The following is a 72,089-nucleotide window of genomic DNA, read 5'->3' on the forward strand; positions in this document are numbered from 1 at the left end:
TGGGGAACAAAAGGGGAAGGAGAATCTGCTTTAGTCAGAAGAGGCCATGGTAGAAACAAGTGCTGGGGTTGGGGGCACTGATGTATTAATAAAAGAAACAGCCCAGCAAAGCATTTCAATCCAGATAACATGCACGCCGATATAAATAGCTTTCAAGATAAACTGGATTCAAGGAGAGAATTATTGTTGTTGGGGTTTGATAGTATTGCTGCCACACCGGAACCCCCCAGAGAAATAAAAATAAAGGGGAGATCCCTTATACACCAGCACCCCATGAGCTTGCAAACAGGAGGAAGGAGAATTATGAATGGTAGGTACCTCTAGTGCCAGGCCTGATTTGGAATTAAGGCAATCTATGAACTAGCTGGACTGTAGAGGTTATTGATCAGTTTCACTCCATAGCTACTGAAACAGTGTCATCTTCTGGGCTGCACTTTGTCCTAGCATCCTTTAAAAAAAAAAAAAATGGATCCCAATCTCTCTTTCTCCATTTCTCTTTACCTCGATCCTACAGAATTTACTTGTAATGCCACTCTCTTGAAGCACAATGGATGTGAAATGGTGCCGAAGCATTCCACAAAGGGAAAGAAAACGGACCTGTCTTTAACCAAGGACACTATTTAGTACGTGTGTTACTGGTGTTCTTCAGTTTACACACATCCCATTCCGCATTCGCTAGGATGTTTATTTGACCTGTATTCTTGTCAGCAAATGCATGTGCACGAAGATATCTCCTGTGAAGTGCAAATTGTCATAGATCCAAAATGTAGATACAATGACGAGGATCCAAAAACCTTGTGTGTACATCTGCATCCTCAATTTATAGAGGCACATGAGTGCAACAAATACTGCGTGAGTACTACATATCGCACCTATATGCTGAAAACTTCTGATTCACTCTAGTGTGTGCGTGTGTATTTGCACAGCCACACACACGGATTTGTATTGACTCCGGTATTTATGTGCACAGACAGATTCACATATTGCACATAAATACCGGAGTCAACACAAATCTGTGTGTGCAGATGTGCAAATACACACACTGGAGTGAATCAGAAGTTTTCAGTCCCTAGTTTGCCCTGCACACACTTAAACACACACACGGGGGGGGGGGGGGGGCGTCTCACATATACTGAATTGATCACACCGCTTTCCGTACACATATTTGCCTTACACGTACATACAGTCCAGATCCCACTGATCCCATTTTAATGCCTACGCAGGTAGGTGTCTGTCTATCTAGAGGGGTGTGTCTAGCTCTCTACAAAGCAAGGAGTTACCTATAGAACATCTAAATGACCGGGGTGCCATCAGCCTACCTATGTGTGTCATATAGGGCAGGATATCGGGGGCTGATGGCACACCTGTATATGTACCCTATAATCTAGGGGATCTCATCCCAAAGAGACCCCGTCCGAGGGGGCTGTACCCAGGGGTTTGCCTGGACCAGCAGGCCCGGCTCCCACTCGCCTCTGAAGGGTTAAAGTCAGTTGACTTGGCCTTTTATCTGCTGTCTCCCCGGAACAGCCCTTCTTGTCTATTGATCAGCGATTGATCGCTGCAGACAAAGGGCTCTTCTCTCCCGGCGTGTGAGCCCCGGCGGCCCGCCTCGCTAATTGGGAGAGCGCCGGGGCTGGGACAATGGCCGGGCGGCTCAAGGAGGCTGGTGCGAGGAGGGCCCGGGAGAGAGGCTTCCTAATTGGGGGCTGCCGCTGGAGCGATCGCCCCGCGCTGCCTTTGTCCCCGGCCCGGGGAGGCGGTGTGCCCGGCAGGCAGGCGTCAGGCGCCAGCCCCAGGACAAAGAGCTGTCTGCTGCCAGCTCCCACCCTGCCGGCTTCCCAGCCAGCCTTAACCCCTTCGCCCGCGGCGGCGAACAGTAATGAGACTCAGTCCGCTGGGACCCGCTGCAGGGGGGCAGGCAGCCCCCTGCACTCGCCTCGTGCTCCGCCCAGAGCCAGCGGTGAGGGGCTTGGTCCCCTCAGAGCGGGATGAGGGTGTGGGAAGCAATTGGCCCCTCAACGGGTTTGTGATCAGCGCTTCCTGGCAGCCAAACCCCCTTTCCTATCCCGCCCCCGCTTCCCATAGGCTTTACACGGAAGTTTATTCTCCAGGGCTAAAAATACAGCCGAGCCCAGGGTGGCCACGGAATCGCCGCGATGCTAACAGTATGCCGGTGAATTTGCCCAGATAACGAGCCCGGCTCACGCATTCAGAGCAGAGAGCGCTGCAGGACGCTGCTTAGTTAACCCACCCAGCACCCCTGGGAGGCAGGCGGGTGAGTATCAGCATCAGGCTTGCCAGAAAACCTCCCACAAATCATGGCCACAACGGCAAAGTAACTTGGCCAAGGCCATGCCGTGAGTCAGTGACAGAAGTAGAATTAGAACTCAGTACCACCTGACTCCCACGCCTTCTTCCAGCCCCCCGCTGCCTTCTGCATAATTTTCTAGTGGGTAGTTGTACCAGAGGAGTTATTTCATTGACTCCATGGCTTACTGTTCAAAATTTGAGCGTTTTGCTTTGTTGCCATGGGCTATATACAAGTCATGTTCTAGTTACTATTGGGGTGAGTGTGTCAATTTGATTTCTGGGATGATACTCACGGTGAAAAGCCTTTAAAATCCACTTTCCATAAGCATTTGCAGTAATAAAACTTGATTACATAAGTGTTGGTGGAAAGGGAAGAGAGAAAGGAGTGTAAACCAAGTGCCTCAAATTTGTTCTAACATTTGAATAAACATTCACAAAAAGGTATTTTTGCAGCTTTTACCCTGTTGTGAATAAAAACTAAACAGCTTAAAAAAATGAAATTGGGTGTTCAAACAGGTATGGACAGATCTGTGCCATCTTTCAAATCGAAGCAGGATTGCTAATTTTCTGTTAGAATAGACCCTGAGCAGCAAAGTCTGGCTCACTCTCTCTCCTCTCCCCTCCCACAATAATATATTCAGTTGCAACAAAGCCACACTTTTGATTCTATTATTTTATTAAGAGGACCTCTGGCAACACTACATATTATGGCCCATCTAAAACCAGTTTACAGTCTCTGTTATGTATGCCTGCCCCCTTTATTCTAATATCACATATAAATGCCGTCTTATATTATGTCACTAAAGTTATAATGCTTGTCGACTCCATTTACTAACCACCCCAATCACATAACATTGTCCTCTCCCCACACGGCCCCTCCCTGTGTTGGCATCTCCTCCTCCAGGTTTTTGCCAGAATATAGTCCCTGAGTCTACCAACCCGCATGTGTAACTTTACTCACATGATGAATAGCTCTATTGAGTTCAATAGGCCAGGAACAGAGTTGCATATGCCTCTGCATAAGCATTTGCAATGTCAAACTGCTCTGATGATGGGGCTCTACATGGATGCAGGAGGATGCCCACGAGGATTAGACTGCAAGGCCTTCAGGGCAGAATTCTATTTACATCTCTCTAGTAGAGCACTGGGCACATCTTGTCCACCACTTTCAAGAGGAATCAGTAATTTTAGGTGCCTCACTTGAGACACATTAAATGAGCTTGATTTTCAGCAAATACTAACCAGTCGTCCTCTAGGGTGGGGTGGGGGGAGAAAAATCGGCCCTTTAAAAATGTTCAGGTTGAACACCCAACAAAATTGATGCAGCATCCAAAGTAACTTTGGATATTTTCAGCCATAGAGTGTGATGTATAGTAAGCATCAGACAATATTATTAACTACCAATATGTCTTACAAATACCTGAGCCAGAGAGGATGAGCAGTGCACCATACAACACTCCATTTCCAGGAGCAATGGGACAGCAGAATTAAGGCAAGCAGAGTTTTGCCATGGGCATTGTGATGTGCAGAATTACATGCATCTCCAATGTCACTTCATACCAAGATTATACCACAGGGTGTGTCAGACCAGAGTAATTTAATGTATCCATTTATAACAAAAAAGGCAGCGTGTGCCCAACGGTTACTTATGTTGTTAGTTAAGTCACTTAAATATAGGATTTATCGATGGCTTCAATTTCTGTCTGGCTGCGAGGGAGGCAGATCTGTTCTTGCTGGAATGCTTTGCACTGCCACAAATGAAAAATCCACACGCCCCTTTGGTAAGCAGGGAGAGTCAGGCTGCTCTGGGAGGTCACGCTTTCCATCCCTGTATGCTTGACTTCTGTGGGAGTTTTGGCTAAGTACTGGACTACTGCGCCCTTAGATACCTGGGGCCAGGGTCTGTCTTCAGCTCCACCAGTGTGAAAGGACAGATCCTCCTTTCATTGTGGTCAGTGGGAGCCCGGTCACTGATTTCAGCATGAGGAAGATGCTGGGCTTTTGGATGCGGACATGACCAGACCCTACATCAGCATAGATCTGGCCCCCATTCTGCAATGACATGGGCCTATACAGAGCCCATTGATTTCAGTGGGGCTTTGCCGGCACTGCTTTTCTTGAGGCCTTTCACAGTCATGTCTGTCAGGCAGTGAAGGAGCAGAGTTCCCTTTAGCTTGGCTCCAGTGGAATGGTTTCTTACAAGGAAAGTGTAAAAGGACACTCTAGTCCTTTCCTAGCTGAAGGATATAGAGGAACTTCCTGATATACACAGCCAGTCTAGAAATAGTCTTTGCCTAGCCCCGGAGCTTTATACCCCAACATCTCAACAACAACTCACTGCAAGAAGGAAGCAAACATTTAAACATTTACCAGCCATAGCCTCAGAATAGGTCGGATGGCTCTATTCTTGAATCCAGGGATGTGAATAGGAGAGATTTCCCTATAGATATTTATTTTAAACCTAACTTCCTTGTCTCTCCCTCAAGCCAGCCCTTCTCTAATTAAACATAAATGTAAACATTGCTTTCTTGCTAGGTATTTGTGAAGTGTTTTTCTTTATAGTATATTCCTTATACTTCCTAAACAAAACAGACTCAAGATATTACCCATCCTGAAATATATTTATTCAGAAATGATTCTGAGAGCCTGTTTCAGTAATTTTATTCCCTCCCCACATGAAAGTAGTTTCCAAACTGGGGGATCCATTACTCAGTTTTCGATATTATCCCCATTAGATTTATCTTAACACCATTGCACCAGTAACGTCACCATTCTATTATCTTACACCCCAAATAGTCACACACATCCAGCTTCACTGATTTAAATATTTTATCAGTTAAGCAATTTATATTTGTTTTAAATGAGAATTTTGGATTATCCCAAATTTAAACAGTTAACAAATAGGACAATACGCCAGTGTTGGCGAGCAGGTTATGTTGACAGTTAATTTGATTATACTATTTTAAGAAAGATGGGAGAATATTTTAACTAGTTAAATTGAAATAAATGGGGGAAAACTACTTTTAAGGAAAAAGCACCAACTATATAAATGAAACAAATTTAACTAACAATTACTTAGAAACTCGTCCAGTTTCCAAGCAGAAAGTTCACCCTTGTGAAAGACTGACCTCAGGCGTGTTTGTTAACTCATTTCGCCAGCAGAGGGCCCCCTACACACAACACCGCTCTGCGAGTGACCCAGTAAACTTCGAAGTTTTTCCTAACACAAACAATTTGGCTAATAAATCTTCCAAAGAATGAGAAAAGGGTAATTGGTGAAGAAAAGGGTTATTTATGTCATCCTTTATTGCTTTACCATAAAGCCGGGAAGTTCTCCTCAAACCAGAGAGAAATTAGGGCCTCCCGACCTCTTTGGAAATATAAGGACTTGGGTCAGTTTAAACAGATTTCATAGGGGGAACCATGCTTCTGGGGGATGAAACGGGGGCGGGGCGCCTAATACCTGAGGGAGACTAGATCCTTGACCGAAAGAGAGGGGGAAATTATTTGAAAGCCAATCGTGAACTCTCCAACGATCCCCTATAAAACTTCAGCAATTAACAGAAAGGAGAAAACGACTGGGCTTGTGGGCCCCGTTACCTGGGAAGCAGTTGGAAAGCCAGTTGGAAACTTCTCCCTGGTTTTTTCAGTGTCTTGCCAAACAAGGAGACCTCCAGACAGCACTAGCTGTTTTCAAGCTGCAACCATGACTAACCAACGGCCTCTCTCTAGTCCCTTTGTCCTTCACACCTGTTAGCAAACTAGCTAAAATTAGCCTGTTAAAACAAGACAAAGTGTAAGAGTGAGTATTATTTACGGGGGGGGGGCTACCTCTCTCTCTTTCTGCCGAAAACAGTCATCGCAACCCACGTTAAAACAATTGTAACGAGGTATCTTTTGACCTAGAAATGCTAATTGGATAGATGATTAATAGAACGCAGCTTGTCAGCAGCTGTTGGAAGGGTTCTGTAACAGAACGCGCTGGGTTTGCTGCGTGGGTGAGAATTCATGTTCTGAACGTTTTAGGGGCCCAACTCTGCAAACGTTCACTTGATTCACCTGAGGAGGTTCTTTGGCGTTCCTTGCTCAGGTGAACAGACATTCGCTACTCATGTGATTAAATACCAGCAGAGCCTGCTGCTTTACGGGGGCCCCGATTGCAAGAATAGCAGAGATGTCTTTGATTATGCGAGGTGTACGACTTTTCCCTAGGAGCCTTGGTTTAATGCAGACTCTCACAAAATATCCCCATTTTTACGTTGTTCTCAACACATGATAGCCACAGATTTCGCAACAGGAACATTTAGATAATAAAAGCTGGCCCTAGGAACTTATTTTGGGGGTGGCAGGGGAATTCCAACAAACCACTGACAGATAAGACACAAAAATCCAATGTCATCAAGCCAAATTAAAATAAAAGGCTTCCTTTCCGCCGAGATGGGAAACATATTTGCAAATAAACAAGGCAGCTTAGCCAAAATGGTTTTCAAAGAGCAACAGTTTACATTGGCAATAAAAGGGGGGGGGGGGTCTGATTTTATGTTATGTGTGTGCTTTAAGCTAAAAAAAAAAGTGCAGCAAAATGTTGCAACACTGTCGCTGGAAACTCTATCTGCTGCTGTCGCTTTAAATCAAACTGTTTCTTTTCGTTTATATCTCAATAATACAAAACGGATGTTTATATGCATTGAAGCATTTTAATCTTTCCTGATCAAAATTAAATGCAGGCTCGCAGGATTTAGAACAGACTTTCTACACATCCTCTAATTGAAAATAATAACGAACATATATAAAAAAAATAGGCCTAACCTAATAAAGTCTCCACGTTTCTGATTCAAAGTCTTCAGATGGTAATTGAACTCACTCAAGTCTTCTCCGGGAGCTGTTGGATCCACGAATCTGGGGCGAGTACAGTATGTTAATATGCACGCCAGGGTTTTCAGATGTTAGGACTTAAATGCAATGGGTCCTTCAGCACAGACCTGCAGAGAATCGAGGGCTACACAAAATCCACACTTTTACCCAGCTAGTTCGGTTCCTCCTCCTGGGTTAATCATTTACTCTTTAAAACAAAATCTAAAGCCAAAGGTGCAGGGAATGAGGGTGATATAGAATCAAACCCCCCCCCCCGCAATCCTTTGTGTTAATTAAAGCAAAATAAAGCCGCAACCAGTTATGCAGGTGCTTAAGTGTTTAGCACGTGACTTGTCAGTACTGTTCACGTGCTAAAGTTAAGCACGTGGCTAACTGCAAGCTCACTGCATGAACCTGCATTACTGTAGTTAACTGAAGGCTCTCAGACTTACTCTTGGTAAGAATGATGTCATCCCAGTCGTAGTTAGCCCTGACATAAAAAAAATTGTTAGTGGTTTTAATTTCTTAGGGTGATCAAAATCTCCACTCAGAACTCGACGTGCATGCTGGGCTATTCAAATTTCGAGGGGGGGGGTTCGGAATTCCCTACTCCCAAACGTTAGACTAAAGTAAATAACCCACATAGAATCCTTCTGAAATGCTAGGAGAGATGAAAAACACCAAACTTGCGAAGCTTCTTAGAATATTTTTTATTGAAAGATGTGAGAGAATTCATCAAAAAATGAACAGATAGATACCCGAATAACCAGCACATTTCAAATCCTGTATATTTTTAATTTTAAAACAAATATAGCGCACAGTCCATGTGATATTTAAATTTATTATATTTCTTTTTTTGTTCTGGAGTGAAAAATAAAAACCTGAGGTTTATTCCTGCATTTCCTGTACCCCGCACTGTAAAGATTTTTTCATTGTAAGAGTTCCTTAAAGAATTGAACTCTGATTTTAATGACTGAAAAGTGTATACTGATGGCACATGATTGTCCTAGAGAACAGGCGGGATAAACAACATTTTAAAACACAGTTAAAGAAACCAAGTTCTCCTTCAATCACAAAGAGCTAAATATTTTTTTCATTTACAATATATATGTTCATGTAAAATGAAAAAAAATTAAATGCGATGAGTTAAACTCTAAATATTATGTACACAACAATGTACAACTGAATAAATTAATACCAATTTGCATATTCTGGGATCCTTATAGCTTATTTACACAAATTTTCATTTATTTCATAAATATTTTTTTCTGGTACACAGGTAGATTCCAAAACCGCCATGTCACACTGCCTGTACCAGTTCTGCGTGTTGGTGGCCTTTGAAATCAGTGGTGGATGCAATAGAGCTGACGACAGTTTATTTCCATTTTCCCCCTGACAAATCAGGTTACACACATGTTCATAGTCACTAGTCTCGCCCAGAGTTATTATTTTCCTCTTAAAATTGTCTGTTTTAGGTGCGGGGGGGGGGGGGGTTTGAAAGCATCTTCCTCCCTTCAGAAATCAGTCCCTATAGAAAACATCAGTCACCTTTCCCGCAGTCTCTTTAAGGGAATGACTGGTACATTCTTTCGCCATCCCGGAAATTGCATGTGTTATGGGTAATCCATTGATCAAGAAAGTTACGCTGCAGATTGGAGTCCTTTTGCTTTTCCAGATGTATTTGGAGTCCAAACCAGTGGGACTGAGGAGGGGAGGGAAGGATACTCGCCGTATTTTCTCCTGATTTGGGTTTAGGGAGGGGAGATCCTATCCATTATATTCTCCTGGGTCTGAGTGGAGAGTGGTGGGGAGGGAGGGAGGAATAGTCTCCCATAATTACTCCTGGCTACGGGATATTTTGCTTGTGGATCATTCACTTGGCCTCTGCTTTGTCTGGGTGTCTGTATGGATCACACTTGTATCCCTGTCTTTAACTGCCTGGCCCCCTCCCCTTTTTTTCCCTTGTTTTTTTTTAAATAAATATTTATACTGTGCTGTACAAAATCCCAGTGCTTCTCAGCCCTTCGGGCTGGCGTGTTGGCAGCTCAGCCAGTCACTTGGGGGACTCCCTGCCGGGTGACACCTCCCTTTGGCTCTCCAAGCAACTGACCAGTCTCTGGATATTCTGCAGTTCATTGATGGAATCTTTCAGGGAGCTTTTGGGAGAGAGGGAGCCCCTCTGGCTGCTGGATTTGTGCAAAGGGAGGTCTGGGAGGGGGCTGGATTCCCTGCTGCTGCTGGGTTTGGAGCCTTCCGAGCCTGGGTTCAGGCTGGCGGGCAGACCGGTGGTCAGGAGGTTGGTGCTGGGTGGGATGGTGACGGGGATCTGGTACGGGCTGAAGCGCAGGCGAGGGCGGGTGCTGCTCAGGAAGGGATTCCGGGACAGGGAGCTGGCCGCAGCCGCACTGGTCGCTGGCAGCGCTGAGGCGGCGGCGGCCGCAGCTGCCATGTAGGTGTACGGATAAGGGAAGAGTCCGCCAAAGGTGGGCATCGGAATTCCCTGCAAGAGAGAGACAAAGCAGGAGAGTTTTAAGAGCGCCTGGTGGTGGGAACTGGCCACATCGCAAGCTGAGGGGCAGGGGGAAGAATGCCAGGCAACCAGAAAATCCAGGTGAGCCACCCTGATATCTTTGAAAACAAAGGATTAGGAGAGAATCTACTGCCAAGGTAAGAGGCCAGGAGAGCAGACTCCAGGTGAAAGGGGTTGGCACCTGCGTCCAGTTCATTGGAAGGAAGCTGGGGGACCAGGGATGGGGAACCAACCAATGCCCCAGAGAAAGGATGGTAGACCTGGGACCAGGGCATTTCATCCCGGGGACCCAGGAGGAAGTCGAAGTAGCCAAGCTCCTGTGTATCACTTCAAACGCAGAGCCCAAGAGACAGAGGCTTGTCTGTCAATTGTCTCTGCATTGGGTGAGCTTCTCTGTCCTCTGGGAGCATAAATGACCTTCCACCAGCAGCGCAAAATCAAGTCAAACTCATTAACTAATGGAAATGGAATATTTTCTTCCAACACTCTCACCCACCCAGCTCAGCACTTTCCATCCCTCTGGGGCAAGAGAGATGCCACAAATTTGTGCCTCCTCTCTACTAATAAATCTATGCCACATATCAGATCCTGCACCCTTTTATTCCAAATTTCCCACTGAAACAATACACCCTGTATGCAGCAAAAGAGATTTAAACGTCAGGGAACCGTGAAAGGAATCAACCTGCTGAAACAGTCCCGAGCACAGAAGCAATGCCCTCTTAATTAGGCTGGGGCACTGCTCAAGGAATAGGTAGGGATGAAGGTAACCTGTTGAGTTCCTAAAGGATCTTGTAATAAATGGGGAGAGGATCAGACCTGATCAATAGAAATGAAGTTAACTAGCACGTCTGCTGGGCAGCCTGAAACCCCTACCAGAGAAACGCCTGTTGAAAAGCTAGAGCAGTACACCACAATAAGGCTCTGCCTTGAACAGGTCTCCACTAGGACATAAAAAGCAACATCTTCCCTCTCGGCTCTAGCCTGTCTCCCAGGTCTGTGCATCCTCACCACAAGTTTAATCACATTAAGACACACAGTTAAGTAGGATCGATAAATTAGACGGTTTAAATGACATCTTGGTGTAGTTGGGTTGACACACACACACACACACACACACACACACACACACACACACACACATTTTGAAGATGGCACAACCCTAGTTTTGGCCAGTGGAAATAGGCTGGATCTTTCTCCCATTGAAGTCAGTGGGCAGAATCGGGCCCTTTCCACTTACTAGACATGCTCCTTATGGGCCCCTCTGATTTGGGGGGACATAATGAGCCTTGAACGCAGCTACCCCCTCTAGCACTGATCGTTACAGGCTCCAGCAGCGCCAGCCTGCTGGGTTTGACTCAGGATTCACCCTGGCGCTGAGCACCCTGTTCAAAGCTAGGGAAAGGCACAGAAGTGGATAGGCGCGTCCATAATTCCCATGTATCTCCTGTTTGCATTAGCAACAAGCAAGCAGCTGGAAAGTAATCACGACTGTACCCGGTCGGAAAGGTTCGCCCGGGTTCGCCTCGTAAAGCTCTGTAGGAATGGAAGGTCAGTCCTGGCTCCTGCACATTACACACACTCACACTCAAGGAGAGACTGGAGCTAGACACGTTTTATTCTGTATCAATTCAATACCCCTGTAACTGGGGTTTTTAAAACGGGGTCAGGGCCGAGCATCTCCGCGGGCTGATTTGTTACCCTTCAGATCTGGCTGCATCTAAACGAATTAAAGTGTTACAGGACCAAAGGGAGGATGATATATTATTGGCCGGAGACAAATGTCACGGATAGAAATAAAGGGACCCTCGGGTGGGCAGCTGAATAGCATTGCTCCTGCAGAAGAAAGCAGGCGATAATGCCGCTATCAGGCACTCGGTCTCCCCTGTCTCCTGGATGGGTTGATTGATTTTGTTTTCAAAAGTCCCAGGCTGGCTAGGGAACCGCACCGAATTGCTCTCCGGATAGCCCGATCCGAAACGTGACCCTGCTTCAACCAGCCGCATTTCTCCGGCCAGTGAAACAGCCGAGAGGTATTTGAAGCAAGCAATGTGGAATCCGATTCAATCAGCGAAGGGGACTGGGATAGTGACCGGTAACAACCCAGCCTCCCGCTGCCCAGGGAGCCAGGAGAGGGGGGAGGGGGGAATGGGATGGCCTGGGGACACAATGAAAGAGCCATTGTTTTCCATTGCGAGCTGATGCAGCCAGCCCAGAGGTGCTGGGCTCTAGCCCTGGCACGAATTCAGCCGTGCGGGGACCCCAGGCTCCGGACCCCCCCCCCCCCCATTTCTAAGCAGGAGATGGGGGGTAAGAAGAGAAGGAAGGGGGGTTAACTAGGGCAATGAAGGGGGGAATTAAATACGGAAGCAGATGCGGGATAAGGGGGTGAAATGGGGGGATACATTCGTGGGAAGGGTAAAGGGAGGGAAGTAAATCGGGGTCCGGGTTGAGTATTGGGGGGGGGGAACCGTGGCTTGTCCCAGCCCCTTCCGGCGAGCCCCGCTTACCTGAGAGGCCAGCATATGCTGGGAGAGGTGGAAGGGGAAGGGGGTGGCGGTCCCGGCCGCCCCCTGAGTCGAAGCCAGGGCTCCGTTCTCCAGGCCCCCGCCGGCCACCGAGGCCAGCAAGTGTCCCATGCCCATGGCGGAGAAGGCCCCGGGGGCCATGGCGAACTGCCCCGGGTGCAGGAAGAGCGGCTGCCCGGCGCCCAGCGGGTTGAAGAACTGCTGCCCGTGCAGGCCGGAGAGCGCCAAGCTCTGCAGGTGGCCGGCGCTCAGGTGCGGGGGACTGTCTGTCTGCACCATCAGGGGGGCGAAGGACTCTTTGCTCAGCCCGCCGCCCTCCGCCTCCTTCTTGGAGGCATCCGGCTCTTTCCGCCGCCCCTCGGGCTTGTCCTTCTCCAGCCCCTTGGGCTTCTCCGGGCTGGGTCTCTCCCGGCTGCGCTCCTCCGGCAGCCGCGGGCTGCTGCGCGGGCTGGCCTCCTCCGGGCCGGGGCTGGGCCCGCGGGCCGGCCGCTCCTCGGGCAGCTTCTCCAGCTCCGGGTCGCTCTCCGGGCAGGATTTCTCCTCTGCAAGGAAAGGGGGTGTGTGTGAAACGCGGGCCCATCCCGTGCCCCGGGGGGCTCGCATAGCTGGGGGGCAACGGGAATCACCCCCCGGCCTTCTACTGCAATCAGCAGCCCCGGTGCAGGCTGCCCTGCTGCCCAAACCCCTTCTCCCCCCTTGTATCGCACACCCATGGCAACCTGCCTTCCCCAGCCGGCCCTGTCTGCCTGGCTCTATTTAAACTCAGCAATCAACTGGGGGAGGGGGGGATGCTACTAAAATCTCCACCGTTTTGGGCGGGGGGAACCCTGGTTATTCATTGAAGAAATTCAATCTATTTTTCGGGGGGGAGGAGAGAATTAGACCTTTATAAACGGGTAATTGTGAGGCACAGGGGATTAGCACCGCTTTGCCAAACAGGAAGAACATATTTGCTAAGGGCACCAAAATATATGACAGCATCCTATCAATTAGCTTCATCTTCACCCTGGTCTGCCTAGCTCATGACGTGCTCCGCGGGTTCAAACAAAGCAAAAGCCATCGAGAAAGGAAGGAGTATGTGCAGTATTCGAAAATAATTGATTCATTTATGGTATAGCTAGATTAAGTGTAAATGCACCTTATGGGCCGATTAGAAAGGGAGGGGGTTGTTCAGATTAAATCACCATGAAATAAGTATGTCATGATCTGTTCTGAAAAAGCACTGATCAAAATACACATCATTGTGGAGAGGGAAAATAGTGAATTGAACCATATTTCGCAACAGAATCGATCATGCATACAAGCATCTCTGTAGTCTGAGGTAGCAAAGATCCCATCTCGGCAGGTAACTTCACACATCCGGATTTAAATAATATCGGACTAGTTGTGATTCAGAGAGCAAAAAGTTTGAGGCAGCTTAAGTTAAATTCCTTAGTTTGAGATATATATTCATTGCTGGTTTAATGGATTTAGCTGAAAAGCACTCAAGAGGGCCAGGTGTGTCATAAGCCCTGGTATTAGGTAAATAATATTTCTGCAATTTCATTAATTTTTGCAAGCCAAAGAGGCAGGCCTAAAATAGAGGGAAAGGATTTTTTTTAAAAGCAGCAAATCCACTGACACTGTGTCAGTGCCAAACATGGTAGCTGAAAACTACAATGAGAGAGCTGCTGAGTTTTATTTCCATTTACTAGATGTGAGCCTCCAAGTTCTCCCCTCTGAAAAATTAGGGATTGTTGTGGAGGGGGGTTTAATTTACCTTTTGCAACCAGAGTAACGCTCCAGAAAGGAGTTCTGGAAGCCAGTAAGGCTTATGTAACATCATAATTACGTTTATGCAGCCTGTTGTTTACACAAATTTACAACAGGAAAATGTTAGAAGCTGTAAATAAGGTATGCATCCCCCCCTCCTCAGCTACATTTCTTCAGTCGTAACATTTGGTTCTGTTGTACTGATCAACCTCTCTACCTCCTTCTCGTTTGGGTTGTGCACATTTTTCTTCCCGCTGGTCTGAACCCCGAATTTGCAATCAGTCGGAAGTGGGATAGAATTCACTCCGCGCCTGTTTTTAATCTGTATTTAAAAGTGGCACCTATATCATTGCCGAATGAGGAGCCAAGACATACCTGAAATCTGACACGCCAGGGAAGTTACTTAAATTACAATTTTTGAATCTATTCTTTTCTTTCTCATCTTCCCATTTGGATTTGACTTACAAATACCTCTCAGTTCTAGTGGGTGGAAAAAAGTAATTTTCCAGTTAACAACCTTGGGGTTTGAGTTACACCTCTGTTAATTCGAAGCCATTCCTAGGAAGGCTTTAGGATGTAAATCAGATTCGAGTCTGGCCATTTTTGTTCAGAGAAGGCAGAGAGAAAAATCACCACTTTCCTTTTTTAACAGACGTTCATGCTGACTTCTGGAGTGTATTGTCTAATTACCTCTGCTGCTGCGGTTGAGTCTCAGGGGACTCGGGGCTGTACCCAATGGGGAGTGAAGTGTATCGCGCACTGGGGCAGGATCACACGAGGAAGCATCGGATTCGCCCCCATCTCGGTCAGGTTTGCACTGCTCCTCATACATCCGCAGGGAGGGGAGAGTGAGCTGTTTCCTTCAAAAAGAAAAAGTCATTACTAAACATTATCTCTGTGGTGCGTCCCAATAGATACACTCATGGTTCCACCTTGTTAATGGGGATAGGGGAAGGTGGAATCGCTTTACAACACCCGTTGTAAATATTACTTTGGGCTAAACTAAATCCCCACTGAAATCTCTCAAGTAACTTTTGGATATCAAAAACAAAGGGAAGGAAGAAGGAAATATCCATGTTACCACGAGACTAAAACATTCTAGCTCGGATAACAATTTTACCTCTTTTCTCGCCTTCCATTCCCGGTATCTCTGAATCCTTTTGCAAATGGGTTATTATCGATTTTAAGCTGGGTGATCTGAAAACAACAACAATAAGCTGTGTAAATTATCCTAGAGACAAGGTTTTATGCAGAAAGGGTTAAAATATTCTCTCTCTCTCTCTCTCTCTCTCTCTCTCTCTCTCACACACACACACACACACACACACACACACACACACACACACACACACACACACACACACACACATATTTTTGGACTGTGTGGAAATACATGTAAAATCGCCCTTTAAAACAGCAACGATGAGACAAATATTAGTCATTAAAAAGTGATGGGAAATAAAAATAAAGAGCAACCTTGTAGCTTGGTCGCTTGACCTGTGCTAACCTCCAAAGTTCAACGGTGCAGAATGTCAGTGTCCTATTTAGGTTCTGTTTCAAACGGTTTGAAACACACACAATCCCCGGTTTAACACACCGCATGCGTTATTAAAAATGATGCTGAGGTTTGGCCTGAATTATTAATAGAGTTTTAATGATAGGAAGTTATTTTTCACGGCCCCCTGGAGGGAAGATGGCGACTAAACATTGCTGTGTTGGTTAAAAGCTATTCTTATCTCTCCCAGAGACTAACTTATGGTGCTGGCGACATGAGGGCATTCAATAATTCATGCTTTTGAAATATGTCCCCTCGATGGTTGCTTTAAAAATGCATGTTTGATCTGCTCCACATTATTTCTGTAAAAACAAATTGCTTAATCCCCCTTTTACTTCCCAGCTTTTCCACCAAGCAGGTTTTATTTTGTGCCAGGATAGACAGCGGGGAAGAGGCAGTGCATACCTAGCAAAGCAGGTATAATAGATCTGTCCCTTTCCAGCCCTAAACTGCCCCTCACTCCACTCATCCATCTCCCTTAAACTGCACTGATCAGAAATACCGCCCCAAAGCAGGGTTTTAGTCTGAAGAGATGAGTAGTCAGTGACAGCTGGCTATACACCCTCCTAGCTTGCAGACCTGCAGGATGGGTGGTGTGTGTGTGTGTGTGTGTGTGTGTGTGTGTGTGTGTGTGTGTGTGTGTGTGTGTGTGTGTGTGTGTGTCAGACCTGCAGGATGGGTGGTGTGTGTGTGTGTGTGTGCGTGTGTGTGTGTGTGTGTAGCCCATCAGAAAGAACCAGGCTGGAACAAGTGCTGAGTTGCGTTGCGGTAGCTTGCGGCGATGCTGCAACCTAAGTGTTCTTTAATCGATTGTGACTCTTTGCCATAAACTTTACGAGGGAAACAAGCCCACCAGGACCCTCAGACAGACCTGTCAATTAACATCAGCAGCCAGGAGTGGAGGTGCCGGTCAGCTTTTGGGTGGGGTGTGTGTAAAACCTCTTGGGGAGGGGGGGGCGCTAAAAACCGGTCAAGTCTGAAGAACAAAACCCAGCTAAAGCACCACGAGAATCAAAGATTTCCCGCCCATCTCCAAAGCTTTGCTTGTTGTTCTCCGGCACCCCCCCCCCCCCAAGTGAAAGGCTAACCCTGGTTAATCTTGAAAGCTATTGAATTAGCCTATCTTCTTGGTCATTTTACTGTGCTCCTCAGCAAAAGCTGCCTTTAGAGGTAATTCCCTCCGAACGCTCCTCATGCTTCATCATTTCCATCTCCTTAGTATCTGAAAGCTACTGAGCAAAACTCTTCGGTCCCCGTGCCAAAGAACCAACAAGAAAAGAAAAGAAAAAACAGGCTCCCGGGAGGGGGAAAGTGGGGTACTGCCTCCTCATGTGGGGGCACCTGTCTGTGAAATCTCTCCCTTCGCTCCCACTCCCCCAAGCACTGCCCCCCCGACTTGTCTTAAGCCCAAGCAGCATGTTTCATCCGGCTGGCTCAGGCAGAATCAGAAAACACACACACACAATTAACTCCCTGCTTTGATTTTTATCTCCCCCGAGTTAGCAAACTCGATTTCCAAATAGTTGGACTCTTTAAAACTAACAACCGCGAGCTAAACAGGCTAATATTAGTAGGTGGCAGCAGAACAGGAGACTTATAAGGGCATCGGAGTCCTTGTCCAATTCCCATTGCTTGGATTCCTCCCCGGGGGACCGATCCTGATCCCATCCTGAAGTCAGGGATTTCAGGGGAAGCAGGATCGGATCCCTACATCTGCTCAAGAAGAAAAAGTTCATTTAAAAAACAACCCCTTTGTCCCCTTACCTTATCGTTCTGATATGCGGTGACTGCTATGAAGTCTGTTTCAGGGAACACATACGTCCGGAAGGTGCTGTAGGGAAGCTTTAGGATGTCATTGGCTCGCACTATATGAAACCTGGGCTGGTACTTGTGCATGGAGTTCAATATGGTCTGTGGGTTAGGAAATGAGCGAATGACTGAAATCGAGCAAATACAAACCAATCTCCCCTGTAGAATTCCTAGACTCAGAGCCTGCTATCAAATATTAAGCAGGATTCCCCCATTCATACCAAAAGGAGGGTTCCCCCCCCCTTATAATAAGTCATTTTTTACAATCTGGCCTCTACTGATCAGGTCACTTGGAAGAAAAAGGCTTGTTGCAATTTCTTTGTAAATGCTCTTTAAAAATGCAGTCTGATGACTATAATGATAAGGAGGCAAAATATCTCTCCCCAGATTATTACAATCCTGAGAATGAAGGGAGAGCCCAGTCTCCACTGCATATTTTCTAGCAATATATATCTATATAAAATTATCTCACACAGCGCAGAAGTGGGTTATCTCACCGCAGTTGACTGCAACAGAAAAATATGTTCCCAAGTAAGCTACTGGAATAGTGAAAGGATTGTTTCACGCCACGATCCACGTGGATTTTATGTTTTAGATGAAGATATTACAGATGAACAAGCATTTGCTCCCTAATCAGGTGTCTGAAACTGTCGCCAGCAGTCAAAGCAATTCTGTATTCCTTATTTTTTTAATTTTAGAGCATTTGGAAATATTTCTAAACCAGAACCACAATTTGAAAGAAGGGTCAAATACTCATTTTAATTAGCTTAAATTGCTCTGAAAAAGAACACAATTGTTGCGAATTCTAAATTCCTTTTCTCCCCCCTTTCAAATCACACAACTAAAGTATTTTCTTGCCTGTTCTTGATTTAATAATTCGGTAACCTGATGTGTTCAGGATTAAATGCAATATTACCGAAACAAAATTGTTGCTGGCTGGTGAATTCTTAATTATTGTAAAATACTATTGCCCAAGTGGCTAAATAATTGTCACTTCATTTTGCTGTAGAAGGCAATAAAAAAACAATTTTAACCCCAAAATAGTCACCTGCTGGTGACCTGTCAGATCAATATTATATCGATGTAATCTAGACGGGATTTATAAAGGAAATGGTGCAAAAATTCCCATTCAGGCTGTAAATCTGCATTCCTTTAAAAAAATTCATCCCTTCCATGACCAGATGGCACAGACTAAACCCTGATCTTTCCGATTTAATACACGCCGGCCTTTTGAGAACAACACACACCAAAAATATTGAATTGATGAAGAGGAACCGTTCAAAATGTTAGATCCCACTAGCTTTCCTTGAATAATAAAAAGCTATTTCTTATACTCTCTTGCTATTGATTTACACATTGCATTCTCGAAACAGAGCGCAATGTATTATCGAACGGGCCAGTTCTTTTTCTATCTAGACAAAGTAATCTCCTCACCTGAGAGATTTTTCATGCCTTCTATTGCCCATATTGCTGTTGGGTGCAGCCCCCACCCACCCTTGAGTGGGCGCTGACTGCCTGTGGCATGGATTGACTGACAAACCACCATCTCCAAATCCCAGTTAATTACCATATCAAAAACATAGGACGATGAACTTTCTCTTTATCGCCCCAAATGCTTGTCCAAAGGCTAAAGACAGCTTGTTTGTGAGCTCTGATTCCCTCCCTTCGCGCCCCCCTTCACCGGGCATTAATGGAAGAATAAACATCTCTCTCCCTAGTTCAGATCCTCTCTATGCTGTGGATATCTGCAAATTGCTAAGACACTTCGATTTTTTGTTCACTAGGCGAGGAAGATGATCAATAAAAAAATAAATAGGGACGTTTGATAGACTTTAAAAAAATCCGTCTCTGCAAGGAGACTTCTGCTTCCTGGAATAACAAAATAAGCTTTCCATACTCCCAGTGAAACTAAGACAGGTGGGTCACTTCAGCCATCTACCAGCTGAAATATACCAAGACCGGTTTTAACCAAGATCCCCGAGATATTGAATTTTGCAGCGGACACCCAGCCTTGCCCATATGCGGGCTGGCCTCTCCTTCAGTTGCACCTGTAGAGAGCATGGCTTCTTAGTGTGCTCCCCACTCTACCCTGTTGCCCTCAGACACCTCTTACCTTTCATTTAAAGGGAGGCGATTCTGCAGCCAAAACCAAACCAAACAACAAACCTTAAGGGTTTATGAAATGACCCTCTATTTTCCTTTATTGCTCCACCAAAAAGTCAAGTGATCAAACAGGTCATTCAGGACTTGCCCATTCACACTGAAATCCTCTCAGAGATCACAGTCTCCCCCGATCTCATTTCGGCAACTGTATTTAATCCCAAATCATTTTTACAGATGTAACCCCCCCCACACACACACTTTCTCATACACACCGTCCCAATCTCTCCCAGGTTCTGGTGACTGGTCTGCCAAGTAGATTGCTCTGTAGTCCTGCAGTTACAAATGTTAGAGCAATTATGCAATTACATGAGTTTATAATTATTACACTGCAGGCAATCTCCTAGCAATTCCAGCTCACGTTTAAATCCAGGAGGGTTTACAGTGAGTGAGGACTGGCAGGATCAGGCCCAGTGAAGGAAACTGATCTGGCATATTTTAAGGGAGGAAAATGAGTAGTGCATTGGCCGTCACCCGCGTGACTCAAACATGAAGCAAATGGTGTAAGGATTTAAACCCACAATGCCATGTTCTTAAGAGTTCTTCCTTCCAAAGCTGATTTAAAAAAAAAAAGTTTTCCACTTATTGTTATGGCGCAGAGCCTGTATCCCCCTGCTCCCCACTGTTTAATGGATTTTACTACATGGTTTTCAATAACTCACCCTGGAATTGAAATAGGGAATATGTCAGGGTCCTCTCCAAATTACAAAACCCATAACATCTAGAACGTGCAACCACTTCCATTTACCCTCCGCCCAACCGTAGACATTTGAGGCGGTTAAGGTAGCATGTGCCTACACCATGTGTCTGAAATTCGCAATTCATACTGACTCAAAGGCCCAAGTGAACATGTTAGGGGGTGTGTACACACACACACACACATAATCGACACGGCGATTAATCTTAATTAAGAGTGATGGATCCCATGCATTTTAAGGCCCGCTATGTGTGTTATGAATTAAAATGTCGTGATAAGAGCTGGTGATTTACTATTTACAGATGATAAGCGCACATTCAAACTGCACTGTCTGCTGGGGGAAATATGTTGCCTATTTCTAACGGGGGCAGTTAAATTCATGGCACAAGCACCCTTGTTTTCCTCCGTTTTGGTAATAGGTGGGTTCTTCTGGGTCTATTTTTAGCGAGTACATAGGAACCTCGTAAACGACAATACCTGACGACAAAGTTCCCAGAATTTTGACGCTTGTTGGTTTTTTCAAACAAACCCCGGTGATCAAGAGATGTCTTTTGAAATGTGCCCACCAGAGCTATGTTTGTTTCCCTTTGCTCCTTGGTGAAGATAGCAGCGGTTTGGGGTTTTTTTAAAACAATCCATGTATTAAGATGCAGTTTCTGTCTCACCCATGCCTAGCTTTCCATCTGTCCTTCAGATGCACAAACACACAACACTTAACGGGCAGCTAGCGAGACAGTCGCCACAATGCAAAAAAGCTTCCTGCACCATCACAGCCCGCACGAAAAATGACCCCCACAATCGCTTGTGGAGGTGATACTTACAAATCCGTGCTTGTCCGAGATGTTGTTAGTGAGCTTGAGTTTGTGAAAGGCAACAGGTTTCGCCATCCACTGCTCCCCTGTAGCAGGGCTGTCCGGGTGGATGTACATACGCTTGGGCATCTCTGGATCCGCCTTCCCGGCTACCATCCAGCGAGAATTGTGGAATTTATACCGGCAATCATCCGCAGCCACTATATCCATTAATAAAATGTACTTGGCCTTCTTGTCCAGGCCGTTCACACGCACTTTAAACGGGGGGAACATTCTCCTAAGGGAATAAAAGACGATAGGAGAAAGAGAATAGTTTCGTATTAAAAATAATCCGAAGCACTATAGAGTTTGCTCGCTTTTGTTACAAAATATGAAACGAAAAGCAGCAGCCGTGTCTGAGACCTATTAATCCGCAGGCTGCGGGCACTGCGTACCCCCAGCCCTGTCTCTCTCTCTGGGTTTGCATCCATCGTGTGCCCACTGCTAAGTAAACTGGAAATGTGCATTAGAGCCATGTTGTTACATTGTAAAGTCTAGACCCTGGGCCTCCGCTTTCAAAACGAAGTGAATTTTTAAAAATAAACTCACACCGAATTAGCAATTCGGAACAGGTCTGTGGTCTCAGAACTACTATGAAAATCAAACCTTCTTGTAGAGCTTAAATCCTGGTTCAGGTCCGAAATCTACGTCCTGGGCTCTTTTGTGTTTTGCCATGTTTTTAAAAAGTGCACACACTGGGTTTGTCTCCCCCCACCCCTTTAATCTAACCAGCCGCTTCTTTACATTTCGCTTCATTCGCATGACAGAAAACGAGCAAAAAGGTCGAAATCTCAGCGTGGATTTCTCAGGAAATTGAGACTAGAGATAAAATTTCATTCTTGATACATGTTAAAGCAATTTCCTTCCCCTAAAAAAACCCAACCCAAATATTTTCACGGAGCAAGTTTCTAATAATTTGCGAAAACAATACCAACGCTGAATTTATAAATATCCTACATGTAAAATAAAAGAGAGCTAATGCAAAGAAAAAGATAAAAGCCAGAGATACCTGGAGTGTGTGTGTGGGTGGGGAGATGGGCTATTGCAACCTTATTTTTTTAATGTTTATTTTTCAAAAGGGCTGTTAATATTTAAATACAGGTATATGGAGGGGAAAAAGCCAACTCTCAATATTAGTCAGTCATGCAGTGAAGAAAGTGCTGGAGCTCTACATATACCAAATCGTTTCCATTTTACGAAATTAAACAAGTACAAGCTACACCAATTTAATCTGAGGTCAAGGTGTTCAATTACTGCATACACATTTGATTTGGAATCTTGCTTCTTTCTTTTAAAAAATGAAAGTGGGGGAGAAAATCCACAAAGTCCAAGCCATCCACTAGCCCTCTATTTCTTATTTGTATTTCATTCACTGAATCAGATTTTCTCATCAGCAGCTTCCTCCCACCCTCGGGGGAAAAAAAACATTGGTAAATAAATAAAAATAAATGAAGAAAGAAAAATCCCCAATCCAGGTTGCGGGCCCCCGAATCAGTGAAATCTACTCATCCTGAATGTGCATTATTTTAAAAATTATCTAAGTCACAGGTGCAAGGAGTGGGTGGAAGAATCGGGGGGGGGGGGTTGTATCACTTTTAGTGGCCCTTGTGCAGCTACCAAGCGGGGTGTGTGTGTGTGTGGGGGGGTGTTCATACCTTCCTGACTTGGTGATCACCATCTCTGTCCCCAACTTGTGAAACTGGTCCCAAAGCTCTTTGGCTTCCAGAGTCACTTTGGGGTCGTCCTCGACCTCCTCCTCCGGTTCCAGGCTCTTGAGAGATCGCAGATGGGCTGCCTGGTGATGGTGCCCCAGGGCCGAGACGTGCAGACCAGCTTCTGCTGCTCCAGCCAAAGTAGGGTCCGGGATGGGTTTAGCCAGCGCCGCCGGAGGCAGAGCCAGAGCCGGGAAAAAAGACGGCTGGGCTGCCGCTAGGAAAGCTGACATGGGGAAATCGGCTGGTCTGGGAGCGTGGAACGGGTGATAAGCCATTGCAGTCCCTGTGAAGGCTGGATCTCTCATCGGTGCATCCACAAAGCCAGGAGAAAAGAGGGGACCCCTTGCCCTGGTTTTGGCCCAGCGAGCTCCTTCCAAGTCTCTGGAGGAGGAAAAGGCAGAGCTGGGTGAGAGCAGCTCCCGGCGGCGGACACTCCCCGGTTGCAGTTGGAGATAGTGGTAGCTCCTGATATTTTTTGTTGTCGTTGCAGCGAGGCGAGCGGGCGCTGGGCGCAGTAAAGTCCTTCGCCGGACTAAAATAGAAACAAAAGCCGAACCGCGGCTGTGCCCAGGAACCACGCGGGGCTTTCAAAGGGCTCCCCACCGCAGCGAGTCTGGGGGGAACGGCCACCACGGCGCCCCCGGAGAGTCAGGAAGGCGTGCGATCCGGATCCGCCTTCGGCCAGGCTGCGCCGGGCGAAAGGACCCGGAGTGGAATGGTTAGATCTTGTCCTGATCTCTGTAAAACTGTGACTATCTCACATGTCCTTCCTGCGCTGATCCCCTCGCTAATGAGCCAAGCCCCCTTGATTGCTGATTTTACGCGTTTCAGACCAATTGTGGATCTCCATAGGCGTGGTTTTGACAGCTCCGGCCAAGATCTGGGGTAAGGGGGGGGGGAGGGAAGGGAAGGGAGGGAGGGAGGAAAGGAAGAAAAAAAAGAAGGTGTCGGAAGCACCGGCAGTAAGAAAACATGTCAACAGAATAAAATATTAACCAATGACAGAGAAAAGTGCTCGAAATCCCACCCCCAGCTCCTTTCCGCATACCGGGTCAGCGCTGAATTTGCTGCCGGCGGGGAGCGCTTCGCAGGCGGGGAACTGCTGACAGAGGCACCGGGGCAGCCCGGAGAGTCGTGTGGAAACCTCAGGAGAGACAGGAGCTAGCCCACATCAGAAGTGCAAAGCAGAGCGCGCGCGCGCACACACACACACACACACACACACACCAGCTTCGCCTGGGCGGGAGTAGGGCAGGAGTTGCACAGATTAACAAGTCATAGATGTGGCGCGGGGGGATATTACGTGTAAATGCGCCGTAGGCATCTACAAGCGAGAGTGTGTCCGTGTGTTTTTTTGTGTGCACCGAGAGGGCGGTGTGCGCATACCTCTGTGCTAAGATAGTGTTGGTGCATATACGCCTGTGTGTGCTAGCAAGTTGTGTGTGTGTGTGTATGTGTGTGTGTGTGCGTGCGCGCGTGATGTGTGTACAATGAGAGAGAAATCTGAAAGCAACCCTGGCCCCCAATACACTGCTGTGATCAAGCTGTATTGATTTAACGTGCCTTGCAAAGGGCGCGCTGGCTCCGTACTCTAAAGTGGCTTTTGACTAGCAGTTCAAAGCCCGGACTCTTCTTTGCAACCCCCTAATTTTATAAGAAGTAGAGGGGAGAAGGGGGAGGGGGAAGATAAACTCTATGACTCCAGCCCTACGCCAGATACTGGACACTGAATCTAGGTGGGGCCCACCACCGCGCGCGGTGCCCGCCAATCGATGCAACGCGAAACGCTCCTGGACCGTAGCAGACCGCGAAGGGCGTCAGAGCAGGCAACGGCGAGGCATGGGGAGGCTTGAAGTATTTGGGGGCGGCCGCGCGGCGCATCGCCGTTTTAAATCCCTGGCCGAGGTCACTGGCGGCGGGGTTGGCCAGGCAGCGTTCAGCGGGGGATGGAGCTCCAGAATCACACGCCAAGCGCCCCGGGGTGAGTGCTGGCCAGCCTGGACCGCGGCACCGCGTTCATTGCTTCCCCACTGCACCGGGGGGATTGTTTTGCAACTCGCTGAGTTTTCTGGGGAAGTGACACTGGGGGGAAAGCGCTGCTTTGTGCCTGGGGGTGCGGCTGATGAGGATCAAACTTTGAAGGGGACCCAGGCAGTTCTGGGGGAGTCAGCCAGGCGGAGGGAGGGGGGGGTTGCGTTTTCTCAGTGGGAGCGATCTCAAGGCACCGTCTGCTGTTTCTCCTAGCGATGTGGGTGGGGGGAATGGCAAAGCCGCCAGCAGGAGAGGTTGGGTTGATAACAGAGGGAATTTAGGGTGCTGCAGAGAGACAGTGATAGTCCCTTAAAAAAATTCCCGCATCCTGCTGACGGCTGAGTTTTACACAGGATTTGAACTAATCCCTTGACAAGTTATTCATCAGCTTGGCGCGTTAAAAAGCCCCCCTAGTCTGCCTGCTTCAAGGTTGGTTCTTCCCTCCCCGGGAAGACTGATCCGGAGGGTTTGTTTACTGGGCGCCTGGATGCAGATAATCTTGAAGGAAAATCCTGAGTCTGTTTGCAAAGGGATTATGGCCGGGCATCCCCCCCCCCCCTTCCCCTTGATAGATAGTCTGCTAGAGGGTGTCACCCGGAGGGGTTAAAGGCGCAGGAGCTATTGTTTGGGGGTGGGGAGGGGGTGTGTGTGTCCTTTTTAAGAGGTCCATTTGGAGATCTGTTCTGATTAACTGGGGGCTCCGTTTGCTGAAGAGGGGCTTGGCGCCAGGCGGCTGAGACTCCACAATAAAGACCCGTCTCTTGTCACTTCATATTTACCCAAAAATCTTCAAACAGCGCCCTGCAATCCTCCCAAGGCTCCTGTCCCTGCCGCCTGATCGTCGGCCCAGACGCTTCCCTGGGAGATTGGGGAGGGGGGCGCCGGGAGATCGCCCCCCTCCTACCCGAAGGAACTGTCCCAAGCCCCCAATAATCCCGATGGGGCGCAATGCAAACGCTGGTCCCCTCCCTCCCCCTCCAGAGAAATGCCTCTCCCCTTCCCCTCCCCTGCACGCACCAGGCTGGTGAATAGAAGCGTGTGACCCCTAGATGGCCGCCAAGGCAGCCTGTGAGTGCCCCTGCGCGGGGAGAGCCCGAAGGGGGAGCGAGATTCCGCCCAGCCCGCGGTTGTTCGCAGCTCCAGCTTTTTACGCCGTTCCTCCGCGGCGCGCAGCAAAGAGCAGACAGGCTAGAGGGAGCTTCCATCTGGGATGGCTGCAGACTGGAGGGGAGGGATGGGTCCGTCTCACTCGCCTTGTGCGCCGGGAAACAGATCTCGTCCTCCAGAGCAAGGGCTGGCCCTGCTGTCCTTAAGGCGCGGTGCGTGTAATGAACACCCAGGGTACCGGGCACCAGCCCGTCCACGCGGCCATGCCTGGCTCTGCATCATCCAGACACCCCCGGCTGGCTGCAACCTCTGGCCCGCGGCGAACCTAGGCCCGGCTTGTCAGCAGTTTCGCTGACACTTGAGCTGCCCTGTCTGCCCCCCCCCCCCCCGTGATCCCTGTCACTTCCCTGTACGCTTGTGCACCCCCCCTTCCTTCAGGGCTGGGGGCGAATTCACTGCTGGGGTTTTGATACTGGTCTGTTCTCCCTTAGGCCAGCCAGGTGAGGACACAGGCGTGGGGCTGATGGCGAGTTGGAGCAGCAGGAACCTAAAGCCAAACAAGGGTCAGCTCCCCCTTTGCCCCCTGGTTGTTGTTACATTTTGCTGGGTTGCCGAGGGCAGCCCCTGGCGCCACAGGGGAAACCGAATCAAAGCCCAACACTTGTTCTCCAGGACACTTTACAACCTGCCATTGTCCTGCGGCAGGTTCACCTCTTGCCATTGTCGAGGGTGGTTTTATCGCTCCCTTCCTTGTTGCTTGATGGGCTAGGATAAGAACCCAGCCTGGCCCAGATTGGCGTCTTCTGGCTGGCAGCCCCTTACAAAATCCAAACTCACACTCTGCCGCTGGGGCCCAGAATGAGCTACAGTAGGGAGAAGGGAGTGCTCAGAGGGGTTCGGGAGGTCGTTTGAACTCACCAGAGCACGGGGGATTGTTAAAAGCTGCAAGGGAAGGTGTTAGGATGGGGGGGGGGGGGGTCAGGATGTGTTGACATTTAGACACAGTTTGGACTTTGGATTTTCGCCTCTGCGGAAATGTGCTGACGGCAGCGGCCTTCGAATCCAAACCAAACGGGGCTTTTGCCGCAAAGCAAAATCGGTGCGTTTTAGTCCCGGGGAAATGCAACCAGCCAGTCACTCGACGGGCCGCTCTGGCGCTGAACGTCCTGGCGACTTTCAGATCTGGTCTGAAGGAGCAAAATGCAAACTTCAAATCTGGCGGATAATAAACGCAGCTGTTGTGAATTAATGCCGACCCCTTTAAAAAGCAGCTACCGTGCAATAAATAAATCATCTGAATCATCCTCTTACTTCATCTCTGAAAATCCTACAGAGGATTGTTTTGGGGAGACATCAATATATATTCTTCTCTGCTGCCTGAAAGAGTTCAGGGGCGGCTGCATGCCGCAGTTAAGAGGAGGTGATGACTGGAAACTGCTTCGCCTACAAACACAAACGAAAAGCCAGTCGTCTCACTGAAATTCGGCGTGATAATAAAAAAAATATTTCGCACTGGGTGTATTGAGGACATTAACTCGAATAAATCCAGGATCCTTTTTCACGGGACACCGAGTGTCCTGGCCTTATGAAGCCCAGGCTGATAAAGCTGCACATGCAACAAGTCAGTCTCAGATCGAGAAAAAAATCACAGCTCCCCCCATATCACCCAGAACAATTTACTCCGTATTTTTAATTACCTCTAGTGTGTGGGGGGGGGAAGTGTTAGAAAAATCTATTTGCAACAACACTTCTACTAAGTTTTCCAGAAAGCAGGCTGCTCCGGTTCTCCACAGTCTCCTAATTCGTTTGAACAGGATAAATAATAAATAATAATAATAATTAATCTCTCCTCTTCCGCCCACTCCACCACCACCACCACCATATCCAAGCCACTATGTTATATAATTACAGATTAGGAACCTACACCGTGTTAGTCTCTAAGGTGCCACAAGTACTCCTGTTATTCGTGCCTAAACAGATTCAGATCTTGTTTGATCAAAAATACCTTTCTCCTTATTCACCTAGTGAGCCGTAATTAACAATCACCGTATTCATTAAATATGTTAATACACCCGTCCTCCTTAAGACCCAGAGTTACTTACTCCCTTTTTATTCCTATAAAAATTCGATTGCATGACTGACTTTGTTAGCTGCTAAAATCCCACACACAAAAGGGGGGGTTTATATACCCTATTACCCTTCTTTGGTGGATCAAACTGCAGGGCTACCTATACAGCACAGGACAGAGCAGTAGGAATTGCTGACCTTGCTAAATGTAAACGGAGGGAGAAAAACTCTTCTGAAAATAATTTGTAAAAAAATCAGTGTGAATACAAAGACTGAGGCAATACAAATGCGTATCCCAAAGACAGTGGAACTACTGAGATGTGTGTGTGTGTGTGTGGGGGGGGGGGGGGTTGTAAGGCAGTTGAGATCCCCTCTACAAATTAATTACAAAAAATCTCCCCCCTTGTGATTGTGTGAGTTTTTTTGGCCTACTTGATTTTATAATAATTAAGGCCTTCTACTAAATGTAGAGCGGTGAGGTTGTGAAAGTGTACATGGAGGTGTCCTTTATCTTACATAGGACAACCCACGTGGAATGGGGTTAATGGAGCACTGTATGGGGGTTACATGTCTAGTATCACACTGCACGAAGTTTACCCTGAAGCCAGGGGAAAGATTTGGATTCTCTCTGCTCCACAAATACGCAAGAACATTCTTCATTTTGTCCTCTGCGTTTTGATCTAATCATTTCTCTGCCATTTCCTTCTCCTGTAACCTTCTGGGTCTAGCTCTCTTTTTAATGATGACTTATCTTATATAAATAGAGACGATTTCCTAACAATAACCCCTATCCTCGAGGTGAAACGGTGGTAAGGGAGGGGGAATCAGGAGGGGAAAAGGGCCACTTACAGTTGTTTACAAGGCATGGGTTTCTTTGCATGTCTTCTGTTTGTAGTTCCCCCTCTCCCTCTTAGCCTTGGGCTTTACCATCAGGATTGCAGATCGGGGAGCTAAAACGTGACACTTTATGAAACATGAAACAGACTCCCAGCATTAAGGGAGGCGTAGCTTAGATCACCAACCGCTGTGGGTTCATTTCAAAGAGGAGAAGCCAGGGAGGAAGAGGAGAAAGAATCGAGATTACTGCTATCAATATAAAACAATATGTTGAGCTTCCATACAGTGTGTCTGCTTGAAAACCCTCTGCCTGAATCCCAGGGTTTAAGTCTTGCAACAGAGTCTTTTAAGGCGATTCCTCCCCGGTGCCCCCAGTTAGCCCGGACAAAGCCCTCCCCCCAAAAGTTTAAGCAAACATCTAAACTTTCAACCGAATTTCCCATTCCGTTTTCTCTCTTCCCCTCTTTCATCTTTGCCCATCTCCGCTCCTCGCCCCCTTTCTATTTTTAGCTTGTAGACGCAGGCCTTGGCGCCAGGCCGTTTAAGACCTGTCAAAGTCCTTCATATTTCCCTCATGTCACATGGACCTTTCGCTCTCTCCCCTCTTCATGCAAAGCCAGTCATTTGGATCTGGGAGTTCGTGAGCGAATGCAATTTGCTCTTCTCCACGGCTGTGTTGTCTCTGTGACCTCAGTCAGCAGGGCTGCTGGTGTCCTGTCCTGTGCACTTAGACAAATTGCGAGTGATTGATGAAAAATAACAATTCTCACAAGCAGCAATTCCCCTCTCCCCTTCCCTCCTCCCAGCTTCAGCCCGGGCTCGATAGGAAATGAATGGAAAGCTCACATGTAGCGAACCAGACACACTGAGCTCGGAGCAGAACACAAATGCACGCCACAGGTTGAAACAAACAAACAGTGTAGATAGAGGTAGGTCCTGTCACTACCTCTATCTACACTGCTTGTTTGTTTCAACCTGTGGCGTGCATTTCACCAGCCTCTCTAAAGGAGAGAGAGGCACAGACAGCCATTTAATTATTGTTGAGAGAGAGAGAAATCAGTTTTCAGGAAAGGTTTTTGAAAAGGAAAATTGGCAGCTTTGCTTTCCCCAAATAGCCCAGGAGCTCCACGGCGACAGAAATCGCGGGTAGTATCTGTTCTCCAGGACAAAGAAACCCAACGTGTAACGACCTCAACTGGAGGCATGTGATCTAAGGGGCCAATACTTCAGACAGCCGGGGGTCCTGGCCTGAGATGTCAGCAATAATCGATCTGAACTTTCACTAGGGGGAATCTCCTATCCCTTACCCCAAACCAGACTCGATGGTGGTGTCCTTCCTGTATTGGCTCAGGAGGGAGAGAGCTGCCCTTTCTGCCTGGATCGCAGGATCGGGAAGAAAACAGATAAAGTGGAGACAGCTGAGGGATTGCCAGGGCTAATTTTAAAATAAATCTGGGTGCCATCAGCGCCTGGGCTGAAAACCGAGCTTCTGCTGACACTTCGCCCTAAGGGAAGGGCCATGTCAATCCTCCAAAAGCAGAAGGGGGGGGGGGGAGGGCGGGAAGTACAAGCAGGGAAACTCAGAGCTAGGGAGTGGGGTGATTTTTAAGGCAGCAGTGATGAGCGAGAACTGGGCAGGCTCAGACCGAGTTCTTCCCCGCATGGCTTGGGGCGGGAGGCGAGAAAGAGTCAGGTGGGAGGGGGCTTGAAATACACGTCTGCCCCCCCCCCAACATCCCGCTCCCCAGCACCCCACTAGCACAGGAGCCGCTGCAGTGAAGTGTTGTTAGTAACACTGTGAGCAGCAGCTCCTCCGAGGGCTGAATCCGCAGCAGGGAATCCAGGGCAATCGCACGCCAGACCCGGACTGGGCCGGATCCCAAAGCAGGCGAGGCCCTTTGGCTTCAGTGGGAATTGTGTCTGTCTGTAGTGAGGAGAGCCGGGTTTGGCCCCGTCACACGCCTGGCTCCAATGTTGCGAGCCAGAAGAAATGGGCAGGCGGCATGGATGTCTGGGATACCTACATCTCGTGCACACGGGGCTCCTGGCGGGGAGGGGATACTCGACCACCTTCGCTTCACCTTTGTACGCTGCCTCTCCAGGATCCCACCAATCCCATGTCGATTAGCGGGTTTTGCTGCGGAGGTGACCGGCACAGAGTTGCGGGTGGTTTTGTTTGTTTGCTTTTAAATCGCTGGCCAGGCTGTTTGACGGGGGGGGGGGGGGGCTGGTTGGGGAGCCGCAGCTGCTCAGGAGCAAGTAAGAGCCACTTTCCGGGTCCCGCCGGAGTGACTCCTGCTATCTGCTCCGCAGCCTGCGGCGGGACCGTGAGAAAAGAGGAGCACGTAGGATTGACCCTAAGGGGCGGCCCCCAAAAGGAGCCAGGGAAGAAAATGGGAACGATTTGGCAACGACCAACAGGTGCGCAGAGTTACCCCCCCCCCCCCGGCTGGGTCTAGAGCCCCCCCCCTTCCTACAGACACGAACGGCTTGGAGCCAGCGTGGGGGGAGACATTGTCCGCTCAGCAGCTAATGTCAGATTGTTCCGTCAAATAAACATTAAAAAATCACCGTCTGTCTCTCTGTGCGGTTTCTCCACCTCGCGCTTTCTTTTCGGTTGGATTTTAATGACACCGGGCCACTTCCTAAAATAATAGGAGATATTTCATCTGGCAAACTGTCCGTGAAAAGGTACCTTGGAAACACATTTGGAATGAACTGTAAATTGAACCTATACTCCGATATATATATTTTCCTCTACACACACACACACACACTAATTAGGAGTATAATTAGTGTGGGTATGTGTATATCAATCTACCTCTGTATATGCGTGTGTATGACCATTGAAGAAATAGACTTTTCTCTATTTTCTCTATAAACACAGAAAATAAAGAAAATAGAGAAAAGTCTATTTCCTCAATGATCATACACACGCATATACTGAAGTAGATGGATATGCACACACACAGAGGTAGAGAGATTTATATAGACACACGCATACCTACAGAGGTAGAGAGATTTACTTCTATGTAGATTATAATTTAATCTATATTAATGATACATCTCAGTTGAAGGGCTGTTTATTACCCAAGATGCCCTCCGGGAAAATACACAGGGCCCAACCCCCCGCCATGTATATTTTATTTGGAGGCGATAATTCCATAGAAATCACAATAAAGGTTTCGCCCTGTGGCTTCGCTTCGCAAAAAGCCAAGCCGCTAACCCGTGGCAGGTGAGGAAAGCTTCACCAGCTGAGCTGCCGTGGAGAAGACACGGGTGTGCCCCAAGAGAGCGACCAGCTTAGAAAATTCATTTCTCTGCAACCTCGGTCGGGGCGAGTGACACGAAATGGGTCACTTGATTCAATGTTGTCCTAGAGCCCAACCGCTTAGACTAGAGATTCTCGAGAATTAATGCGGTGTGCCCCCCTGGGATCCAGCTAGCAAAGCTGCCATGCGCCTCATTCAACACCGGCCGTGCAATGAACCACCCTTGTCCCAGCCCCTTCCCCTGCCCGCCCGTGGCACCATTCTCTGCCACAGGGCAGGACATTATTGGGTGCAAACGCCTCCTTCTCAGGGAAGTGCTGCCGTGGTTTGCCCTGCCTGGAGACAGGACAGGTCTGAGCAGAATTTCCCTCGCCCTCCTGCTGCAGAGATTAACGCAGCCCCTTGCTAACTCAGGCTGGCGAGAACTTTTATTATTCATTATGAAACATGTCTAATATTTTATTCATCGCCTTTGTCTCTGTCTCTCTCTGAACACCGTACGGTTGCTTTTCAACAATCGGATTAATAACCTGAGATGCAGCAGCCTCCCTCGTTTCTGCCTAGCAGATGGGCTTGCCACTTGATTTGTCACTTCTTTGCAACATATGTTATTTTATACTCGCACACGCCGCGGAAAACACTCCCATTATTTGCCAGGAGTCAGGCAATCCGCTCCAGGCAGGAGAAAAGTCTAGTTCCTCAAGGATCACTCCCCAGAATGGCCAGGGTTGGTTGGAAAGTTGATTGTCTCTACAACACGCCTTTTAGCTTGGCCATGGCCAGGATTTGACCGCGCGCAAGTTGTTACCCTTCTACCCCACCGGGGATAGCCCCTGGGCCCAGGGTGTTCTGGAAGTCAGTGTCTAGCCCACAGCAATCAAAGAAAGGGGCCGGGGGGAGCAGAGATACAGCAGCATCTGAAAGAAGGGAAGGCAAAAGGGTAGGACAAACCACCCCAGAAGATGCTGTCAAGGCAAATTTAATGGGGACCAGAGAAGTTGGGCAGAGTGGCCTATACATTTTTGGTTTTTTTTCTCCCTCAAGAGGAGACAACAGCGGTTGTAACTCGGATCAGATTTAGATCCAGGGAAGAATGAGTGTGGAAAGTGTCCATGAGAAACACCCTTGCAATATATCCATGTTTACACACACACACAAACACTATATCCATATCTACACACACACACTATATCCATATTTACACACGCACACACACACGCTTTACAGCCAGTCTACAAAATCCCAGACACTGGGGTTCACCCTCACCCTTATTCTTCTCTCTTGACGTGTTCCAAGAACTGCCCCCTTCCCACTGGGCCGCCTCCCTTCTCTGCAGCGCTTGGCCTGGCAAACGCCCTCCCCTCCAACCCCTGCCGAGGCGACGGAGTTGGAAATCCAATTACCACCCTTACATTCCAGTTTCACTCCGGCCTCCCGAGCGCTCTCGGTCTCCTGCCCCGGCCGCTTCTCCTGCCGCCTGTCAGGCGGGGGCTCTGGGCCTCGGACCGGCAGGGACACGGCGTCATGTGCCACCCTCCAGCAATCAAGGCAAGATCCTGGAAGGGCGATTCCTCATCCCTAAGCGGCGGGTATTTAAACAGCAGCACCGGCTATTTGCTTCCGACCAGAAGCTCCCCCCCCCCCCGCCCCAGAGTTTGCAGGTGGACTGGAAGAGATTCCTGCTTTCGGCAGCTTCCAGGGTCCCTTCTGCAGCCCCAGCATTGAACAGCCTGGGTTGAAAGGGTGCTGCCGGTTAGAAGCATGCACATACTATAGTGAACTATGCACTTTTGACACGTACGTATCCCCCCTCCTTTGCTTACAGCCACGAACCTATATTCTTTATTTTCCCTTTAGAGTTTAACTCTCTATTTTATGTCAGTTACGCCCTAAGAGAAATCCAGTAACACCGCTGTTTGACACACACCTTAACAGATACGAATCCATATGCTTTTATAATCGTGTCCACGCCCAGTTAGCAGCCGGAGATTTCACACTGACCTACCTCCAGATCTATTTTAGGGCCACATGGAAAATTGACCCGTCCACCTTTTCTTAGCATCTTTTCAGGAAGAACTGTGAGGAACCCCTTTAAAATGCCTCACGTTTTTAATCCGGCGTCTCTAGCCCCTTTGCCGACTTCCACGACCATTTTCCCATCAAGCTTTTCAGACTGTTTAGATTTCTTTCCGCCTTTAAAGAAAATATTTCCAGTAATCCAGATTTCTGGAAAATAACAACACGCGGGGAGACAGAGACGCAAACTCTACTGAACTTTATTTACCCAGAGTGGAGCGACGTATAAACACAGTTTCCAGACTGTTTGTCAGGAAAAGTTGCATGTAAACCTATTCCTTTGGAGCTTATCCCCCGGGAAAAGAAAGCTTCGGAACCTCACATGTACGGTGCAGTATTGTTGGCATTGTCAGCCCGCATTTCGGGCACTACGATGCGAGATTTATACATCACGTCTGGCTTACCTTAGACTTGAAGTAACAATGACTACTGACATGCTCATATGTTAGGGCTCTAAATCCTGCCAGGAGAGACGCAAGAGTCTGCAAAAGGGCAGAAGAAGAGAGGGAGGCAGAGCCTGCAGCACCATACAAGTCTAAAGGCGCAATCAGAGATGGGCACCAATGCTTGACCCTCTGGAGGGAAGTTCTCTGCCATTCCTGGAGGGGGGAAATGTCACCAGGAAACACTTGATTAGTAACAAGGCTACGTTAGGGTGCTATAAGGCGGTGAGGGCGGGAGTCAAAGGGAAAGACACCCCCCCCCATCTCCCCCAATCGCACGGTGTGTACAAAACTCAGATCAGCCTTTACAACAGCCACGCACATTCTCTGGATTCTTTCTGGCCTGAAGCGCGCGTGTGAGGCGGTGTGTATCCAGATCTAGCCATGTAGACAGACTGGATGTAATGGTCAGAGGAGATATTTTTTTCCCACCCTGTACAAAGCCCTCCCCCCTTTTACCTCCACTATTTTCTAACGCTTTGATCATTGAGCTCTGACCTTGTTCTCAACAGTCCAGCAGGTTGATTGATTTTCAATTACAAAAGTCTTCACTGAGTTGGGACGAAATTAACCCTTTTTAGTGTGTGTCTCCTCCCCTCCCCCATGGGACTCCAGCTTTGAGACTTCATTAACCCTTGCTGTGCTCACACTTCAGAAACTAGACTGACGTATAAAAGCCAAATCGATCTATTCCCCACTGGCGGTCAAAAACCCGGCCCTCAGCCACACACCCCGATCTGGCTCCTGTTCCGTTTCCTTAAAAGGACAGACACGAATTTCCAATGGCAGCTTTTTCGAAATGCCCCTAAGGCTCGGGGCTGGGGGACCAGCCCTGTGTGAAAGAGGAGCTGGTATTTAAAAATCGTTTCAATCCCAGTGTTTAAAAATTCCATTTGAAAAAGTATGTCAGATCCCAGTACACGGGGATGTGCAGCATAATCAGACAAGGGATAATGGCATTACCCCTCACTTCATTATTCTAATGGGATCTGGGCAAAACTCAGGCAGTAACCTCGCCCTAAACCACACACGTGTGTACCTATCCGCATATACCCTATGCCCACATCTCATTAAAATATAGGTGTATACAGTGTCGTTTGTACACACCTATCTCTATGTGTATTCTGTATATTTTGTGGAGACACCAGACCTGCACAGAAACAGCATTCTGAGCCCGTTTTAAAACATTCAGTTTCACCCTCTTTTCTTCCATTGACACCAGCTCCTCTTAATGTATTTACACACAGACATAAACACGATTTTGCTGACGCTAACGATTACCAAGATTTTGTTGGAGTCAGGGGGGAAAAAACAAGTGGAGTCATTTGGGGAGTCTGATGGAGTGCTTTGGATAAATGTTTAGACATCGGTTCCTTAGCAACGGCACCGGTTTGCGACACACATCCATCTCACACACACACACACACACACACACACACACACACACACACACACACACACACACACACACACACACACATATCCAAACATGCAACTTACTTGTGCGTGTAAGTTACAATAAACAGAAAATGCCCACTGGCTTCCAACAAAATAGTAGTGATAAAAGAACCATCGGCTCCAAATTATTGTATACGTAAGAACAGCCAAATAGTACATTTCACCCTTTAGCCAGTCTTTTCTGCCTGTGCACCCCTCTACACACATACACAGGGACGGCGCCAGGTAGACCACTATGTTTATGTAGAGTTATCGTACAGAGAGCTGGATCGATGTGTATTCAGCAATATAGCAACATACATAAACGAAGCTATTATATCTAGTAGATACAGCTCCTGAGATCTAGGTAGACCTGGATACATATACTTTTCTCAACAGTGTGTCTTGTCTGGGGCTAATAACCCTTTGATTGTTAGCATTCCTTTCTTTTCGGGAAGTTAAAGAAGTAAACTGCAGATTATTGTCTCAAGAATTGTTCCCGTGAACCGCTGAGTTTTGAGTGGGGAAAAAGCCCTCTCAGGGGAAAAGGGGACACGGGACAATCTCCCCAGTTGCTCTTGGGAATTGATCTACAATCTAGTGCCAGAACCACCAAAGCCAGAGCTTGTATTTGTTGCGAGTCCATCGTTAAATAAAAGAGATTAACAAACGACGCGATTTGCTAAAACCGTGCTGTTGGGCGCTCCCCCCTCCCCTCCTTTTCGGGATTAAAAGTGAGGATTTGAGACTGTAAAACAGTCTGACCTGGATCGTTACAATAACAGCAGGGGACCCCCCCCACACACACACACACAATCATGTAAGCCCGATAGCTCGCTAGAATGAATGGGAAGTATCAGGAGAGGAGACTTAACAAGCGGTGAAGTTTCTGAAAGCATCTTTTGGATGTGATCAAATTCATGAATGACCGTGGAAGGGGGGGGGGGGCGTGTTTTGAGCGAAATGAAACGAGAAACAAAAACAACCATTCCCAGCATTTTTTTTTTTTTTTTTTTTTTTTGCAATACACAAATGCGATCGCTGGCCAGGAAGCAGCCGCTGGATGCCCGGCTGCCGGAGATCAATTCTCTTTATTATTCATTTGTAAAAGACCCCCTGAAAATTGGTGCCTACAGATACAGACCCCACACACCCCGCCCTTTAAACACCTGTCTTCTGAAGCCAAGCCCAAACCCCAGCAGAGTTCATGGTGCAAAGACCCTGGGGCTCACCTCCCCTAAAGGACACAGGCTGCTCACACAGATACCTGTGTGCCGGGTGGGTCTCTCATTCCGCGGCCGGGGATCTACAAAGCCAGCGAGTGCGGCCTCTCTCCCTGCTCCTCCTAATCAGGAAAATCGGAACCTGGTGCATTTGAACTCTTCCCTTTTTCTAATTCGGAGGGTGGGCAGAAGCAGTTCCAGATGGGCAGGCTGCTCCCACGGAGAATAAAGAAGCAGGTAAACTAGATTCCGGGGTGATCGCTGCCTCCCCGGGTCACTTTAGTCACCGTCTTTCCCTTTTTCTGGGATATGCCCGCTCCCCTTTTCCTTTTCTCCAACAGAATGAAAGGAGCCGTGTAAACCAAAAAGCACCACAGTGCCCCCGCGGAGGATACAATCCACAGGTGATTGAAGCAGTTGATAGGGAAAATATGGAGCCCACAGGAAAACTCGTAGCGAGCTATTTGTTTGACCAGTCTGGGAGAGGGGGATACAGGAATAGAGCTGGGAGTTGTACCGTGTATAGAGCGGGCTACTCGATGCAGCAACAGGGCACCGAGAAGCCACCTACATCTGCCGGATTTAGCTAACCTCGCAGAGAGGAATCCGGCAAGCTTTGTGCTAGAGACTTCTCAGGAGCCCGGGACAGGGCTGGAGAGGTTGCAAACTAAAAAAAAAGCTCAGACAGTGTGGGGGAAATGGCTCTTGGCCGGTTGAAATGTACGCTTCGGCTGAGAAGTACCAGCGAGTCCCTTTTGCCTCCGTTGATTTCAGAGTTTAAATCCGATTCTAGCGGAGACGGAAGGCGAGCACCTGAAGTGTAAAGGGGGATAGATCCGAAATTCGGATTCCCGGGGCTGAGCAATGAATTCGGTTCAGTTCTGAAGCTCACCAGTTCGGTAACGATTTCGTTAGGCGAGTCTCTCAGTGGATCTCCTCGTTCTGTGAATTGGTCGGGAACATTTGACATGCCAGTTGCGTTGCTTTGTTGTCAGAGGTCAGAGAAAGCACCCTGTTCCCTGACCGGCTAAGCGTATAAAATTCGCTTTCAATTTGATTTCCACCAATAATCGTGTCAGCAAACTAGATCCTGGGAATGCGGGGGGAGGGGGGTGCGCAGACCCTGCCGCGCTGAAATCATTTTCCAAACGGGCACACATCAGATTTTGTGGCCCAACTTTAATAATGGTTAATACGGGAATTTGAAAATTGCCAGGAAAATACCGGGCAACTTTCTCTGTGCCCGTTGCCGGATTTTTAGATTGGGTTTCACTCCAGCCCCTTTTGCATTCGCTTCCAACAAACATTTCCTCGCACGGGTGCGTTTGCCTCACGCATCCAGTCCGGGAACAGCAGTCACCCATATGGCACCTAGAACCCAGATCTCCTGACTCCCAGTCCAGTGCACTAGTTATTGGCTCACTCCCTGCCTCGCTTATCTGTTAACAAACATTGTTTATCTGGAAGAAATTAAACCTGAATTTGAACCATCCCTGATCTGGATTTTGCACGCAGCAAACCGTGTGTCAGATCGCTGGACAAACAGAAATAAAGACAGTCCCTTCCTGCTTACATTCTAAACGCCATCCAGAGAGATGGGAAGATATAGAGGAAGTGTCTTATCATTTATAGAATAGTTCATTTTATGTCTTTTGTTAGCTAGCGATTTACATCTTAAAAGCCCCTCTGCCTGGGGGGAATTTTCACTATACAACTGCTAGGGAGCATTATTACTGCTGCTGGCTGTTTTCTACCAGTGGCGTTTTCAAAAGCACCTACATGACTTAGGTGCACTTCTCATTGCCTGGCCCAAGTGGTTTGAGCATTGGTCTGCTAAACCCAGGGTTGTGAGTTCAATCCTTGAGGGGGCCATTTAGGGATGGGGGCAAAAATCTGTCTAGGGATTGGCATTGCTTTGAGCAGCAGGTTGGACTAGATGACCCCCTGAGGTCCCTTCCAACCCTGATAGTCTATGATTCTATTAGTCACACGAGAGTATGGAAAGCAAGATAAGGGTGAGTGAACTAGGTACATTGTGTTTCACTATGTTTTCTTCCTATCTGTTTTTTTCTCAGCTTCCTTGTATGTACATGGATATTCCAGAGAACAATATTGGCATCAACATTCCCGCTGCACTAAGGAGAAGTTCACTCCAAGTATCTCACCTCTGAATGTTTTGTCCTCCTGTGTTGAGCAGCGTGGCAAGGTGGCGCTCAGGGTTCATTTCCTTTGGACATCAAAATCCAGGTAATGCCATACCATGCACTACGCACAAATCAAGGGCTTGCCTTCCCGCTAGGTTGCTAATCTCTTGGGCACATGGGACTTTAAAACCTGTATCAAGGAAAGAAAAGCTGAAAGGGAAGAAAAGCCAGTTGGCACAATGACAAAGCGGCCAATCAGTTCATAACCCTCCGCGCTGCTTTCTCTGCACACACTCAGCGTCAGACAGAGATCAACTCATCTCCACAGAGAAAATACAGCCACACACTGTAAAAGGCCCAGTGTCTGCAATTGATTCTGACATGGACTTGGGTCTCACTGGGGTTAAGGGAACCCTCTAAACATTACACGTAGTAATAGCCCCAGTTTTATAACCAACAATAATTGGCCTCCCTATTATTCTCTTCCTCTGTGTTAAAAACAAACCCGGCCCTTGCTTTAGTTGGCTTCTCTAGTTACCACTATCTGTCTCATATGCTTCAAATCTCACCTTCGGACACTACCTAGTCAGGAAATCCCTCCTCCATTTGTCTGAGCACTGTCTTGTCTTACACAGGACCTGATACTGCAAGGATCCCCGATGCCTCTTGAGATGAAGGGATTTCTTGATTAAAGGGCTGAGAAAAGGCCAGAGTAACATGACTTTCCTGTTGAGATGCTCTCAGAAGTTCCTCTGCTTTCCTTGGGGCTCCTCACATGTGAACGCATGCAGAGTCACTCGGCCTCAGCAGCCGTATGACACAGCAAGAAATAATCTGCCCAGCTCCGGGGTCAAAGACATTTCTATCCCACGAGGCACTAAGGACAATAGGGTTTATTTTCCCCTTTGACGCATCTTGGAAGCAATGTACATCCCATCTTCTCTGGGCTGGAAGAATTGCTTCACACCAGCAGGTTCAAGCTTCTTCATTAGCTACTGTGGACAGCTTTCTAAAAGCTTTGCTCTTGTTCAGCCACACGTTCCTGGGTGGAATTTTATGGCCTGAATTACGCAGGTCCGATTCGATGATGCTAATGGTCCCTCCTGGACATACATGGAGGGATAATGTAATAAATACTGGCTCATGTTGGCTAACCTCCCCTAAATCGCCACACGCACACACTAAGGTGTAGGCAGTGCAACCTAGCGGTCAGAGCAGGAGTCTGGCCTAGTGGTCAGAGTAGACTCAGCAGGCAGAGCCAGGCAAGCCAATGGTTGGAGCCAGATGTCAGAACAGAACCAAACGGGATAGCCTGAGCTGTGGTCAGGAGGCAAGCCAGTGGTCAGAACCAGGAGGCAGGCAGGGACTAGGCTGGAGCAGAGCAGGCAAAGGGGGGAGGATGGACTAGACAGGAAGCAGGGCTGGTGCAGCTGCAGGCATGGGACACATTGAGCAGCCACTGTGCTGCTGTTGCTACAGGGTTTATATGGTGATCTGTTGGCTCTTCTGACCAACCAGGAAGCACAGTCACTTAGTGCAGGTTTATTGGGCCCAGCCCAGCTGAGTTCCTGGCACACACGTTGCAAAAGTGACAACATCATGTGTTCACCTGCTACAATGTCACCAACGCTCATGGTTTTAACACGCGTGTCACAATGGTTTGTCTTTGTCTTGAAGCTCCAGCTCCTGGAATCATGGGGTTAAACGTTCATTAAAAAAATCAAAGCATGTTTCTAGCTCTCGGGTTTGTGCAGAACAACTTGAAAATATGACCCAAGTGCATCTAAAAGGCTCGCAATCTAGCAGGCAAATAAAAAGAACCCATTTAAAAAAAAATGCATGAATTTTATGCTATTCTCATGATTTTAAGGCGGGTGACTTACCATGTGTGTATATTTGGGGTTGGCACTATTGGCCCAGCCTGACACAAAGCTCACTTGAACACTGTAATGCTAGGAGCAGGAATAACTGAAGGAGCAGTTGCATGCCCCAGGCAATTGTATATGTGGGGAAATGACTTTCCCCCGTCATTGGTTAAGCTGCTGGGCTTTCAGCATAAGGGAGTTCCATGTAAACCAAAGTTCAGGGGTGGTTTGTTTAGAAAGGTGAGAGACGTGAAGGAGCAGAAAAGGCTCAGTTTCAACATGGTCCAGTCCCTTCCATGATTGCGCCATGGAATACCCACAGAGGCATTTCCTCCACAACTTGGGGAGGAAGCAGGATCAAGGGAACCTGTTTTCTGCTATGCATTACAGGTGTTGCAGTCACCCGTCAGACTCTGGCTCAGAACCTTCAGACTGCAGCTAAGTCTTGCCAAAGTCATTTCCCAGATTGTCTGAAAGTTAATGCGCTCACTTACTTTTTCTTTTCTTTTTAGCATATTGGCTTAATCCGTCAAATATCAAATATCATGGGAAATACCGAGATTAATGTAATGTAACTATTGGCCTTTATACGTCCAGGATCTTTTATATCGTTTATACCATGTCTTTGTGAGGGGAATTCAGGGACACAGGCCTTCTCTTTTAAAACGTCTAAGTGGAATTTTCAGAGGAAAGAGAAGCAGGTATTTTAATGATTTTGTACAATGCCTGGATCAAAATTGAAAATACCATTGTCTCATTTGCACAAGGTGTTCTGGTTATTTTATGACACAATGAGGAAGTAGACACAAGCCAGCATTTTTCACAGGTTACCCATGAGGAGATGGAGGAGAGAGATTAAGTGACTTGCCCCAGGGCGGAGATCTAGGAGCCAGGAGTTCCTGGCATCTAGACCTATGTTCAGCCCTCCCATCACTCTAGCATTTTACATCTGTTTTAAAATTGGTTATAGATGCATGCCAAGCAGTGAATCAGCTACTATAATGGGGATAGTGTGCTGTTGGCAAATTGTTTTCATTACATTTCTAGCAATAGTAACTACCTGCAGGAAAGCACTTAGATACTATACAAAGAAAAAAATATTGTGGTTTGAGCCATTACCAGTTCATGTTTTACGAGCGCTAATTTAAAAAAAATAATTTCTTCTCCTGTTTATAGATTGGGTTTTAATGTGATGATATTTAGTTTTTTTTGTTAAATTGCATTAATTAGAAATTAATTTCAAATTACTGTTAACCATATAACTGGCCTGTGGCTAGTCTTAGTATTTGTACTTAGGAACATTAAAAACAACTTTGTTATCATGAAATGCCTCAGAAAATTCAAAATCTCCTCGCTGATTTATGTGGGCCTTTATTAGTTATTATTACATGGCACTGGCAGCCAGGGGCCCTAGTTAAGGATCACCCCATTGTGCCAGGTGCTGTATAGACATATAGGAAGAAGATTGCCCCCAATCTAGGTTATGAGAAAGTGTAACAGGTGGGTGAGAAAAACAAATGAGGGAGAGGGGCAGGGAGCACAAGGTACCAGTAAAGTAAATTATGTTGCATCGTCATTCTGATATGCATCGTTTGTACCCTGGGCAATAATAATCATGCACATGTAATAGCCAGATTCGCTGATCTTTCACGCAAAACTAAACTGGAGCTGGAGCTGGAGCTAGGCAACATTTTTAATGCTTTTTTTTTTTTGGCAAAAAAGGTAATTGCAGAGTTGGGTTAACGGAATCCATTTGTGAACTTAGGTCGATTTTGGCCAAGTGTTTCATTTGAAAAAAAAAATTGGTACTGGTTCATTTGGGCATTTCCAAAATGCAATGTTGCAACTTTTCATTTCAGAAAGATGTATTATGTTGAAATTTCTCTCAATTTGATTTAAAAACCGATGAAAAACATTGTAAGACCTTCAAAATCGAAACAAAATGTTTTGTTCAACCCAAAACTAAATTTTTTCAACTTTTTCATTTTGTTGAAATTTTTTTATTTCAGCTCGACCTGAAACAATTAAAAAATTATTATTTTTTGGTTTGACCACTGACCCCCCAAACCCCTGGTCATTCGCACGGCTCTATTAGTAGCAATAACAGCCCAGGTATCCAGGCTGACTGATGGGTCAGAACCTTTGGAAGATAAATGCAGCGGAGATAGTTACGTTTGTTTCCTTTGATGAGAACAAATGGTTATTTGCGGACATTGTTCAGTGGCCTTATCCATTTCCCAAGCTTTCTTTCCATGGTTAGTATAACTCCACCCTTTACTATTTGAGGCCCATTGCTTGGCTGTGATTGCTGTTACTTCACTGATTACAAGGGCATGGGCTGTCACTTCTAAGCTATTCTGTGCTTGCAGGATTCAGATAACCCAGGCTCCAGAAGGCTCTCCATGGAGCAAGGTTTATCACTCAGACAAAATTTTCACAGTATGTATCCCCTGTGATGAAAGCTTTACGTTGGCTGCCTGTTAAACAGCTGATCCATTACAAGACAGCAGGGTATTTTTCGGTATGAACGACTGTCTTCTTGATGGGCCAAATGCAGTCCTGGTCAAAGGGGCACAACTCCCATTAACTTCAATGGGTGTTTTAGCCGCTTAGGCCGAGATTGGATTTGTTCCCCGGTGCCTTGCCATACCCTGATGACATGTAGCTCTATCTCAAGATTAGAGGTGGCCTTAGGACTTGTATCTGCTATATTGTCTGACTATGGAAGCCTTTTTTTCACATAAAGAGCTGGATTCTGCAAGGTACCAAGTGCCTCCTATGAAGTGCTGAGCATTCACAGCTTCCAGTGACTTCGGAGATGCTCGGCACCCTGGGTCCAAGGTTTGCCATGGCACGTTGCAGAGCAGGCCTTATACTATGCATGGCTTCTAGCAAAAGTGAGGCCTTCAGCTGCCAGAAGTGGGATGGAAGAGAGGAATTCAGGTCATGAGTTCCCTTCCCATCCAGCCCCATTGCCAGGAGATTTACCGCCTTTCATCCCACTGCAATAACTTCACCCGCTCTTCCAGGAGGAGGACGAGACTGGTCTGACAAATGAGTTACAAGTCTGCACAAGCACCTAGGCAATCACCTGTATTGCTTGTGCTGGAAAGTCCACTGATTATTAAATACACTGGGCCAGATCCTCAGCTGCTGGACCATGCTCCATTGACTTGGAGGATCTGGTCCTCCACTTGCTTGCCTTAGCTCTTGGCTGATTAGAGCAGAAGTTCTTCCTGTGCTGTCCGCATCCCTCCTCTCTCTCTCCCTCCAATCTGCAGGGAGGTTTTAGTGTCTTGGTGCAATATGGATTTGACTTCGCTTAGGCTGGACTGTTATCCTCATGTGTTACATGGTTATTAATCAGCAAATGCCCTGGAAAAATTAACCCCAGCCCAACCCTGGTAGGGGGCTACAGTGCACTTCTTGGTGGACATGTGTTCGCATCACAAAATCAACTATTACAAATGGTTTTAGCTGGCACCTGTGTTCGCATTCTCAGCAGAGGAGCTAGGGATTAAATGTGCCTTCCAGACTAAACTCCCTAGAGGTGGTCTCTCCAGGACAGGGCTGAGATACATTGTTAAGGAACCAGAGATCAGGAAACTTGCATCAGTTCTTGCTGTGTTGCACTAGTTCTGTGGACAGAGGACTTGAGTCTCTTGAGCTGTGGAGTGTATGACTGAATCCAGATAGATCCGCCCCTTGATCCAAAGCCCATTGAAGTCAATAGAAGGACCCCCATTGATTTCAATGAGCTTTAGATCCAGCAAGATAAATATTAACTAAATAAGAAACAGTAATAATCTGCTGCTTAGGAACTCTGCCATGTCTGACAATACGTTTTATAACACAAAAAGAAAAGAAAACAATTCATTTCCACTTTCTGCTGGTCCTTGTTTAAATCTCACCCTGTTTCTCACACAGATACCAGAACAAACCACAAATTTCAATGTATCAGGGTTATCTACTGGCCCTACTTTTTCTACAGGGAACATCATCAAAGTGAAAATTATCTGCCCAGGAACCTACAGAGAGGTGCACCCAGGAATTAACATAACATTAAATCCAGGGGATTTTTGGTTGGTTGGTTTTGTCACAAACACAGTCATTGTGATTTATGCAGTTTGATGCCTCTAACACTCTAAGCAGAAAAATAACCTGGGATTTTTAATGATGCATTAAATGTCAGTGAAAGTAACTGATCAATGATGAACAGAGACTGATATGTAAGCTCAGGTCCCAAATTGCAATGGCAACATGCTACATTTTCTTACCAAATGCTATCAAGACAGACAATAAAACAAAACAATCCTCCAGTGCCTGTACCACTCTCAGTAATTAGTGATCGACTGGTCTAGGTCTTATATAATAGGCCTGGGAGTGAGGGCTCCTGGGTTCTAATCCTGATTCTGCTACTGACTTCCAGTGTGACTTTGGGCAAGTCACAACATTACTATGCCTCAGTTTACTCATCTGTAAAATGGGACTAATACTTACCTACCTCATCAGGGTATGGCTCAAGCTTTATTAATGGATAGTTATAAAATAATGGGAGGATGACAGGTGCTGTAAATGTGTAATGTTAATAGAGCCATCACTTTCAATGAGAAATGGACACGAATCAATATCCCAGATCTGAATTTCCCCAACTCCATCTCTAGCAGAATTCGGAGGCTGATCCATATATTTGTAGAGTGCCCCAACCAAAACATTCCCACACTCTGACAGGGTCACAATCCAGCTCAGAGGTTTGCAGTTTGGACCCATTTTTAACATGTACACTTAGCGTTCGTTGGGGTAATGTTATTTTCTGACATTATTGTAACCTGCTCGCCTTAAACATCTCCACAAGACCAACCTGTTGGGCAGGAAGAGACAGAATTAGCATCAGTTAAATACATACGTTTATCTCTTAGCCTTAGGTTTGGAAAAGTACAGGCTGGGCTACTTGATTTAGAGAAGTGATGAATCATCTCGCTGGAGTTCTGGCCACAGCTTTCGCCTTTATTCAATTAACGTTTAAGGAGTAACATTGAATGTACTGACCACGTGCAGTTTTCTAAAAGGGTTAGGATGAATTTACAAACAGCTCTGCATAAAATCCGTCCCCCAATCACAGGTCAGACAGACAGACAGACAGCCAGTACACTTTTTACTTCATTTTAACTGTGGGGCAGCTTGGAGACTTTCCAGAACAATGACCTGATTGACAAGTAAATCTGCAAGGTTCAGGTTTAGCTTGCACACTGTATAGATTATTCAGAGGGTGCGAATGTACACATACTAAACCAGCCCTCAGCCTTGGGAGGTGTCAAACCAAACTTGATCCCTGTCTGTCTCATTTGCCCCAGCAATCAGATTCATTAGACATGTGCCACTTTGCTGGGTGAAGAGCTTTTTTCTGGCAATGTGATGCATGCATTTCTTGTACCCTCTTTCCCCAGAGAACTGGCAGTGCCATTGGAATGTAGCACCTTGATTTCCTAATTCCTTATTCTTATGCATTATGGACAGGATTTAACAACACTTCTGTAGTCTGGTACTGCGGCAAGAGAAAAAACAGCCTAACACTGTACTAGCCTGTAACTGGTGTAACAGTGGCATGAAAAATGCAATCCAACAGTCTCTGCCCCTCAGTATTATTAATCATGGGATCAAAAACACGCTGAGGAAGGGGCATATGACAAGTACAACTGAAAACAGGGACTAAGTCGTCCCCTCGGCTTTTAATTACACTTGGTGACAGTGATGTAGATTGAAAGCAACATTGATTGGAAAGCATAATTTTAGTGCACCGTTAATGAAGGTGAGAATCTGCAGCTAGATACACACAGACTTAACCAAAAGTCTTTTTTCTTTTTCATTTGCGTAAATAAACCAACTGTGAATTTTGTTTGGATATTTTTGTTTGTTTTTTTGTTTGGTTTCCTATGACATACAATTTGAATCATTTTAGTGGACTAACAAAGCAAATGGAATTTCAGCCCTAGAACTTTATTCCAATTTTGGACAAAGTTAAAAGCAACTTTTGTTGTTGTTGTTGTTTTAACACTCAAAACCAGCTGTGGTCTCAAAACTCCGTTTTGCGTGCTAATTGTAAGTGTTCAAATGGTTCAGGTTAAAGTTACCCTTAGCAGCTGTGAAATATTAAGGTGACATGATTACAACCTAGAGGAAGATACCAAACATTTTTACAATCGCTCAGGAGCATAAGGGAAAGACAACAGGAAATAGTGCAAACCCTGCAAGATAACAAGCCACAGTCTCTCCACTTTCCAAAGCAGGGATATAAGAAATCCAGTGAAATAGTCACATGCATAGTTTTGATATTCCTAAAAACACAAATCACAACCTAATGAAATGGTTATCAACATACACATTTATCAGGGTGCTTATGGGCGTGGGGTGTGTATTCATTTATTTCACAGCTTTTTTTCCCCTAAAAGCAAAGATCCATCTTCAGGATGCCTCTTGATGGGCTAGTCACAACTTGTGGTGTATACATTTTTTAGATCTTTGGTACGTGGTCAGTTCATTTTGTTGTCTGAGCTACTTGAAGCTCCAATACCAGCAAACTTCGTGTTTAGCTCAGCTTCATTACTTGTGCTTGGAGCAATGTATTTGGAGATCACCATTTCTCAGAGTTGAATATTAAGGGCCAGAGTTACTGGTTCGCTTGGGCAGCATTGTGCCATTCCAGCAACGCAAGCAGCCGTAAACATGGTTTAACCACCCAATTAAGCTGGGTTTATGCCTGCTTCCCTGTGCCAGAGCAGTGTAAAACAGCCAAAGCAAACCGGCGAATCTAGCCCAAACTATTGTCTATTCTAAGAAACCATTTTCTGTAACTATTGGCTGCGTTTTGAAATCCTACAGTTTGCAGCACTCGCTCTGCTGGTTATGCGCAGGCCTCAGTCTCTCATTAACTCTAAAACAATGTGAATATGAACTTCAAACTGCCACATTTGGAGGATCTTTTTCTTTCCACTATGTCTGCAGTGAAATGATCCCGATATGATTTATGTGCAATACACGATCGTGTTTATTACAGAAACCAGGGTAGAATAAGAAAGCCATTTTTCATGTTAATTCATGAAATCCAACCCCAACTTTAATAGAAGGGCTTCACTTTATACTAAGGATGATATACAGTCAGTCCTGCTTTAAATGAGACATTTTGCCTTTTGAACTCAGCAGGAGGGCCACTAGTTACTACTACTGGAAGCAGTTTAAAAACCTGCAAGTCCAGCAGGTCTTTGGGACTCCTTTAGAGACAGCATTTTATATCGTGGCACGGCATTTCTGCCTGTTACAAGCTGCATTGGCTGACAATACAGCCCTTCTGAAACATGCCTTAGATTATTTCTATTTGCGCTGTAAGGCTCTGATCCAAAACCCATTGAAGTTGATGGGAGTCTTTCCACTTTCCTGAGCAGGCCCAAAAAGTGAAATTCTGACTCCACTGAAGTTAATGGCAAAGCTCCCATTGATGTTGATGGGGCCAGGATTTCAATTTACGGGCTCAGTTGTCCAATGGATCAAATGTGCCAGCCAATAAGAGTCCCTGTCCTTAAGTGCTTACAGTCTAAGAGCCCGATCCGGAAAACTCTTGGGCCTGATCTACATTTAAAAATTAGATGGGCCTAGCTAAGGGCTTATAAAGGGCCGTGAGCAATTTCACACTGAGGTTGACCTAACCCCTGGTATAGTTGCAGCTAGGTCGATGCAAGAATTCTTCCATCCGCTTATACTGCCTCTCAGAGAGGTGGATGAACTATATTGATGGGAAAAAAACACCCTTCCATCAATGTAGGAAACATCTACACTACAGCGGTGTAGCTGCAGCCCTGGGCCATGGTAGTGTAGACACAGTCATATAGGGTTGTCAGTAGCCTCTTCACTGAAAGGACTGGCCCCACGGGCTGAATTCTGTTCTCATTTACAATGGCTCGTGCTCAAATTCAATGTGGCTATACCAGTGCACATGAGAATGGAAGAGCCACATCGATAGGATGCAATGTGGACTTCTAGCAATATGCTTCCTTCTTGGCTAGAACCCGAATACTCCTCCAAGGGTAAATGAGGGAGGAGAGGGGAGGAAAGGTGTTGTTCCATTAAAACACTTGGCCCCTTGTTCAAAGAGGATATTCTTTATAACCCTCATTAAGCAAGGTACTTAAGCCCGTGACCTCAATGGGAACTACTCATGTGCTTAAAATTAGGCATATGCTGAAGTACCTTGTTGAGTCAGGGCCTAAGGCGTTCCCTTTACAAAGTACTCAGCTTTCTATGGCACGTACCTGGAGAACTGGATCTTGGCGGCTACTCTGCTAGGTCATCTATGAATGTATCAATTTAATCCTAAATGACTAGGGGAAACAAGCCACCTCAGCTGCAATGCATGTTGGGAATTTTAGAGATCTAGCCCTTCTTCCCAGGCTGGGGAAGGGGCTAGCTCCAATGGGACAGTCACTGCAACCTTTTCAATAAACGAAACGGACACGGCCCCAATCTGTAACCCCCCCCGCCCTTTAAACAAAACATCCTGATTCAAAGGCGCGTCTTACAGCCTGGGGATTTCCACCTGGCCGTATTGCAGCACTTAGAAAAAGGGATTTAATGCCTGCCAACAACAAACACATTTCCAGTGACACCAGTCTGCATTATGCACTCGCCTACTTTGTGTGTTCAGACAGAGCTGGCAACCAAGCTGGGTGAGGCTCTGCTAATACGAAGAATAGCAGTTGCCTTCCTTAAAAGAACCTCGTCCCTTATGGCCGTTCTTTGGAAAGACTGAAAGGAAACAAGAATCACGGTGACAACACAATCCCTTCTGTATGTGTTAATCTGGATTTTGTTTGAACGTCTGGAACTGACCTTGGCTTGAACTGTGTTAAAAATCCTAACTGGTGTGGACTGACTTGACCTTGTGGTTCCATTTGCCTAGCCTAATTCGCTTAGTTCAATCCATTATTTTACAGACATAAAAGAAATGCAGCATTACAGCACCGCCTGTTAGCACAGCTCTAGCCATTGGGCCAGATCTGCAAGGACTTCCTCCCCAAAAACGCAGGCAAATGCCGATTGATTTCAAAAGAGAGTTTTTGCCTGAAAAAGGACTGATTAAAGACTGGATCAACACCTGAAATTCTCCCACAAACTCCCATTGTTTAGTGGTTTCTAAGACAGACAGAAAAAAAAAAAATCTTCTGAGAATCAGAGGTTTGGCAGTCAGGGGAAAAAAAAAATTGAGCCTGAGCGTGAATTTGATTTTTGGCATTTGGGGACTGGGGCGAAGGAAGAAGACGGTCAATTTCACATCAGTCGATGTGGTTGTTTTTAAGCTATAAGAGTGCAAAAAGCTTTGTGGGCTTAGATAGTTTCCTTTCATTTCCATGACTCAAAATGGGTTATATTAAAAAGAAGTCAGAAGGAAATTTCATAAGCTGTTAGTCCCTTCTGGGTTTCTCCTTTTAAAAAAAAAAAAAAATTAGCTGAAATACTGAGGTTTATGTGGCTACTGGGAGTGAGCCGTCACTAGAATTGTTTCCTACTAATATCTGTGTATTATATGGGTTTGCAGTTTCTTTCATTTTATACTTAACACTTTATCTAATGCAAGAGATGTTAATGGATGGCCAGGCAGTCAATAGGCCAAAACCAGAGGGTCAGGCCCTCGCAGCTAATGTAAATCAATGGGCTGAATCCTCAACTGGTATAAAAGTCATAGCTCCTACACTGAAGCCAGCAGAAATCAGTAGAGGAGAGAGCAGAGGCTCCTGCAATGATCTCCTGTCTCTTGTGGAAGGTTCTTGTCACTACAGTCCGTGAAGACTGGCAGGATCATTCACCCTGCGACCTCTTCCAATTCAATGGAGACTCCACAAAGGTCTCGTCATGGAGTTTCCTGGGCTCTGTGTCTGTAGTGTAAAAGAGGTACAAGTAGCCAGTGTTGGATGTTATCTCCCTGAATAGCAGATTATCGGGTTGGAACATGCGTCCACTGAGATTATTTTTTAAAAATAACTACTTTATAAAAAAAAAGAACAGAAAAATGAACTTGCAAAGAACTGTGGCCAAAATGTTCTTACTTGGGACTCTAAAGTTAGGCACCTAAACCCATATTTAGGCATTTAAATAGTTGGCCTGATTTTCTGAAGTGCTGACATCCATTTCTTTTGATGCAAGGTGCCTAATTTAAGCCATCCATTTTGAAAAGTTTGGCCTGGCATAAATGGCTGACAGTTAAGGATGCAACAGACCTAGTTTGGTGCTCTTAGGTGGGTTTAATTAAGGCCTGGAAGGTCTTAATATTGGGAAATAAGCACATACTATTTGATACAGGAATATATATGGAGCATACACACATCCTACTAACACAGTGATTCTCAGACTTTTGTCCTGGTGACTCCTTTCACACAACAAGCCTCTGAGTGCAACCTCCCTTTTAAATTTAAAACACTTTTTTTTATATTTAACACCGTTATAAATGCTGGAGGCGAAGCGGGGTTTGGGGTGGAGGCTGGCAGCTCGTGACCCCCCATGTAATAACCTCGTGACCCAAGGGGTCACGACCCCCAGTTTGAGAACCCCTGTACTAACACGACAGGAACACGGACACTAAGGCAGATTTGGTTAAACTTAGATTTATTCAATGACACATGCACATTTGGACAGCTAGTAGAGTTTCAGTGAACAATTTTTATAACTGAATATGAGATATTTATGACTTCTGTTAGTCAATTAAGAACATTTCTAAAACACATGACTAGAATAAAACTGGAGCAATAAAGATAATTCTTCCCAAGAACAAAAAGAAACTTCTTCATTTGTAATACTCCTGGCATCAATTAATATCAGCAGGGAACCAAAGGAGGACAGCAAAGAGATGCATAAACGAAGTAATAACGTATCAGTCCTATTCGCCATCTGTCTCGTAGACAGTCCTCAAGTTTTCACTCCCATCAGTTCGTTCTTCAATGCTCCTCAATTTTGCAAACAGCTAGAATTCACCGGCTGGATGGCTAATTCACCACTCAAGTTACACAGATGCCCTTTTTTTAAACACGAAAAAGCAAGAAATGGTTGTAAAATCATGGGCTCAACCAAAAAATGGTTTTAAAAGTATTTCTCCTCTCAACGGTCTCTTCCTGAACACACCAAAACGAAGCCACCAAGCTGTAAGGATTGAAGAAAGAGTCTCTTCTTATCAACATTGCACAGGAAAACAAACTCAATAAATTGTCAATATATTTTAAGAAGACTAAGCAGGAGAGTCGTCAATATTTATTAGTGTAACGAGAACCATCCAGCAGTGCAGCTAACGCGTGGGTGAAATACACATCAAAACTGTTTAGCTGGAGCGACATTTGGTTAGCCAGTCTGAATCTCTCCTCGTATGTTTGGCTAATTTAAGGGAATCCTGTAGGGAAAAGACTTAGAGGCTGGTTTTCGTTTGTCGGGAGAGGTGATCTGTAACCATCAAAATTGCGTGGAATGCTTCCGCTGGTGGAACCAGAACTGTTACTGAGAGTCTCTATGCTTCCTTCTCGCTGAAGCTCTGAAATGGAACGAGAAAACAGGCCCTGGTTAATGTTTCAGATAAAAGAAGGACATTTGCCATTAGAAGGCCATTTTACTGACAAATCTGTTTATTGTATCGCTGTTCTAACATTGCATTCACTCGTCATCCACCTTTTACTGGGTGATTTGACGAAACACTCCAGAGACATCATATCTACTTCTTTGCTAGGTTTATATTTCAGTCTGAATAAAAATGGAGTTTGATTAAGACATCTAAACCCTGTATTTCAATTTCAGATGCGGTGTGTAATCACTTCCTTGGGGACGAGTACATTGATTTGCAATATATTAAGATCCCAAATCGGAGATTTGCAAGATTGAACTAAGCAGAATTATAGAAGTCCTATTGACAAACAATGGCATCACTTCACTTAACAGGCAGAGCTGGTGATATGACCGGACTAGAAAAAGAGTTCAGTTGTGATATTCGCTAACTGTGACTTGCAACAACTGCACTCAACCAATGCTGTTCAACAGCCTATTTAAAAAAGGATTTCCCACAACTTCTTTGTGCTGTACATACAGCGGAAAGCATCTTTGTGGTTTCTGAGGCAAACAGAAACAACAAACTTTCCTGGGTGCTTGTCTGCTCGGGCTACTATCTCAAAGCAAAAGAAGAAAGCAGAAATGATCATGGTTAGCGTCCATTTACATCACTAAAAGGTGACGAAACTGTAGAGATTGCAGAGGGCTGGAGGAGCCAGTAAACAGGCCCAGGGGTCTAAGGTTACTACATTTGCACAGGATTTATTCCCCTCTTGCAATCACACACGTATCATTCCTTCCCGGGCTGGTCTTAACTCTTGAAACACTCAGATTTTTGTGTGGGCAGAACATCGTTTCTAACTCGGACTCTGCGTGAGCCACTTGACTCCAAACGTTGACTCAGCGGCAGCGTGCGGGCAATGCGACTGGGCAGTCTCACACTCTCCAGCACTCAGCGGTGATATTAGGCAGGACCCCACGTAGAGCACAAGCATCCTCTCCCAGCCACTCAGTGACAGATTACAACAAATATTCTGGTGAGTTGCAAAGTGAGGGCCAAAGCCCACGCTCTGCACTCTGTTTCTACTCAAGCTGGCTGGATAAAAAGGGGTAAGACCTATGATGTGAAGCCCCTAATAATTCTGCTATGGGAAAGGGGGGGAGAGGGAAAAAGCCCTCAGTCTATCTGTAGGCCATTGACCGGATTGGTATAATGTTGAAAGGCACTTGTGGTACCATGGTGAAGGGTATAGGATAAACACATGGAGCACACAGATTGACAGACAGACAAAGAGTTTTCCCTATTGACTTCAATGGGAGTTTTTCATGAACAAGGACTGGCTAGGAAGCGAGTCAAGGACGGCTGGATTTGGGTGAATGATTCTAAATGTTGTTCACCGCCGAATTTGACTGTATCGCTGCCGTTCACGGAGTTCAGTCTCACAATGGGATTCGACCTCATTTATAAACACGATGACAGTCCCTTTATTGCGCTGAGACTCAGAGATAAGGACAAGCATGTAAGTAAAATGCACTGCCCCAGCGACAAGCGTCGTCTCTAAAACAAAAAACACCCCACCCAAGTACCTTTCTAACAGTTCCTCTTAGCATTAATACGAGGTACACGTGCATAGATGGGCTCATAGATCCATTTGAATTCACACCTCATCTAGTAAGATGTGGCAAATTTAGTACTTGATCATGGAAGTAGTTTGCAAGGGAGATAATTGGCATAGGTTACACGAAAAAACAAACCTGTAGGAAGTCTGTCAACCTGTAAGAAGCAGTGACAATGCCCGAATCATGGTTTTCTTGACAGCGTTTTGTTAAGGAATGTACAAATGTCTTCATATTCCTTCACATCCTAACTGTCCCAGGAGTTCAGGAAGTAAAAACAGTCATTTAAATCAGAAATGAGCGGTGTATCCCACACGAACACTGTGCTGATCCTGACTGATTTTGTGCTTTTATCTCCCCTTGCACACAGCTGGCTTTGGTTAAATGTCTCACGTCAGAGCTTTCACCCACCGTGTAGCCATCACCAATAAGATAGAACATGGGTAGGCTCCAATCAAACATCATTAGGGCTGTTGAACTCCTTACGAGGTTACTTTCCTCTCTCTCTCGCTCTCTCATTTTTTTAAAACCATAATTGATTTTCAGGCAAGTGCTGCATTTTCAGTACCATTAAAAAAGAGGAGGAAGAAGCAGCATTTATTTTTCCTCAGTACTGTAGATTCCCAAAGCCCAAAAGCCCAAATGCTGAGCAGCAAAATGCCAGCTTATGGATGGGGGGAAGAGTGCATGAGATTCTGGCAGAGGCGTTACATAACTCCAGCCTTTTTTAGTAACAGTGCCTTTATATTTGCCATTCCTCAGTGATTTACTTAGTATCTTAAAGTGGGATTTTTTTCCTGAGAATCAAAGCCTTAAGGGTTTTCAGGGGCGCTAAGCAACGGTAGCTCCTGTTCCTCTCAGTGCAAGGTGACAGTGCTCAGCACCTCTGCAAATTAGGCCACTCATCTGTATGTAATTTACTGCTGCTATGAAATGGAAAACCTTTCCATTACAAACCAGTAGATAGTCATTGAAGAAGAGCGCTCTCTGTGGGAGGCTGCCTGCATTACTTCTCGCCACCACTAGGGGCGCTGTGGGGGCTAGTGCCAAGGAGAGTAAAACAGCACTGAGAAAAGCATAAGAAAATTGGAGAGGAGTTGAGGTTTAGTGGATGGGGTACTGGACTGGGAGTCAGGAGACACTGAGCTCCTTGTGTGATCCTTGGGCAAGCTGCTTCACCTCTCTCTGCCTCCGTTCCCCATCCCATCCTTTGTCTTGTCTATTTAGACTGTAACCTCTTTGCAGCAGGGCCAGGCTTGCTAAGTGTTTGTACAACGCCCATCACAATGGGGCCTCACTCTCAGCTCAGGCCTCTACATGCTACTGTAACGCAACACTACACAAATCAAGTTAAAAATGAGAATGAACAAAGTATGACTAGGTTAACGGTTAAAGTAGAAACAAAGACCCAAGTTCTGGCTGCATGTAGGAACACATCAGAAAACCAACAGGCCTTGGGTGGAAGTTCTCACCCCAAAGCCTGTGTGTGTCTCTTGGCAGAGTTCCTCTGAGCGGCTCCCTGGACTCCTTTGAGGAGCAGTGGGCACTGTCTGGGGTTCTTTGCTCTGTGTCCCCCTTGGAAGCCCTGATTTTAAACCTATGACCTACGCTACCTTCCTGTATTTTCATTTGTTGTCTCTTAGATTTAGCTGATCCCCTTGTTTGTTTCTGGCCCTTTCCCTCTGCAGAGGGGGAGGTGTTTTTGGTTTCATAGATGATTCCCTTTGGGGATCCATCCAGAACACAGGGACCAACGAGGCCTAAAGCCTATGGACATTCTGCTCTGTGTGGAGCCAGTTACACAGCAAGACAGAGGTGCAACATACTTTGATATGTAAGGTACCATTGCTCAAATCCCAAGTGCTATATTATAAAGCACCACTAAGAGGAACCCAGGCTCTCTACCCCTGCATGCACCTGGGAAGGCTGCTCCCTATTCCGCCCCTCAGAGCAGCTATACAATGTGGGCATAGGCATTTCATGGTCACCAGAGACCAACCCCACTGTAAATATGGCCGTCAGGCTCATGGCTATTACATCAATAGACAAAGTCAGCATGGTCATTACATCCCTGAATGTCAATCAGATAAGGAAGCATTTTAAAGGGGGATAGAATCATAGACATGTAGGACTGGAAGGGACCTTGGGAGGTCATTTAGTCCAGTCCCCTGCACTCAAGGCAGGACTATATAATAACTAGACCATTCCTGATAGGTGTTGGTCTAAAGTGTTCTTAAGAACCTCCAACGATGGAGATTCCAGAACCTCCCTAGCAGGAACACCGCCAGCTTTTTTGCCGCCCTAGGCGGCGGAAGGTCCCGCCCCAAAATGCCGCCCCCAACAGAGGTGGTGGAAGGTCCCGCCCCTGAAATGCCATCGCCGACAGAGGCGGCGGAAGGTCCTGCCCCCGAAATACCGCCGCCGCCCGGGGCAGCCGAAGGTCCGGCCGCCGCGGTCGCCACCCCCAAATGTTAGCGCCCTAGGTGACCACCTAGGTCACCTAATGGGTTGTGCCGGCCCTGCTCCCTAGGCAAAAGGATGTGTGGTCCAAAGTCAACATAAGCTCCATTCTGAAGCTCTGCCAAGGACAACAGAATGACCCACTGTCTTGAAGACTGTCCTCCAGCTTTTGGGGTAGAAAACAGGGGACAGGCTCAGGATAGGGAGTAGTGGAGTAAAAAGTGCTAATATTCTGTAACCTCGCTGTTTCACACCACTCAGCTGTAGGGAGGGGAAGGCCCAAATGGCCAGTCTATCTTCTAAAAAGACTTGACAGAACCAGCTTCCATGACCTTCTGGGGCTCGTGTATGTCAAGAGATGCAGGCTCATAGAAAGGCTGCATTCTAGTTAATAGACAAATCATTGTATTTGTATTGTATGGGTACAGAAGCAATACCCTTTACAGTAGCAGTACCCTTGATGGTTAAAAGGAAAATGTCCAAGGGTGAAATCCTGGTTACGCTGAAGTCAATGGGAATTTTGCCATTGATTTGAATGGGAGCAAGCTTTCACCCAACATTTGGCCATCTTTCTTTCTCTTATATCTCATTGCAGTCTGTGCAAAAGCCTTTCAATATGTCTATCTTCCTCACAGCAGTTTTTTCAATATTGTTTTCCTTAAAGGCAAATCAATTCCAGCAGCACTTATTAAGAACCCCGCAGTAACAAAGCAACGTGCATGTGTGCTAGAGATGAAATCCAAATTTGGTAAGACAACCACCTAAGCTTCCAAGGAGAATACTATGAACCATCATGAGCACACAAAACTCCTCCTTCGAATGATTTTCAAACAATCCTTAAGAGGTGTCTATTTAAATACATTTCAGCATTTCCATTTTAAATCACTTTGTTCTTTCATGTATGTACAGTTCAGAGGGGGAAAAAAATCTCTGCCAATTGAAACCCTTGAAACGAGGCATTAGCGTGGGACTTAATTTATCAAAGGACAGACAGATTTTTAAATGATACGTATTTTAAAGAAAATAAGAGGTTCCTAGTCCGATATTGTTAAACACTCTCAAAAATTATAATGTGATCATGATTAAAACAGGAGAAAATGTTAAATGGTGGAGGTTTACCTTCCTACTTCTTCCCTTTTCCATCTTTTAAAATATACCGTTTTAAAATAATATAAAGGAATTAAAACAAAAAGCTCCTTTAAGTAATGTTAAGGTTGTGACATAAACCAAGCAAAGCCAGTGAATTTGGGGGAGATTTCCAAAGGCACAGATGGGAACTGGATATTTTTGTACCTTTGAAAATCTCCCTCTTAAAAGTTCTGTTCTTAACTATTCCGTTTATACAGTGGGGAAGGGGGAGGGGCAGCACACCTCTAAAATATGCATGGACCTCAAAAGTGACATCATGTTGGGGGCATGGCTGGCTCAGGGGATAATGAGCCTTTTTGCTAGGTTGAGAATTCAAATCCAGCCCAGGTTGGCAGAGCACAAAGGTCTTGACCATCGTATGGCCCATGTGAAGTGTATCTGGCAATCATACTGCGGATGCTCACATAAAAACACCCATTTTCACATGTGGATCTCACTGGCAATTTCAGCAGGCAGATGAAGGATTGAATGAGTGTAAGCCTAAATGCGGAAGAAAGAGGACTATTAATGGACTGGGAGTCAGGAGACCTTGTTCTATTCCTTACTCAGCCACTGCCTTCCTCTGTGACCCTGGGCAAGTCTGAGGCCTAGTCTACACTAGGAAGTCAGGTTGGTATGTCTACATCGCTTAGGGGTGTGAAACATCCACACCCCTAAGCCGACCTAACCCCCGGTGCGCACAGCTCTAGGGCAATGGGTCGACCTAGCTACTGCCTCTCGGGGAGGTGCAGCACGTTTGCCAATGGGACAACTTCACTGATCAGTGTAGGTCGTGTCTTCACTGAAGTGCTACAGCGGTGCTGTTGCACAGCTGCAGTGTTTTAAGTGTAGACAAGTCCTTAATCTTGCCACGTCTGCTTCCTCGTCTGTAAAAAGGGGATAATTCTACTAACCCAACCTTGGAAAGCGCTCCGAGATCCTTGACTGCACAGCGCTGTGGTAGTGTAACGTATTATTGTTCTAGAACCTTCTCCACCCCAGAGGTGAATCCTCCAGGTCATTGGCATGGCTGCAAGGAAGCTTGCAAGGCTGCTGCCTGTGCTGTACCTGTTCTGTGGATAAATAGAGGGCTAAGTTCACTCAAAATCAAAACCAAAGTCCACCTGCAGAAGGAAGTGAGTGAAAGGCAGAATGGCAGCCTCAGCTTGGAACGTCCTTGGTTATGTTGGCTGTGGGAGGTCACAAGTTTAGCGGTGCTCAAATACTGGGAGACGGATCTGTCCCTGGTGTAATTCTGTTGGCTTCCATGGTGCGTTAAGACAGGAATGGACTTGGCCCTAGGTTGTCTGCAGGTTATTTCATCTACATTTCCACAGGTATATACTGCCAAGATGTATTAACTTCCTTAAATGTAGCAGTAAAACAACTTCTGATGATACACTTTAAGGGGCCTGTATACTAGCCAACAAATCGCATCTCACATAAAACACATTCCGTCTTGTAGATTTGCTGGCTATTTGCGATAACTTCAATTTGCTTCTGCTGAGGCAAGAAAACCGGGGTTGAGTCTTCAGGGTCTGCAAAATGGAGAGGAGAAGGAAGAAGGGGGCCTCCGGGAGTTATTTATGGGGTCAAAATAACACAAGACCTGCTCTTCTCATAGCATTTCCACTATCAAGGAAATGAAATACTGTGAGAAGACCAGCACTTGCATTACTTTGGCCCCCTAAATGGCTCCCTGAGGCATTAAAAAGCCCGTGAAAAATAAACACAAATATAAACAAACACTAATACTGGAGACATAAATACTAAAACCTGCCCGCATCCCCAGGGGAAATGACTCAAAGTTCCGACTGGCCTAGAAAAAGAAATAGACAGAAACATCTGCTGAAGAGATGAGAAGGGAGCCAGTTCAGGAGAGCACAGAGCAGCCCTCTCCTCACTTTTGATGCTCACTGTAACCGCCACCAGCAGAGCAAATGGGAATCACAGAATAATAGAGGGCTTCAGGGCACATGGGAGTTGAACTGTGTTGAGGAAAGAAACAACAACAAAAAACTACTCTCCAGTGCTGCACATCTACCAGAGTTCAAAGGAAACAGGCTCCATGGGGCTCTAAAAATAAGGCAGGAAAGACAAAACTGTCAACAATTATTCTCTACCAGCTAATGTGCAGATTTGTGTGAATGTGGCTTCGTGGCCCTGGGAGGCTGTGGGACTGATTCTCATCTATTGCTGGTGCAAATCAGGATTAAGCTCCTCTTAAATCAATGGAGCCATGCTAGTGTAGAACAGACCAGAACAAGGACCAATATCTCCCAGTACAGAAGGAGTGAGAGAATTTGTTTCTCCTGAAAAAAAGTCGACGGGACAGAAAAGGCATGAGTGGAAATGCTGCTGTTTCTAGTGGCTAGAGTAGGGAGGTGACTAGTTTGCAATACTTATTTCACTGTAAATTTCAGAGAAGAACCCTATCATATTTCCTCATGCTCAGTTAACAATATCAGAAAATAGACCCCACTCCTTATACCGATACTATTGCAGCCATTCTAAGCCTTGCAGATGAGGTTCACCCAAAATGCTGACAGCAAGATTTGGACCTGAAGAACAACAGACACATTGAAATAGCAGATATTTTACCAGAGTTGGCAACGACTCACTAACACAGTGGGATGAGGTGTAAAATCTGTATGCCCACCGAGATGACACTCATTTTATCAGTGGGTGTTTATAACAGGTTATAAGTTCCTAGGGAAAGAGGGCTTGTGCTCATACACTCATAAAGCACTACACACAGATGTACACGGTGTCTACAGCACTACACAACCCTCTGCCTCTCACCGTACTGTATATCTATGCCGAGAGGATATTCCTCCATCCCCAGGGTACATGGTACAAAGCCTGGTCATTTGTTTTGATAGAAGAGGCTTCTTTCTGCTTTCACTCTGGCCACTCTTTTCAAAAGTGACAAAGAGTTTAGGAAGACACCTTAAGGGGGCCTGATTTCCAAAGGGTGGGGGCCCAGCACTTCCTGGAAATCAAGCCCCTTTAAGGTGTTTCACGTTTATTTCACTCATTTATACACAGGCCACCTAGATTAAGGCCCAGCCCTGCCAGGGGGTGCAGGCACTCACCAAGTAGCTGTCTCCGTGCATGGACACGTATACACAGAGATAACAGCACAGTGATGGGTGCCCCAGAGAGGCATGTAACTATAATAATAATGATTTTCTTGCGGCCTTCTCTAGGTCCCAGTTTTTTTCATCAATCATCCTTTCACTCCTGTTGTCAATCTGTGGCTGTGCTGAATCAGAGACCTGGGGTAAACTGGGGACCTGTAATCAGAGCTGTGGAATGTGTAGGGAGAGGATGACCACTGAGTGACAGCTGCAGGGAGTGATCCAGGTTTAGACAGTCGGCATGTCTTCCTCTGTGCTTGGAAAGTGCGGCGCACATTTCAGGTACTACTGCAATTTAAACCTGATTAACAGAGCAATAGGAACTCAAATGCATGGCTCTGTGTGTTCCATTAACTCCCTCCCCAGGCTGTCCTGTTTTCATCCCTGCCAAAGGCTGAAAACAGCATCAGGGATATATTTCCTTCAGTGCGCACAGCACATGCTGTATTCTGTTGCATTAGTGAGCTAATTGCGAGAAACTGGTAGGAAGCACTTATTTCTGTTAATATTTCCCGTCAGTTTTCAAATACCAAGCCTGATCCTACCTTGCAGTCCCATCGTACTGCAAAAATAATCCTCTGCTTTTATTAAGCTTTGTAACAAACGAGGGGGGAGGGGAGGGGACATGGCCCTATCTCAAAGCTCGTGATCATCAGGTATGTGTCGGAACAGAACAAGCTACATCAGGCACCAGTCCAAGCCAGGTTGCTGTACATTCAATTCGAAAAAGCTTCAGGAACTGTCAAAGGACCACAGCAAATCTAGAAAGGTATAAAGCCCTGCCAAGCCTAAATGTGAAGCCATTTTATATGGCACATTAATTCAATGCCTGAAGAAAATCTATATAGCCCTCTTTTGCCCGGAACACTCATAAATTATGCTGCCTTTCTTATTTGTGCTCTCTCTGTAGTGGTCCACTTGAAGCCATGGTATCTCCTTTATGTCTACTCAAAAATCTCATCTCTAGTGCATTATTTCTTCTAATGGTTTTTCCTTTCTCTCTGTTTGACTTCCCCTACAGCAGGCTGTTAAGCACAGTTTCAAAATATCCTCAAAAATCATTTGCTGGAAGAGCTGACCCTTTACTCTACCTACTGAGAATTGCACAAACTCCTGTACAGCATGGCAGAGATGCAGCCTGGATAAATGATACAATGACAGCCAGCCTGATGTGTCAGGGTAGTGGGGAAGCAGCCGCAACTGTGAATACAAGAATTATTCTTCATCATCTCAAACTGTCACAACACATTACACTCAAGCCCTCAGCTTGCTGAAGGAGTGACCCTGGACTGAATGGAAGAGTGCTTGGGGAAAGAACTAATTGTAGCCTCTTTTCACACGTCAGTCACTTTTCACAGCACCAAACCTTTCAAGCTCAACTAATGTCAAGTTCCCTTTTTCTTTTTCTGTGCTGAATATTTTTGAGTTATATCGACGGCATTTTTAAAGGAACAAGGGCTCCAGCAAGGGTCTGAGTTGTGGGGGAAGGGAGAGAAGTGTAAGAATTAGTGCACATTGGAAAGTCTATCAGACATCTGATGATTCATTAGGAATTACTCCATTAACAGCTAGGAATCAAGGAAGTGGCATGGCATATTAGCAACTCATGTTTGAAGCTCTGAGTTCCATTTCTGTCATTCACCATGATTACTGCACAGGGTCCTTTACAATCCAAATTTAAATGGAAAGTGCTTAGAAGCACTGGAATGTACTAAGCAACAGAGGGTCCTGTGGCCCCTTTAAGACTAACAGAAGTATTGGGAGCATAAGCTTTCGTGAGTAAGAACCTCACTCTCTGCCTTTTTGTGAAACTAGGATGCAAACCTGGTATTTGGTTTACCATAGGATAAGAGAACTGAGATGTCGCTCTTTAAAAAGGCCAGGTTAGATGACACTTCACTGGGGACACGAGCAACTTTTGGAAGAACAGTTCAGAGGCAAAAATTAGAACCTCATTTAACAATCAAAGCAACTTTCTTTTGTTTTGAAGAAAAGCAAATAGTCCCCCCCTGCAGCTACACTATTCAGAATCAGAGCACTGGATATGTCCTCTTGCTTAGAATATCCAAGTATTAGAGAGTAGGGATGCTCTATATCTTCTTGTTATTAACCTAGATTGTAAAATCTTTGGGGCAGGGACTGTTTTAATGCGTGTGTGTACAGTGTCTGCCACAATCGGTCTCCACTATCTGAATTCTAAGCACTGTTTATTACAAATAATAAATAGTCATTATGCAGATTCTGCCATCTGGATTCGCCTCCAAAAGGGTCCCATGTACAATGAAGGGTAAAAGGCAACTTATACTAACACAGCGGAAGTCTTGAGGACCTGCTTTTGCAGATGATTATGAACTACGTGACTCTTCCTAACACAAGTATTAGTAAAGCATTTTTATTGTAATGTTGCTACAGTTAATGAACTGAACAGGATATGTTCACATGCGAGAACTTTCATGAAGCTCTAAAGACCAGAGTCTGCTCTCATTTACAGGGATATATACTTGAAGGGGATGTCTACACCTCAAGTTGGAGGTGCAATTTCCATCTCAATGAAACATACTGGCTCTAGCTCGGACTGAGCTAGTGTGCTAAAAATAGAAGTGTCGCTGCCCCAAGCAGAATCCTGTCCAAGACACTAGCTACATACTTGGGCAGCTAGCTCCTCCAGCTGCTCACGTCGCCACCTCTACACTGCTGTTTTTAGTGGCATGTATGTCTCTTCTATCTGGAAATTAGAAGGCTTGTCTCATTTCTGTGTTTGTACAGCTGCTACACAGCCCGTTGGGGGCATACCCTTTTTTCAGACCCAGTAATAAAAAGAGCTATTTTGTCTTAAATTTATCAGCAATTAAGCAAATGGAAGGATGTTTCGCATCAGATTATAAAGTTTGAAAGTAGTTAAACTTGGTGTCCTTCTCAGGTGTTAAAATTTTTCCTCACGGCAATGAAATGGGTAGCATATAGGTGCACCATTGCCCTCTATTGGATAGAATAAGAAATGCTTAGATGTGTGTCAGAGGCCTGATCAGAGCTAATGAAGATTCTCCTTGCGCTCAAGTGGTAGGAGCTGTGCTCTGGGAGCAGCAGAACCATAGTCTGACTGTTAATTTCTGATTTAAAGACGCTCCAGTCAGTTGTGACAAATTTGAAGTTCCCAGAAGCACTAAGAACTGTAGCAATTTTGTTTTTACCAGCTGTTTTGAGTAAATGGACCGTAGACAACTTTGAAAAGAGTAAATGCAGAGATATGATATTTTAATACTGAAAATCAATCGCTGTATTGAATTTGTTTCACACCATTCCAACAGGAAAGATGCTGAGACCCAAAAGAAGGGGCTACATTACATTTTCAGAGTAGAAAAGACATGCAAACACTGCCTATGAAATTGGAAATCAGTGGCCTATGCAAAATATTAGTGACTGTCAAATTATCTTACAACAACTCTAAGGCTGAATCCACATCGAATTCTCTATAATGTAACGCATTGGAGATGAAAGCTGGCGTGTCAGGAAAAAAAGGTGGTAGGGTCTAACGACTTGGACGAGGGGATATAGAAGATAACATGTACCTCAAGGGCTGAAGACAAAGTCTTTTGAACATCAAAAGTCAACTGAGATTGCGCAATTACTCTGTAGTGCATTATTTCAATGCTAAAATGCCAAATGAATAACACTTACAAAAATTAAGAGGACATCTGCATTTACATAAATGTCTGGACTGACTTCAAGCAAGATGAGATGGTTGAGACAAGAATAAAACATTTTCACGTGTGCACCTTTAAAGCATTCTGTCTGCAAAAATAAATGGAGCTTGTTGTGTTTTCTTTAAAAAGAAAAACCCCAAACACCCCCAACAACTAGGTACATAAACAGTAAGATACCCAAATCTTTGGCATACAGCCAGGCTCTGAACATTTTATGGAAGGTTAAAAGTGCACCAGATAAAGGACTAAGCATTTAGAGAGACAATATTCTTCATGATAGGCACTTTCACGATGACTGCAGTGCTTTAAAAACTAATCTCAAGTTTCATACAGCTGTATATTTTTATAAAGAGGTTTAGGACATTTTGCTACTTAAATGGCACTTTCAGAAGACAAGTTGCTCATTTTAGCTAGTATGTGAAGTTTCAAAAGCTAAAAGAACAATCTAAAAGTTATCGAAAACAGATTTCTGTAGCCGAAGTACACAGTGTGAAATGTACTAACTGTTCATGCAAGATTTCCAAAAGTGTGTGTTCTCCCCCCTGTAAATGAAGAAGCAGATGTAATTGTTTTGATTTAAGAGGAGGGAAAAAAACAACCCCGAACTTCAAAGTCACAATATGCTGCTACTAAAAGTTTACTCTTCAGTATCCCAACTGGTTTCATTTGCTTTCAAATCTTGAGATCTACAATGTACCTTCTCATATTTAATATATGTTTTCCTGCTGCAAGCCAGTGTGCATATATGTTTTTCATGTATTTAAGCAGAATTATCTTTTATCTTCAATTACACAAGCAGCCCATCTGTGTATTTGAGACCAAAAAGCATTTACAGAGAAAACACTATATTAAAATCGCTGGTTCTGGTCTCTTGTTCTAGGGTTGCGGGAGTGCCTCTGATTGCTCATTAGAAACCCCTCTACCAGGGAAATTCAAATTCAAATGTTATTCTGTATGTTCACAACCCTTAACAACTCCATGCTGTTAAACTTTGTTCTGCCACTTTGCTGGAAACAGAGCTCCAGGTTGCCTGGTCCTGCCCAAAAGTCTTGGAGAAAATATACAGGCTTACCCCTACTTCTTGTGGCCCAAAGCATGTCTATTCAGTACGATCCTGAAAAGCGCAGGGCACCCTCAATTCCCACTAAAGTCAACAGGAGTTGAAAGCACTCAGCCCCTTGTGGGACTGGGACCCTGTGTCCCCCACCAATACGACAGCACATCTTATTTTCATCTGATCACAGCAGCTCAAGCCAATCAACGAGTGAGAAGATGAGCACTGCCTGCTTTCCCATCCCCAACTCAACAGTCCTAGGAAACAATCTGATCATGGAAAAGCTTCCTGAATGTCAACATAATAAATATGGTGATTACCTCACAGTCTGGGCATCATTTCACTGATACGCTGAACGAGAGATTTCAGACATGCCTAAACCTCAAAACCATTGCAATTTCTTTCATGTCTAAAACTTGCTTCACCCCCCCGTCTGATTGGATCCCCTAACTATCCTAATTTAGAAAAAGAAGGTACTATATAACTCAGGAAATGGACACATTTTGTGCTGTTACAGTTTTGTTTTCTCTCTGTGTGTGTGTGTGGGAGGAGGGGTATGTTAAAGTGTGTACCTCTGCCAAAAACAGTACTGTTGAGTCCCTCATCTCTGCAATTCATTTTGGAGTACTGCAGAGCAAAATCATCCTGGTATAGATTCCAATAACAGAACACCTATGACACAGTGACCCTTCTGTAAGGAGAGCTATAGAAGGACTCTGTGCTCTTCTCCTGAGGGAGAAGGATGCCCTGATGGCAAAAGCTCAAATGATTCAGAGTGTGGCTTTGGTTTGGAGAAGCAGACAAAAGTTTGGAGGCCAGATGACAATCTGGTGAAACTCAGAATAGTTCTTGAAGTCAATGGAGTCACAACAATTCACACCAGCTGAGGATCTGGTCCCAGATGCTTATTTAAACTATCTGAGCCTCTTGAATCTAAAAAATTAAGATAGAAATCTCATGAGAGGAGGCTTTTTTTTTTATAGTATGTCCACCATCCTAGTTCCAGTCCCACCCAGGAACTGGAGGTTCAGAAAACCCCAAATGTGTATCCAAATATTTCACGAACACCTCAAAAGGGACTCTGTTTGAGATTGGTTCTAAAGAGGGGCCCAGAGGCAGAGAGGGCTGGAAAGGTGGAGTGTACGAACATACTTAGTCCAAACAAGTTTCCCCATTGCTAGAAAGTGAAGATGAGTCATTGGGGTTGGGGGGAAGGGAAATGGCAGAAGAGGGGTGAACACCTGGGCTGCCTGCTCCACCAGGAGCTCAACCTTTTTCAAATTAGTCAGTTTTTACAGATTAAAGTTGATGGCGTTGCTTTAAGCAGCTTGAGTTTTTCAACCTTGGCCTGATTTTCAGAAATGCCCTTTAATTTTTGCAGGCCCACAAATAATTGCACCCCCAATAAACTATTTAATTAGTTTCACTGTTTAATTGTGCCTGCCAAAACAAACAAACCAACAAACACCCTGTGGATTCAGTTATTTTTAGGCACAAACTAAAAGATGTCTCAAGACTCTTTTAAAACCCAAACCAGGCCCTATCTTTTTATTATTGGTTGCAGAATGTCTTACCCATATAGTACCAAACTCTGACCTTGGAAATACACGTGCAAAGGAGCTCTGACGGAAGCTAAACCTGAAGGCATAATTTGGCCCTCAGTTAACTTAGATGCATCTGCGCAGCATATTCATATTTGTTCTCATGAAAGCAGAGAGCAGCTGTCAACTGCTTAAAATAAGGATCCATTTTAATTAGAAAAATCTTATTTTATAAATCATTAAAATATCGATTTTAACATTTTAGGCATTTTTTTAAGAAGTTCCACATTTTAAAACCTTGCCAAATGTGTGAATGTACTGCAGCCTGAACAAGCATGTAGCTGAGGATAACTCTTGGCTGAAGTCTAGAAGAATTCATGTAAGACCAGGGAATTTCTCTACGTGAACAGGGAACTCTCTGGGAAGATCTCCCTGACCAGACTAAAGCATGCACCAGGTGTTCTGGCAGTGGAAAGAGGAAGCTGTGGGGTGTGTTTTGTGGTCTGAATTGGGACAGCACTGGGGGAATAAGGAGCATTTCAAGGAGGGACTCTGTGGGACTTCCTATTCAGCACATGGGAGAAGGCCACATCTGGATTCTGAGGTAGGCATGAGGGCTGAGAGGCTTTCCATTATCTCAAGCTGGCTAGCAGGCTGCCATTATCTCTCTCTTGAAACAGTCACCCCCATCTTCATTTCCTCTGGACTAAAGTTCTGTAATGTACTCTGCTTTTATAGCTCCCACTGAAGTCTTTTCATACCCCTCCCTCCACCACCACATGCCACGGTGGAGCATGTGGGCCGAGCTGAGGGAGCACACATCTTTGCAATGGGTGGGAACAGTTGCTAATTTGGTGTCGTCTCCCTTAGTGGCCCCTTGGGCGCATTCTTCCTGCCTGGAGTTTTCCCAGACAAAACGCGCCGACAGGAACAGCTGTAGGTGCAGTGTCCCACCCCAGCGGCCCTTTAAAGACCACAGTATACAATATAACGGTCAAAGTTCAACTATTGGGTAGATCTTGAAAACACTTATTGGACAATGGAAAGGCCAATAAGCCATTTACTATGGGAGTGCTCCTGGGAGAAGGGCTCACGTGCCTTTGGAGGAAAAACACTACAAACAACTTCCTTGGTGGAAAGAGACCTTTCTAACAAGCATGCGTTTCCAAATGCTGCCTGTGCCAATGGCATTAATGGAATTTCCGTGTTCTAAAATAACCAGTCTAGCCAATTCTAGATGCTGTGTTAGATTCACATGGCTACTAAGTTTGCTGGAAATCATATGCCTTTGATTAAGAGGTTTTGGGAAATCCCATACACTGAACTATGAATGCACTTGCTGAGAGGGCCTTCTCTAAGTTTTCCAGAATTGAAACTGCTGTAGTATTACTCTCCTTGCTGGTCAGCCTATAAAGCAGCACTGACAAAAAGGCGCCAATTAGGATTAATATTGGTAGAGATGCATGGATACAAACCTAGGCCTCATACAAAGGCCACTGAAGTCAATGGGAGTCTTTTCATTACATTCAAAGGGCTTTGGATCAGGCCCATAGGATGAAATCTTGGCCCCACTGAGGTAAATGAGAAATCTCCCATTGACTTCAAAGGGGCATGATTTCACCCCTACTCTCCTTATCTAACAGCTGTGAGTGCTGTGAGTGATTGTTTTAAAATGTCCCTCCACTGTCCTACCTAGTTCTATCAGCAGGGGAAAACCAATTCCCTCTCTATTGGGGGACACAATATGAAAAGTGACATGGTAAAGCAGATGATTTTGCAATTTATGAGGAAAAAGTACCACTGGGAACTGAATGTTAATGAATCAAAATCCTGCTAATGTATGAGAACCATAAAGTGAAGCATTAAGAGTTGGCTCGCAACAAAAGAAAAACAGACCTATTTTCATTGTTTAAGATGAAGTGTAAAAAGGAAATAAAGAGCAGAAACGGGGGGAAGTCATTTAGATTTTAAATTTTGTTAAAGGTTTTAATCTCTCTCTAATCTATTCCTTGTATCATCATGGAATTTGGTGTAATTTAAGGAGGTGCTAGCAAAAAAGGCCAAGATTATTTTATAAAACAGATCTATTTTACCTAGTGCCTCTTTAACCCTGGGCAAAAAAGTTGAAGATCTCTGACCTAACCAACTTTTAAAAAGAATATTTCTTTTGATGACTCCCTAAAGCACCTGTATGGAATTATGCTATAGACCTAAACAAATTCCATTTTTGCTGAGTGTCACTTTGGCTTGGCAGATTTTTCCATTTGCAACGAATAGTGCCTGCAAAATTATATCTGCATTATTTTTGTCCAAGGATAGTAGCATAGAACATTTAGCAACTATAAACAGAGTAGGATGAAAAATGCTACAGCATGAGACGAGAGCTCAGGATATAATCTCTTCTGACCGGATGCCTGCAAGATGTCACAGAATTCTCTCTCTCTTAGTGCAACCCGCGTGGAGCCAATATGAACTCCCAGCAAAGTGCTTAAAACCCCATTATTTATAATAACTGTTAAATGATGAGACACTGTTTACCTAGATCGCAAGATAAATTCTCACTTACAGAATGCTCGCCTGAGTGTCCTGAAAGTCATCTGGTTTTTATTTAAATGCAAAATGTAATTAGACTCTCAATAACACAGCAGAAGAATTCAATAAGATATGGCTTTTCACTTACAGTTTAATATTAACATTTTCCCATAAATGTTAATGAATAAAAGTCTATTGTTTTATTTATGATACATGGCAGAGGGTAGGAATGGAGGGAAGGATAATATTTTCATACCATGACTGCAACGCTCTTTGACTTCCAGGGAGCTAAAGGTGCTTAGCACCTCCCAGGGTCTGACTTAGAGACATCACCTCCTGCTGGTTACAGACAGAAGTGTTGCCTCTAGAAAAGACAATTCCAAGCATTAGGAAGTAGCTCAAGTGATAGGCAAGGGCTGGATCAGCTGATCTACAATAAGGCCTTCTGTTAAGATAAATCACTTTCTTCTTTCCTCCCCGTTGTCGCTGTCCTCATTTGGTGGTCAATCCTTCCTTACTTCCCTTGCCACTTCCCACTCTCCTCCTGATTAGTTCCCCTCTAAGCACTACAATGGCAGTATCACTGCTAGCTATGTCTGCTGAGCCAGTGTGCCAGAGGAGGGGTGAAAAAATATGGGTCATCAGAGTGGGGCTGTGGGCCCAAGACACTGAGGTTCCTTAGACACTATGTTAAATGCCAAGCTTGGATAGCAAGTCCAGATTTTCAGGAAGTTCAGGTTATTATTTATCTGATATCCTTTTCGAGAAACATATTAGGGAAGTGACTGGTGTCCTAATTAAAAGTCAGGCAGCAAACTCTATGAAACCGTAGTAGAAAAGGGTCTGCGCACCTATGACTGGAAAGTGGGGTCTTCTATGAAATGTCCTGTTATTTCTCTCCATGCCACAGACTGATGCTGCCCTCCTTTGGTTTAGGAGGCTCAGACGGCACTTTAGAGCTGCCCATCAATGCTGTTCCTAAATGTGCAGTACTTCCGTTATCTCAGGAGCTGAGCTGTTTCCGCAGCACTCCCGGTGGCTGCAGGTCTGAGGAGCAAGAGACCGGACGCAGCAGCGGAACACGGGCCTCTGTGGCTGCATGAAACAAAAACCACAGGGCCAAGAGGTTGGCCCATACTAGTGCATTTTAACTGTTTTGGTCTTTGACCTTCCATTTATTGACAAGGATTTCGCCGTGTTAATGTTTATTTTGTTGTCTAATGTGACTCATACTTTATTGTATCGTTCTAATAAGAAGTGTTCATTTCAAAGTTCTCCTGCTTAACAATGCATTGCTTAAATGGTTTCCATTCTATTTCCTTCTCTCCTATTTTCCCTAATGAGCACAATGCATACTTTATGAGGGCTTTTCAATAACTTTGGGTCTTTTCCTTTTCACGATACAGAGAACAGTACATTAATGACCAGAGGCTGGCGTAGATGCTACACAGAGGCCAGAACGGGGATTTAGCTACTGCTAGCACATTGTTTCAAGTTAAGCAAAGGGACCGATTTTTAAAGCGTGTATAAAATATGTGCTGGGAATCTACATTAATGGAAGATGCTCAGATACTATGGCGATAGGCAACAGTATAAAACACTGAGATGATTAGATAGATAGATAGATAGATAGATAGATGTAATCCTCTCCCCTCACCAACCTGGAATCTGGCCAGCCTCCCCCCCCCATTCTACAACCACTACTTCAGCATCCATCCATCTATCTAAAATACTTATAGGCCCTTCCCCCCATTCATGCTTCACAATCTTTAACATATTTATCCCCATAACACCCTGTGAAGAAGAGCAGGGCTATTATACCCAGTTTACAGTTGAGGCATAGAGGGTATGTCTACACTGCAATTAAAAACTGCAGCTGGCCCATATCAGTTGACTCAGGCTTGCGGGACTCAGGCAAAGGGGCTGTTTAACTGTGGTGTAGACTTCGGGGCTTGGGCTGGAGGCGGGGCTCTGGGACCCCGTGAGGGAGGGGGAGGGTTCCAGAGCTCGGGGTCCAGCAATTTAACGGCCCCTCAGCCTGAGACCCGGAGTCAGCTGACATGGGCCAGCCACAGGGGTTTA

General features: G+C 45.7%; 2 protein-coding genes across 2 annotated transcripts in view; both read right to left on the bottom strand.

Annotated features, from left to right (window-relative positions):
- Positions 1–9,217: 9,217 nt before the first annotated feature.
- Positions 9,218–23,063, bottom strand: TBX2 (T-box transcription factor 2). The gene is made up of 7 exons (XM_065418297.1): positions 22,699–23,063; positions 21,014–21,281; positions 17,291–17,437; positions 15,092–15,168; positions 14,662–14,831; positions 12,202–12,761; positions 9,218–9,664 (listed from the first exon to the last, which is right to left on the bottom strand). The coding sequence occupies exons 1-7, from the start codon at positions 23,061–23,063 to the stop codon at positions 9,218–9,220; spliced, it is 2,034 nt and encodes a 677-aa protein (XP_065274369.1).
- A 29,534-nt stretch (positions 23,064–52,597) lies between these two features.
- Positions 52,598–72,089, bottom strand: part of BCAS3 (BCAS3 microtubule associated cell migration factor) — a 498,029-nt gene continuing 478,537 nt past the window's right edge. Inside the window, exon 26 of the mRNA XM_065418107.1 lies at positions 52,598–52,823. Within this exon, the coding sequence (XP_065274179.1) occupies positions 52,675–52,823 (149 nt within the window). The 3' untranslated portion in view covers positions 52,598–52,674. The remainder of the gene's footprint in view (positions 52,824–72,089) is intronic.

This window comes from Emys orbicularis, chromosome 17 (assembly GCF_028017835.1).
Source record: "Emys orbicularis isolate rEmyOrb1 chromosome 17, rEmyOrb1.hap1, whole genome shotgun sequence".
Taxonomy (NCBI): Eukaryota; Metazoa; Chordata; order Testudines; family Emydidae; genus Emys; species Emys orbicularis.

Coding starts and splice junctions, on each gene's coding strand:
- TBX2 (XM_065418297.1), bottom strand. CDS start 23,063: ATGAGAGATCCAGCCTTCACAGGGACTGCAATGGCTTATCACCCGTTC. Junction 21,282..22,698: donor GTGATCACCAAGTCAGGAAG/GTATGAACACCC, acceptor TTATTCCCTTAG/GAGAATGTTCCCCCCGTTTA. Junction 12,762..14,661: donor ACTCAACCGCAGCAGCAGAG/GTAATTAGACAA, acceptor CTTTCCTTGCAG/AGGAGAAATCCTGCCCGGAG.